Source organism: Dryobates pubescens, chromosome Z, assembly GCF_014839835.1.
Source record: "Dryobates pubescens isolate bDryPub1 chromosome Z, bDryPub1.pri, whole genome shotgun sequence".
NCBI lineage: Eukaryota > Metazoa > Chordata > Aves > Piciformes > Picidae > Dryobates > Dryobates pubescens.
In genome coordinates this window covers 25,684,889-25,756,977 of record NC_071657.1, presented here as the reverse complement: position 1 = coordinate 25,756,977, position 72,089 = coordinate 25,684,889, and positions in this window count along the sequence as shown.

Below are 72,089 nucleotides of genomic sequence, written 5' to 3'. Positions count from 1 at the left end.
TCATGAGTAAAAGTGGTGTACTCATACCTTCCCTAAGGTCCTGGCTTACTTTAACCCCAATCAAAACAATTACAGACAAGATGTTTGCTCTATAAATTGATTCTTTTATATTAGCTATTAGTAAGTTTTGATTTTTTTTTTTCCAGAAAAGGCAAGATTATGTTATTTCACTTAATGGTGATGCACATCCATGGGTCTTTAATAGTATTACAGAGATGTCATGAAAAACAAACCTCAGGCTCGTAATCACAGGATGGCAGAATCACAGAAATGTTCAGCTTGGAAAAGACACTCAAGGGCAAGTCCAACTGATACCCCTACTCTGCAAGGCTCACCCCTAAATCAAGCACCATATCCAAAGTTGGTGACTCAACCACATCCCTGGGCAGCCCATTCCAATGTCTGACCACTCTTTCCTTGAAAATTTTTTTTCCTAATGTCCAGTTTAAACCTAACTAATCACAGCTTGAAGACTTGCCCCCTTGTTCTGTCATTTATTACGTTTGAGAAAAGTCCAGCACCAGCCTCTCCACAATGTCCTTTCAGGCAGTTGTAGAGAGTGATGATCTTGTTTGGATATGGTGGTTGGGGATGTGGTACTTGGGGATGTGGTTTAGGAGTCAACCTTGTAGAATAGGTTTATCAGATGGACTTGGTGATCCTGAGGGTGTTTTCCAACCTGAACAATTCTGTGATTCTGTGAAAAAAATTATTTTAAGTTCAAACTGGTTGAGTCTAGAACCAGCATTGCAATCATTAAATAATTTGAAATTATTTGTGAGTATTATGTAACTACCATACTGTTAACCCTTCTGCAATATCTTATATACATGCATTACAGTTCTGACTTCCAGGAGCTAATTCTGTCATTTTTTCTAGCAATACTTTTAGTCACATTCTAATACCCAAATATAAAAGGATTTATAAATAACTATTTCAAATGATAAAAAATTGTTCCTTCTTGACTTTCCAAGTGTGACTGTTTTGTTCTGAATTCATTATAATGCTGTAATAACTAGTGTAATTTCAAAGTGATGTGATATGATTTTCCTATAAATTTATGATCTATTTCCATTATGTTTTCTAGGTTTCTTTAATGTAATCTTTTACAATTATTTCAATTCCTTTCTTCCTTTTAATTTTCATATCTTCAAGTATTTGAAAGAAACTCAGAAATGAAGAAGTGGTATTAATATTCAAGCCTGAAATGATCTTCTCCTGTAAAACTGTTCAGGTACTGCCGTGGTGGTTCAGTATTTATTGCCTTCATCACCTCTAATGTTTAATTAATTGTTAAATTGTACTCCCTCTTTGAATTAGAAGCAACCCAAAATATTTAAAACATTTGAATATTATTAAAATAACTAGCAAAAAAAGTGGCAAATGAGTTACTCATTAGAGCAATTGTATTTGTCTCAGTCTGTACTTAAAATAAAGAATAATAAGTGACTTTCTTCCAGAATACCTTGCAAAAGTGTGGGCAGCCTCAATTTCCAGTATACATCACAATTCAAAAGCTCCGCTTATTTAGTTAAAGAGAGGGGGTGGATTTATGCTTGCTTCTACCCTTCCTTTCTTGCGTACATTTCAAAGGCAGCCAGTAGTTCTATATTTGTGTTTGTTCATGAAAATCAAGTCTAGGAATTAAAGCAATTGTAATTTGGCTCAAGTTGGGAACTTTACAGGGAGAACAACAACTCTCTAAATTTACCAAATAATCAAATGGTTACTGAGGTATTCAAGGAATAAGTACAGTAAGGACACCTTTGTAAGGACACCTTTGGAAGGAGGGGAAGGCTTCTCGAGGTATGTTTAAGGAAGTGGTTAGACTATGTAGGAATAAAATTAGAGAGGCAAAGGCCCAGTTGGAACTGAAACTGGCCACCTCTGTGAAAGATAATAAAAAGCAATTTTACAAATATATCAACGCTAAAAAGAAGGGCAAGAAGAACCTCCACTCCTTACTGGACCTGGAGGGGAACATGGTGACCGAAGATGAAGAAAAGGCTGAGGTCCTGAACGCCTTCTTTGCCTCGATGTTTAACAGCAAGGTAGGAGTCCAGGATGAGTGGCCTCCTGAGCTGGGTAATAGGGTCGGGGTGCAGTGTAATGCCCCAGAAATCCATGAGGAATTAGTCCGGGACCTGCTGAGCCACTTGGACACCCATAAGTCCATGGGACCGGATGGGATCCATCCTAGGGTGCTAAGAGAGCTGGCAGATGAGCTGGCCAAGCCGCTCTCCATCATTTTCCTCCAGTCCTGGCTCACTGGAGAGGTCCCAGATGACTGGAAACTGGCCAATGTGGTCCCCATCCACAAGAAGGGACGGATGGAGGAACCTGGAAACTACAGACCAGTCAGCCTTACCTCAGTGTCAGGGAAAGTGATGGAGCAGATTATCCTGGCGGCAATAACTGTGCACCTGAAGGATGGCCAAGGGCTCAGGTCCAGCCAACATGGATTTAGGAAGGGCAGGTCCTGCCTCTCCAACCTGATCTCCTTCTATGATCAGGTGACCCGTCTGGTGGATGTGGGGAGGCCTGTGGATGTAGTCTATCTGGACTTCAGCAAGGCCTTTGACACCGTCCCCCACAGTAAACTGCTGGCTAAGCTGTCAGCTCGTGGTTTGGACCGCAACACTCTGTGCTGGGTTAGGAACTGGCTGGAGGGCTGTGCCCAGAGAGTGGTGGTGAATGGTGCCACATCCGGCTGGCGGCCAGTCACCAGTGGCGTCCCCCAGGGATCAGTGCTGGGCCCCATCCTCTTTAACATCTTCATTGATGATCTGGATGAGGGGGTTGAGTCAGTCATCAGCAAGTTTGCAGATGACACCAAGTTGGGAACAGATGTTAGTCAGTTAGAGGGTGGAAAGGCTCTGCAGAGGGACCTTGACTGACTGGACAGATGGGCAGAGTCCAATGGGATGGCATTTAATAAGTCCAAGTGCCGGGTGCTGTACTTTGGCCACGGCAACCCCATGCAGAGCTACAGGCTGGGGTCAGAGTGGCTGGAGAGCTGCCAGACAGAGAGGGACCTGGGGGTGCTGATTGACACCCGCCTAAACATGAGCCAGCAGTGTGCCCAGGTGGCCAAGAAGGCCAATGGCATCCTGGCCTGTATTAGGAATAGTGTGGCCAGCAGGAGCAGGGAGGTCATTGTGCCCCTGTACTCTGCATTGGTTAGGCCACATCTTGAGTACTGTGTCCAGTTCTGGGCCCCTCAGTTTAGGAAGGACATCAAGACACTTGAACGTGTCCAGAGAAGGGCAACAAGGCTGGTGAGAGGCCTTGAGCACAAGCCCTATGAGGAGAGGCTGAGGGAGCTGGGATTGTTTAGCCTGGAGAAGAGAAGGATCAGAGGTTACCTCATTGCCCTCTGCAACTACCTGAAAGGAGGTTGTAGACAGGAGGGGGTTGGTCTCTTCTCCCAGGCAACCAGCACCAGAACAAGGGGAGACAGTCTCAAGTTGTGCCAGGGGAGGTTTAGACTCGAGGTGAGGAAAAAGTTCTTCACTAAGCGAGTCATTCGTCATTGGAATGGGCTGCCCAGGGAGGTGGTGGAGTCGCCGTCCCTGGAGGTGTTCAAGAGGAGATTGGACGTGGCACTTGGTGCCATGATCTAGTTGTGAGGTCTGTTGGAACAGGTTGGACTTGATGATCCTTGGGGTCTCTTCCAACCTTAGTTACTGTGATACTGTGATACTGTGATACTGTGACTATCTAATTTGGATCATGGACACTCCTGAGAACTGGTCTTCTATCAGATTTTGGTTACTTGAGGAAAGAGGAATTTGGCAGCAAAGCATGAAATATTTATTTTCATCTTGTGTTTCTCATTCACTGATTGTGATTTTATACATCTAAATGCATTATATTATATTGGGGGTTTATTTCCAGTATTTTTCAATTTCAGGCTTTATTTTATTTGAAATTTTATGTGTATAAAGCAGAAACATCAGGGAACTCCAGACCTGTCAGTCTGACCCTAGTATCAGGGAAGGTGATGGAGCATATCATCTTGAGTGCCAGTATGTAATACATGCAGGCTGACCAGGTTAGGCCCAGTCATCATGGATTCATAAAGGACAGGTCCTGCTTGCTGGACCTCATCTCCTTTTACAACATGGTGAGCAACTCAATGGATGGGAGAAAGACTGTAGATGTTGTTTATGAGGACTTTAGTAAAGCCTTTGACACTGCCTGCCACAATATCCTAGAGAAAGTGTCTGCTCATGGCTTGGATGGGCATATTCTTCTCTTTGTGAAAAAACAAGCTGGATGGCTCAGCCCAAAGACTGGTAAAAACATAGGGTTAAATCTATTTGGTGCCATTCAGAAGTGCTTTTCCCCAGGGCTCAGTATTTGAGTTAGTTATGTTTAATATCTTTATCAATGATCTGGACAAGGGGATCGAGTGCACCTTCAGTAAATTTCCAGATGACACTAAGATGAGAGGGAGTGCTGATCTACCCAAGAATAACAAGTCTTTATGGCAGGACTTGCATAGGCCGGATCAGTGGGACAAGGCCAGCTGTATAAGATTCAATAAGGCCAAGTGCTGTGTCCTGCACTTGGGTCATAACAACCCTATGCAAAACTACAGTCTTGGGATGGAGTGGCTGAAAAGCTACCCAATAGAGAATGACCTGGGAGTGTTGACTGACAGCTGTCTGAACATGAGCCGGAAGTGTGCTCATGTTCAAGGCCAGCAGCATCCTGGTCTGTATCAGGAATAGGAGACCAACAGCACCAAGGAAGTTATTTTCTCCCTGCACTTGGCACTGGGGAGGCCACACCCCAAGTATTGTGCTCAATTTTGGGCCCTTACTATAACAAAGACATTGAGGTACTGGAATGGGTTCAGAGAAGGGCAACAAATCTGGTGAAGGCTCTGGATAAGAGGTCTTAAGGCCTCAGCCTTAGAAGGACAGGCTGAGAGGATCTTATCATAGAGTTACTTAAATCTTATGTGTTACAGCACCTAACAGTTGCAGTATCACTTAATTTCTGGGTCCCCTGCTCATTGACCTTAAAACAGTTTTCACTTCCAGTGAAAATGTTGCAATAAAACTACATCAAATATCAATGATCATGATATGCAATAACCTCCTGATTTGTAAGGAGTATTTTCCATTAAATTGAATCAGTTCTTTATTTCCTTTTTGGTGAAACAATTAGGTTTCGTTTAATAAATCATAACTCACTGTAGTGAGTGAAATGAAAGTGGATTTCTGCACAACATTTCTCACCAGTAATATACCTGATAAGAAACAGCACTAAGAAGAAAAATAAAAGACACTTAAAAAAAACCCCAAAACACTCAAACTGGCACAGTACTTTTAATAAAAACTTGCAAGTATATATAGTGAAGGATTTTCAACAGATATATTTTTTTTTAATGGGACAACAAATACAGTAAGCTGCCCCACTTTTTGTCTTCACATGAAAAGATTTGTATTTGGCTTTAATCTTCTTCAAATGTATCATGCAATTGTTCACTGCAGAGAGCAGAGGAAATTATGAGTTGTTGCATTATCTGGTAATAATAAAAATTAAAAACATTCTGGGTCTTCCAGTATATATTGAGACATATCAATTTCAAATCTTGGGACAACAATGATGAGAGGCAAAATAGAGTAATACTATTGTTCTTTGTGGAAATCTCTTTGACAATAAGAGATTCTCAATGCCACTAGCATTCTTAGGTAGAAGTGCAATAGAACTGCATCAAGATTAAGTCCACCTTCTTGTAAAAATATATGTGATTGTTTAACTTTATATACTCTGAATGATCTCCGTAAATTCGTTTTGCAGAAATTCAGTAACATCTCAAGAATATTGAAGACAAACCAGAGCATAGCAAATGGAAATAAAATGTAAATATTGTATGGCCAATCATGCTGAAGACATTAAGTCATTCATAAAAATACAGCAAGAACTGGTGATATTAAAGAATGAAAGAAGAAAAAGAAGAAAAGCTAGAGAATTGATCATAAGGCTGAGAATGAGTAGGTATTCAATAAATGTTTATTTTCTGCCTTCAAGAAAAAAAACACCTTGATGCGTTTTTTTAAAAAAATATATGTTTGGTGTGAGTTTTTTAATAATATTTGACTTACTACAGTTGAGAAAATGTAAATGCTATAAGATTTAAAAGAATTTAAACATTACTACCATAACTCTGGGGGACTAAGGACAGGGTCAAGTTATGTAGGTGTTTATTTATCTAGAAACCTTGTTGCAGTGGGAAACATTCACAATTTGCATGTAGGGAAGATTGGTTTATGGACTGATTTGAACCTGCTGCTCTTATTCATACCATGCTGCAGTCATGCCAGCTTAAAAAAAAGTGAAACTACTAACTGGAGCACAGTATTATGGGGCTTGAAGTTCAGATTGCAACATGTGAGGTTTCCTGTTCCATTTGCTGCTTCGGGGTTCCCAGTTATTGGGTGTTGAGTCTTTTCTGCAGACATGGTGATGGAATGAGTGTGAGTCGGGTAGCTTCAAAAGATGACTAATCAATAGCATTCTATGATGCTGTAACTGAATGGGCAGATGCAGGGAGACCAGTGGATGCAGTCTACCTTGACCTTAGCAAGGCTTTTGACACTGTCTCCCATAATATCCTTTTGAGCAAGCTCAAGATGTGTGAGATGGATTAGAAACTCATTGCAAAATAGAGTCCAAAGAGTGGTGGTCAATGATGGCAAGCCCACCTGGAGAGCAGTAACTAGTGCAGTCCCCCAGGGATCAGTGCTGGGACTATTGATGAGGGAATGGATTGTCTGCTCATCAGGTTTGCTGATGATACCAAACTGGGAGGCTTTGCTGTTACACCTGTAGGCTGTGCAGTCATTCAGTGAGACCTGGACAGACTGGAGAGCTGGGCAAGGAGGAATCTAATGTAATGTTCAACAAGGATAAATATGGAGTCCTGTGCCTAGGAAGGAATAATAAACTGCATCACTACAGGCTGGGAGGTGATCTGCTGGAGAGCAGCCCTGTGGAGAAGGACCTGGGAGTCCTGGTGGACAGCAAATTATCCATGGGACAGCAATGCGCCCTTGTGGCTAAGAAGGCCAATGGTATCTTGGGGTGCATTAAGAAGAGTGTGTCCAGCAGATCAAGGGAGGTTCTCCTCCCCCTCTGCTCTGCCCTGGTGAGACCTCACCTGGAGTATTGCATTCAGTTTTGGGCTCCCCAGTTCAAGAAGGACAGGGATCTACTTGAGAGAGTTCAATGGAGTGCTACAAGGATGATTAAGGGACTGGAGCACATGCCCTGTGAAGAGAAGCTGAGGGACCTGGGGCTTTGTAGTCTGGAGAGGAGAAGACTGAGAGGGGATCTAATCAATGTATATTAAATATATGACGCCTGGGTTTCAAGACAGAAGCTACAGCATCTTCTCACTTGTGCCCTGTGATAGGATAAGGGGCAATGGATATAAACTACATCACAGGAAGTTCCACCTCAACATGAGGAAGAACTTCTTTATTGTAAGGGTCACAGAGCACTGGAACAGGCTCCCCAAAGGTGTTGTGAAGTCTCCTTCTCTGGAGACTTTCAGGACCTGTCTGGACATGTTCCTGTGTGACCTGTGCTGGATTCTATGGTCCTGCTCTGCCCAGGTGGTTGGAGTCAGTGATCTCCAGAGGTCCCTTCCAACCCCTAACATCCTGTGATCCTGTGATTCTGTGATTGAAGGTAGATGGTTTACTAACAAAGAACAGCGATAGCTACTTACTTTATTTCAAATCTATATAACAGAAGTTGGTATTGAAAAAATACAAATATTTTTTTGCTTCTTCTTTCTATGTATGCACCACCAGTGTAATAATACAGGATTTTATTTGTCATTTATATCAATTCAGAGCAAGCATGTGAGAATATTGATATGGAATACAAAGAGTAATGAATAAGACCATTCACAGAATCAATGAGAATGGTCACAGTGTTTCACAAAAAGGCACATATTTTTTGTCAATGATCACTGGATCAAAATGAAAAAAAGAAAATGCACAAAATCTCTGCAATAAAAATGAAATTTGTTCAAAAAAAGCCACAGTATGGTAAGACTGGGGAAGGTGCTATAAATTGTCCTACTAGTCTTCCAATTATCTAATATGATACTTTTGAAAAACTTCCATGTAAAAAACTTAGCACTCAGTCAATATTGGTAAAATGCAGCAGAACTTGGTAGTGGCATGTATACAGAATACAGAAATAACCTGGTCAGAAAGACATCTGAGATCATCAAGTCCAACATATCACCCAACACCACTTAATCAATTAAACTATGTCATTAAATGCCTCATCCATTCTTTTTAAACAGTTGCGGTGATGATGACTTCACCACGTCCCTGGGCAGCCCATTCCAATGGCCAATCACTCTTTCTGGGAAAAACTTCTTCCTAACATCCAGCCTAGACCTTCCCTGGTGTTATAGATGAGTTCACGGGAAAGTTTCTTGTAACAGTTTTATTGGCAATAAAAGCAAGCAAACAGCACATGCTGGGCATGTGAGGAAACAAAAGCTTCACCTCACAGCAACTTTACCATGGCTTCCTTTACCTTATATAGCTACATCATCTACATAAATAGGCTTATGCTAAACAGAAGGCAGGGTTATGATAATGAGTTCTCAGAATAGGTGGGCAAATTCTTGGAGTAGGTGGGACTTCCTTGCTCATGCACACTCTGCATGGTAGGGGTCTTCCCAGAGGTCAACAGATGAAGTAAGTAAGTCATCCTCAAAGTGTCCGCTGAATAACCCCACTCTTACACATGCTCGTTGTTCAGGTTTCTTATCTGAAGAAAACACATTCCACAGTTCTGGACAGAGCTGGGTGCTTATCTTAGTACAGCTTCTTTTTAGCGACGGTGTGTCTAATTAACCATGCAAACAGTCAGACAGTCTTTGTTTGAGTCTGTAAAATATGCAGTTTTCCACTTATCCTCAAAACAAGCTCTCTTGACCTTTAATCTTAGTGAACCCTGAGTTTATACTTTTAACACAAATCATTATTATATTCCTCACACCTGGTGTAGGTTGAGACTGTGTCTTCTTGTTCTGGTGCTGGTTGCCTGGGAGAAGAGACCAACCCCCACCTGTCTACAACCTCCCTTCAGGTAGTTGTAGAGAGCAAGAAGGCCTCCCCTGAGCCTCCTCTTCTCCAGGCTAAGCAACCCCAGCTCCCTCAGCCACTCTTCACAGAGCTTGTGCTCCAGGCCCCTCACCAGCTTTGTTGTCCTTTTCTGGACGTGTTGAAGTAACTCAACATCTTTCCTAAACTGAGGGACCCAGAACTGGACACAGTACTCAAGGTGTGGCCTAGCCAGTGATGAATACAGGCAAAAAATTACTTCCCTGCTACTGTTAGTCAGACTATTCCTGATGTAGGCCAGGATGCCATTGGCCTTCTTGGCCACCTGGGTGCATGACTGGCTCATGTTCAGCCAGCTGTCAACCAATACCCCCAGGTCCCTCTCTACCTGGCTGCTCTCCAGCTACTCTGACCCCAGCCTGTAGCACTTCATGGGGTTGCTGTGGCCAATGTGCAGAACCCGGCACTTGGATGTGTTAAATCTCATAGCGTTGGACTCTGCCCATCTGTCCAGCCTGTCAAGGTCCCTCTGCAAAGCCCTTCTACCCTCCAGCAGATCAACTCCTACCCCCAGCTTGGTGTCATCAGTAAATTTACTGATGATGGACTCAATGCCCTCATCCGGATCATCAATAAAGATGTTAAAGAGCATAGGGACCAGCACTGATCCCTGGGGCAAACCACTAGTGACTGGCTGCCAGATGGATGTGGCACCATTCACCACCACTCTCTGGGCTCGGCCCACCAGCCACTTCCTAACCCATCGCAGTGTGCTCCTGTCCAACACAGTATCACAGTATCACAGTATCACAGTAACTAAGGTTGGAAGAGACCCCAAGGATCATCAAGTCCAACCTGTTCCAACAGACCTCACAACTAGATCATGTCAGCAAGTGCCACGTCCAATCTCCCCTTGAACACCTCCAGGGACGGTGACTCCACCACCTCCCTGGGCAGGCCATTCCAATGACGAATGACTCGCTCAGTGAAGAACTTTTTCCTCACCTCGAGTCTAAACCTCCCCTGGCACAACTTGAGACTGTCTCCCCTTGTTCTGGTGCTGGTTGCCTGGGAGAAGAGACCAACCCCCTCCTTTCTACAACGACCTTTCAGGTAGTTGTAGAGGGCAATGAGGTCGCCTCTGATCCTTCTCTTCTCCAGGCTAAACAATCCCAGCTCCCTCAGCCTCTCCTCATAGGGCTTGTGCTCAAGGCCTCTCACCAGCCTTGTTGCCCTTCTCTGGACACGTTCAAGTGTCTCGATGTCCTTCCTAAACTGAGGGGCCCAGAACTGGACACAGTACTCAAGATGTGGCCTAACCAATGCAGAGTACAGGGGCACAATGACCTCCCTGCTCCTGCTGGCCACACTATTCCTAATACAGGCCAGGATGCCATTGGCCTTCTTGGCCACCTGGGCACACTGCTGGCTCATGTTTAGGCGGGTGTCAATCAGCACCCCCAGGTCCCTCTCCGTTTGGCAGCTCTCCAGCCACTCTGACCCCAGCCTGTAGCTCTGCATGGGGTTGCTGTGGCCAAAGTGCAGCACCCGGCACTTGGACTTATTAAATGCCATCCCATTGGACTCTGCCCATCTGTCCAGTCGGTCAAGGTCCCTCTGCAGAGCCTTTCCACCCTCTAACTGACTAACATCTGTTCCCAACTTGGTGTCATCTGCAAACTTGCTGATGACTGACTCAACCGCCTCATCCAGATCGTCAATGAAGATGTTAAAGAGGATGGGGCCCAGCACTGATCCCTGGGGGACGCCACTGGTGACTGGCCGCCAGCCGGATGTGGCACCATTCACCACCACTCTCTGGGCTCGGCCCTCCAGCCAGTTCCTAACCCAGCACAGAGTGTTGCGGTCCAAACCACGAGCTGACAGCTTAGCCAGCAGTTTACTGTGGGGGACGGTGTCAAAGGCCTTGCTGAAGTCCAGATAGACTACATCCACAGGCCTCCCCACATCCACCAGACGGGTCACCTGATCATAGAAGGAGATCAGGTTGGAGAGGCAGGACCTGCCCTTCCTAAATCCATGTTGGCTGGACCCGAGCCCTTGACCATCCTTCAGGTGCGCAGTTATTGCTGCCAGGATAATCTGCTCCATCACTTTCCCTGGCACTGAGGTCAGGCTGACTGGTCTGTAGTTTCCAGGTTCCTCCATCCGTCCCTTCTTGTGGATGGGGACCACATTGGCCAGTTTCCAGTCATCTGGGACCTCTCCAGTGAGCCAGGACTGGAGGAAAGTGATGGAGAGCGGCTTGGCCAGCTCATCTGCCAGCTCTCTTAGCACCCTAGGATGGATCCCATCCGGTTCCACGGACTTATGGGTGTCCAAGTGGCTCAGCAGATCCCGGACTAATTCCTCATGGATTTCTGGGGCATTACACTGCACCCCGACCCTATTACCCAGCTCAGGAGGCCACTCATCCTGGACTCCTGCCTTGCTGTTAAACATCGAGGCAAAGAAGGCGTTCAGGACCTCAGCCTTTTCCTCATCTTCGGTCACCATGTTCCCCTCCAGGTCCAGTAAGGAGTGGAGGTTCTTCTTGCCCTTCTTTTTAGCGTTGATATATTTGTAAAATTGCTTTTTATTATCTTTCACAGAGGTGGCCAGTTTCAGTTCCAACTGGGCCTTTGCCTCTCTAATTTTATTCCTACATAGTCTAACCACTTCCTTAAACATACCTCGAGAAGCCTTCCCCTCCTTCCAAAGGTGGTACAGCCTCTTTTTTTCCCTTAAATCCTCCAGGAGCTGCTTGCTCATCCAGGCCGGTCGCCTTCCCCGCCGGCTCATCTTTCGGCACATGGGGACCGCCAGTTCCTGTGCCTTCAAGAGCTCCTGTTTGAAGTAGGTCCAACCCTCCTGGACCCCTCGGTTCATGAGAGTTGGTACCCAGGGAACTTTACAAATAAGTTTCTTAAAGAGGCTGAAGTTTGCCCTCCGGAAGTCCAAGGTGAAGGTTCTGTTGGTACTCCTCCCTATCTCCCTGCATATTGAAAACTTCACTATCTCGTGGTCACTGCACCCTAGGCAGCCTCCCACGGTCACATCTCCCACTAGCCCTTCCCTATTGGAGAGCAGCAGGTCAAGCAGAGCCTGTCCCCTGGTAGGCTCACTTAACAGCTGCGTCAGGAAGCAATCCTCTATCCGCTCCAGGAATCTTCTGGACTGCCTTCTCTCTGCTGAATTAAGTTCCCAGCAGATATCCGGCAGGTTGAAGTCCCCCACGAGGACAAGATCTGATGATCTTGAAACAGCCTCCAGTTGTTTATAGAATAATTCATCAGCCTCCTCATCCTGGTTGGGTGGTCTATAACAGACTCCAACCAGGATGTCAGATTTGTTGGGCTGCCCTCTGATTTTAACCCACAGGCTCTCAATTCCCTCATCTTCCACCTCGAGTTCTGAGGCAGAAAGTGTCTCCCTAATATACAAAGCCACCCCTCCTCCTCTCCTCCCTCGCCTATCCCTCCTAAAGAGCCTGTAGCCCCCCAGTGTAGCACTCCAATTGTGCCTGTTGTCCCACCATGTTTCTGAGATGGCAACTATATCATAGTTGCCCTGGTGGATTAGGACCTCCAGCTCATCTTGCTTATTGCCTAGGCTGCGTGCATTGGTGTACATGCACTGCAGCTGGGCTCCTGAGGTCTCAATTGACCCTACCTTGTGCCCTACTCTTACCTCTGCAGAGGGACCGATGTCTTCACCCACCCCCTTCAGACCTAGTTTAAAGCCCTTCTAATGAGCCCTGCCAACTCTAGTGCTAGGACTCTCTTGCCCCTTCTAGATAAATGCACCCCATCAGGACCCAGCAGGTCGGGTGCCGTAAAAGTAGCCCCATGATCAAAGAAACCAAAGTTCCTCCACTGGCACCATTCCCTGAGCCACTTGTTGATGGTGTGGGTTCTCCCGTTCCTCTCAGTGTACTCCCCTGCCACTGAGGGAACTGAGCAGAACACCACTTGTGCGCCTGCCCCATCAATCAATTGTCCAAGGGCCCTGAACTCCTTCTTAATTGCCCTGGTGCCCTTCCTGTCGATCTCATCACTCCCAGCCTGTAGGGTAATAGTCAGAGGGACTGATGAGCTTGGGGATTCCCCTTGCAATGTCCCTTACCTGCGCCCCAGGTAGAGAGCAGACCACCCTGTGGGATGGGTCGGGACGACATATGGGTCCCTCAGTACCCTCCAGGAGAGAGTCCCCAACAACTATAACCCTTCTCCTTTTCTTTGTGGAGCTGGTCGTTATAGCTGGTAGTGGCCGGTTGGCCTTAGGCTTGGCCTTAGGCTGCTCCCTGGAGCTGGTCGTTACAGCTGGCAACACGTGTGCTGACAGCTTGGCAAGGAGTTTGCTGTGGGGGACAGTGTCAAAGGCCTTACTGAAGTCTAGGTAGAATACATCCACAGCCCTCCCCACATCCACCAGGTCAGTCACCTGCTCATAGAAGGTTAGGTTGGTCAGGCAAGACCTGCCCTTCCTAAATCCATGCTGGCTGGGTATGATCCCTTGGCCATCCTGGAAGTGCTGTGTGATTGCACTCAAGATGACCTCTTCCATAATCTTGCCTGGCACTGAGGTCAGGCTGACAGGTCTGTCATTCCCTAGCTCATCCAACCGGCCCTTCTTGTGGATGCGCACCGTGTTGGCCAGCTTCCAGTCTTCTGGGACCTCTCTAGTGAGCCAGGACTGCTGAAAAATGATGGAGAGCAGCTTGTCCAGCTCATCTGCCAGCTCTCTCAGCATCCTATGTTGGATCCCATCTGGTCCCATGGACTTGTGGAGATCCAAGCAGCTGAGGACATCTCTGGAGCGCTGCAATTGATGGCTACAGGCTCTTCAGGAGAGATAGGCAAGGAAGAAGGGGTGGAAGGGTGGCCCTGTACATTAGGGAGGCACTAGATGCCATTGAGCTAGAGATTAGGGACAATCAGGTTGAATGCTTGTGGGCAAGAATTAGAGGGAAGACCGGTAGGGTAGACATCCTGGTTGGAGTATGTTATAGACCACCCAACCAGGAGGATGATGTTGACGAAGCATTCTATAGACAGCTTAAGGCTGTCTCAAGATCTCCTGACCTTGTCCTTATGGGCGACTTCAACCTGCCTGACATCTGCTGGGATCTCAACACAGCAGAGAGGAGACAGTCTAGGAGTTTCTTAGACTGCATGGAGGACAGCTTCTTGTCCCAGGTGCTGCGTGAGCCTACCAGGGGCAAGGCTATGCTTGACCTCCTCTTCACCAACAGGGAAGGGCTGGTGGGTGATGTGGTGGTCGGAGGCTGTTTAGGAGCCAGCGACTATGAGATAATTGAATTTTCGGTATTTGGTCAAATGAAGAGGGGCAGCAAGAAGACCTCCACTCTGGAATTCCGGAGGGCGGACTTCAGGTTGCTCAAGGAAATAATTCAGAGGGTTCCTTGGGAGAAAACCCTTAAAAATAAAGGGGTCCAGAAGGGCTGGACCTGCTTCAAGAAAGAACTGATGAAGGCTCAGGAACAGGCTGTGCCAATGTGCCGGAAGAGGAGCCACCGGGGCAGACGGCCAGCCTGGTTGGGTAATGAACTTTTAACAGAACTAAGGGAAAAAAAAGAGGGTGCATCATCTTTGGAAGAAAGGTGAGGCAACCCATGGGATGTTTAAAGATGTTGCTAGGGCATGCAGGAAGAAAATTAGGGAGGCAAAAGCACATTTGAAACTTAAACTGGCCTCTGATGAGAAGGACAACAAAAAGTCCTTCTATAAATATATTAATAGCAAGAGGAAGGGCAGGGACAACCTCCACTCCTTGGTTGACATGGAGGGAAATGTTGTATCACAGGATGAGGAAAAGGCAGAGTTACTTAACACCTTCTTTACCTCAATTTTTAACTAGCGGGAAAGAACGTCTACCAGACAGCTGGCCTGCAGAGCTGGCAGAAGGAGCCAGGGAGCTACATAGTTTCCCTGTGTTCCATGAGCAAGTGATAGGAGCTCTCCTCAGCAGCCTAGACCCCCACAAGTCCATGGGGCCAGATGGGATCCATCCTAGGGTGCTGAGAGAGCTGGCAGATGAGCTGGCCAAGCCACCCTCCATCATTTTCCATCAGTCCTGGCTCACTGGAGAGATCCCAGATGACTGGAAGCTGGCCAACGTGGTACCCATCCACAAGAAGGGCCGGTTGGATGAGCCAGGGAATTACAGGCCTGTCAGCCTGACCTCAGTGCCAGGAAAGATTATGGAACAGGTCATCCTGAGTGCAATCACACAACACTTAGAGGATGGCCAAGGGATCAGGCCCAGCTAGCATGGGTTTAGGAAGGGCAGGTCCTGCCTGACCAACCTGATCTCCTTCTATGATCAGGTGACCCACCTGGTGGATGTGGAGAGGCCTGTGGATGTAGTCTACCTGGATCTCAGCAAGGCCTTTGACACCGTTCCCCATAGCAAACTCCTGGCCAAGATGTCAGCCCATGGCTTGGATGGGAGCACACTGCGATGGGTTAGGAAGTGCCTGGAGGGCTGAGCCCAGAGAGTGGTGGTGAATGGTGCCACATCCAGCTGGCAGCCAGTCACTAGTGGTGTGACCCAGGTATCAGTACTGGGCCCCATGCTCTTTAACATCTTTATTGATGATCTGGACGAGGGGATTGAGTCCATCATCAGTAAATTTGCTGACGACACCAAGCTGGGGGCAGGTGTTGATCTGCTGGAGAGTAGAGAGGCTCTGCAGAGGGACCTTGACAGGCTGGACAGATGGGCAGAGTCCAACGGCATGAGATTTAACACATCCAAGTGCTGGGTTCTACACATTGGCCACAACAACCTCATGCATAGTTACAAGCTGGGGTCAGAGTGGCTGGAGAGCAGTCAGGCTGAGAGGGACCTGGGGGTGCTGGTTGACAGTAGACTGAACATGAGCCTGCAGTGTGCCCAGGCAGCCAAGTGGGCCAATGGCATCCTGGCCTGCATCAGGAACAGTGTGGCCAGCAGGAGCAGGGAGGTCATTCTTCCCCTGTACAATGCCCTGGTTAGGCCGCACCTTGAGTACTGTGTCCAGTTCTGGGCCTCTCAGTTTAGGAAGGATGTTGACTTGCTGGAACCAGTCCAAAGAAGAGCAATAATGTTGGTGAGGGGTTTGGAACATAAGCCCTACGAGGAGAGGCTGAGGGAGCTGGGGTTGCTTAGCCTGGAGAAGAGGAGACTGAGGGGTGACCTTATTACTCTCTACAACTACCTGAAGGGAGGTTGTAGACAGACGGATGTTGGTCTCTTCTCCCAGGTGGCCAGTACTAGAACAAGAGGACGCAGTCTCAGGCTGCACCAGGGGAGGCTCAGGCTAGATGTTAGGAAAAAGTTCTATACAGAAAGAGTGATTGCCCATTGGAATGGGCTGCCTGGGGAGGTGGTGGAGTCGCCATCACTGGAGGTTTTCAGGAGAAGACTTGATGGGGTGCTTGGTGCCGTGGGTTAGTTGCTTGGGTGGTGTTGGATTGGTTGATGGGTTGGACGCGGTGATCTTGAAGGTCTCTTCCAACCTGGTTTATTCTACGTATATTCTATGTATATTCTATTCTAACTATCCCCTCCTCCTAGAACACAGGGAAACTATGCTGCTCCCTGGCTCCTTCTGCTGGCTCTGGAGGCCAGCTGTCTGGAAGACATTCTGTCCTGCTAGTAAAAATTGAGGCAAAGAAGGTGTTAAGTACCCCTTCCTTTTCCTCATCATTTGTTACTACATTCCCCTCCATGTCCACCAAGGAATGGAGGTTGTCCTTGCCCCTCCTCTTGATATTAATATATTTATAGAAGGATTTTTTGTTGTCCTTCACAGCAGAGGGCAGTCTAAGCTTCAAATGTGTTTTTGCCTCCCTAATTTTCTTCCTACAATACCTAGCTACATCCTTAAACATTCTATGGGTTACCTCACCTTTCTTCCAAGGATGGTACACCCTCTTTTTTCCCCTTAGTTCTTTAAGAATTTCATTGCCCGTCCAGGCTGGCCTGGATTTGCAGTGAGTAATCTATGAAATTTGCAGTGGGTAATCTATGAAGTTTGATTTTTATAAGCATCTGTTAAAAGCTCTGTTGCCCTGGAGAATTCTAGAGTTTCCCCCTCTCCTTTGTGGACAAAGCCAGTATTCTTCTCTTTTTTATTCACATTTTAAATTACAGTTTGTTGTTTCTGGATTTTTATTAATATTGTTTAAATTGTTACATGTTCCTGCTGGTGAGGTATCTGTTCCACAACCAAATATTTTGAACCGGTAAATAGGTTTTATTAATACTCTCAGTGGTTTTTTTTAATTAATAAATTATTAATATTTTTATTATTATTTCTGCTTATTAAATATTAATAACCTCCTTAAATTCATAACAGATATCTCCCTATGTTCTCAAACTTTATGGTTCCCTGGAAATTGAATGGCCTTTTATACTCTTTTTCACCTTCAGCAGGAGAGATGAAAAGCGCCTTCCATTCATGTAGGCCTCCGAATAATGTCGTGCATCTTCCTAGGAGTCAAGACATGTAGTTTGAATGGCTTCAGGCTGAAGGAGGTCTAGAAGCCACATTTTTCACTTCAGACACTACCACTGTGGCTGCTACTGCTTCCATTTTTTGAAGGCAAGAGTCCATTGGTTTGTAAAGGGCACTCTACGGTCATCTAGTCCAATGCCCCTGAAAGGACTGCAAATATTTGACTAGATGTTGGTGATTCTGGCAATCAGCCAGCTGCAGCACTTAACATGGCAGCTCCCATGTCCTCAGCAGTCATTAGAGGGGCAAAGCCATTTCCTTCTTCTTTGGCAGTAGACTCAAACTCTGATCTTGATCTCAACTGGAAACACTGAGGTGAGATATTTTTAGCTCGATGGGCTCACGATTCGTCAGGACATCAAGGCAGAGATGCAACCTACCAATGGGCTCTTGACAGATCCATAGACATTTCCATGGATGCTATCACACAAGTCATCCATGACTGTGACATTTTGTGCTGCTTCTGAGCTTAAAGAGATCCTTAAGAGAGTGCCAGCAGGATTATGGGGACAACATGTTCGGGAAGATGAGGCAGATGAGTAGTCAGATGATGACATTCAACATACTACCGCCCCATGTTGGGCACCAATTATTTATGTGGTAGTGAGAAAAGTTCAATTCTCCCCAACCCCCGCAAACCATAGCTAACTCAGTTGGAGAAGCAGATGGAATGGCTTTATTTTTACAAGCAGAATGAAATGCAGTGAATATATACACAATATACAGTATTTACAGTATATAAAAAAATATACAGGAAAGAACGTAACACAGAAAATTCTCCCCCCTCGATAGAGGAGGGGTCCCCCCAAAACACTTTTCCCCTCTTCCTCCTTTTTTTCCCAAAAAGGGTTAGAGAGAAAAGTGATTATTGAGGGGGAATTCTGTTAGTTCAAAGCATATGTTAAGGGAAGAAAAGAATTAGTTTCTCATCTCATTAGTTCAAGGTCAGCCCTAGCAAGAAAGACAGCAGCTGTCCAGACTCAGACTACAACAAACTGAGACTAAAACTAAAAATCCTATAAATTACAGTGCTACTAATCTACCAATTAAAAATTTGTTTAGAATTATCTTTGTTTTCCTTCTTGCACCAAAACATTCAGCTAGAGTATTTCAGTAGCCATCCTTTCTTAAAGGCACAGCCTAAAACTGTCACACTAGATCCATCCAATTTTGTTTCCATTCATTTCTCTTTCCATCCTGTTTCCAGAATTAATGTTGTGAGCAGTTTTTGCTTATGAATACAAGTTTGTGCAGGCTCTCAGAATAGGGAAGTATGAGAAACATCAGGTATATCCCCTATTGCACTGTTCCCTACAAGCTGATTTAAACACCTCTGCTTTTCCATGTGCAGGTTAATATTCTGCACCCCAGAGATCTCTTTTTTCCCATATGTTGTATGAGATATGTAGATGGCTTATTTGTGAATATGGCTCTTGAAACTGATTAATGGGGAAAAATGGAGGACACAATATTTCTGTGACAGTCTTCTGTCAAGGCTGCAAGGCAATATGTACAGACTGAATAAGAAGGAAATCCTTTTCCATTTTTTGGCAGGGCCAGAAAAATTTACAATTTTTTTACATAAACAAAACACAGGTATTAATATCCTGATTAAAAGATAATTAACTCTTCATTCAGATTGTTTAGAAGTAGTCTTAAAACTAATAAATAGATTACTAAATATCCAATAATGAAGAAAGAGTATCTGTGTAAATAAAATAGCATAATATAAATAGTCAGATGTTGCAGTCTGAAAACTAAAAAAAAAATTTTGGACAGCACACTTTATAAAACAGTCTGTAAAACTTTATAAAACAGTCAGTAAATTTGCTTCACCACTGTTATTGTGAGGATAATGTAGCAAACAGAGGGAAGATTTAATATAATTTAATTAGCTAGATTTAACAGACTCAGATACAAGTGTTAGCTTATTTTTACATTTGATTTTTACTGGATTTGCTGTAGTCCAATTTGCATGATAAAATCTGAAATCTGCACACAAATGCAGCTGGTGAGATAGCAACAGAATACTACATAGTGCAAATCAGAAGAATTTATTTCTGTCCCACAAAAACAAACAAACAACAAAAACAAAAGACAAACAAACAACAAAAAAGAGGCTTGATATGCATTCCTGGAAATTATTGTAAGCCATCAATTTACACTGCTAAGGGCAGATAAAGTGGACCTAAGTCTTCTGGGTCTTAAAAGTGAAACTATGGCAAAAAGCAATAAAAAGAACAGGTAAAGAGAGTAATGGTGTTTCATGTGATAAATGAGAAAATTAACTGCACAACAGCCTGTTGAATATCTCCAGAAAAAACAATATTGCATTTGTCAAGGCCACAGATCTATTGATTCAGTGATCGAAAAGACATGAAATGGTCTTTCAATTAGCTCTGTGGAATGGAGAAATAGTCTGTGAGAAAAACAGAGGAGCCCTGCAATTGTAAGGTCTCCCCAAGTTGTGGGTCTAAGTACAAAGCTGAAAGATGGTAAGGTTGGAGATTACCGAAAATGAAGGAAAATTAAATCAGAGATGAGAGATGGTTGAGACATGAAGTCTTAAGGCAATAGCTGGTCATGAAAGGTTACCAGTAAAACTGCTGGAGGAGAAATGTGAATGTGAGCCTTTGGCACAGAGTCTTTAGGTGAATTTATGCCTGTGGGCACCCCGTGTGTTGTGCCTCTGTGAGCAGCCCTTCTAATTAAGCCTTAACCTTGAAGCAAGATCCAAGCATCCTCCCCTTGACTTGAAATATAAACAGCTCTGGGAAGAGGTGTAGCTGTAAATAACAAGGTGTAGGGAGGTTTTCCTCAGCCTGAGAAAGAGACGGGAAAAGCATGTGGGGGAATAAAAGGTATTTAAGCCATGATGTGTATTTAATAAAGTGCTAGCAGCTGTTGATGCAAATCTCCACAGTGCCTCTGTGTTTTCTCTCTGCACTGGTCCTGCGCCCAACATCTCGTGCCCCCGATGTGATTGAATCTGGCCACTGGACCCTAGCCCCTACAAAGAAGGAGAACCATGGACCAGACACTGGCCAACAATAGAGACCTCAGAGAAAATCCAGATTCAGTGTCTTTGAAACCAGAGTCCTTTTCCCCTCATTGACTGGTCATCCCTACAAAGTACAATGGCAACGCAGGCAGTGGCTGGAGCTCACCTTAGAAATCAGACCCCCTCTCTCCCTGCAGGGCCGTCCCAGACCCTTTCTCTTTTGGGCTGGGGAGAAAGAGTGTTATCTTGGCAGATCCGTAAAACTGAGAATCACGTACCAAAGGTGGTTAGACCCTTCAGAATATTTTAAGTCAGGCGGGTGGAGCCTTCAGCATATTTTGGAACCACAGTTAGTGCCCCTAGGATATTTTCAGATAGGTGCTACAGAGCCTGCAATAAATATTATAGGAGCTGAAGGTGTTGGCATCTGAAAAATATTTTAAGACAGGTGGTGGGAGCCTGAAATAGCTATAGTGAAAAAAGCAATCAAAGCTAAGAGAATCTAGATTCTAAAGACTTGAGGCGCTGGGAAGGTGATCTGTTGCAAACAGGCAATTGGGGCACAGATCTCTGCAGAGGAGAAGTCAATTTTGACTGTATTTATGCACATATTAAAGATGCACAGTGTTAAGTTTCAGGAGCTGGCTTTATGTCTATTACTTATTTGGTGTATTCTCTTTGATGCGACAACAAGGGGAGATATGCGTGCTGCTTCATCTCTTAGAACTTGGCACTTAGTAATTGACTGATTAAGGCAGCTTAAAGTGAATAGAACGGTTGTAGCCTCAGCAGCAGTGACAACATCCCGTCAAGAAACTCAAAAGGAGCAATTAAACTTAAAGCCACTGTCATCTCCTCCCTCTGAGACTTGCCTGCTGAGAGGATCTCACAGACTTTAGTAACTCCATATCACCCTCTGCACCTCCAACAAACTACGGTCAAACCCGCGAACCTGTAACACCCACTGCCCCCCCAACAGACCCGCCGGTTGGAACTTGTGACCCTATTGCATCTACTGCTCTCTGGTGAGATCCTGCAGTTCAACCCCAAGAGAGCAGTGCAGAGACACTACTGATTAATCTATTTTTTCTGCAAACTGTGGGCAGAAGGTATGCCCCCTCTGGAGTCATTGCTCAGAATTTGCCAGTCACAGAACCTGCCAGGGTATCGGCCCATAGCCCCAGGAAGGACATGCAGACACTTCCACAGCTGTTCTAGCATGTCCTGTGGTCCGACAGCCTGACCACCTGGCTGAATGGAATCTGATCCCATGGGGTATAATACATTATCTTAAAATTACAGTGATCCAACATGGGTTCAGCTCCCATATGTGCAGTCATTGTTTCATGGAATCTACACAAATGTGTTAACATTGTTTGACATTCAGCAGCTAAATCAGTTAATGTTTACTCTGATCCAGCTATTGTCGTTTGAGGTGCAATAGCACAGATTGGCTAATGAAACAGCCATGCGCAATGTTGACCGTCCTCAAGATGACCGCAGATTTGGTGTGGGTCATCCACAGATAATAGGAGAACCCCTGGTAGCTGACCCACAGTTGCAGGCATGGTTACACCTTCTTGTTTTGCAACAAGCAAAAGACCTAGCCTTTCAGGATCTAATGAAATTTGTCAGGGAGCTTGTTTCTCACAATTTGGTGACCTGTATGTGATTAGCCTGTCTGCAACGGCTTTTGGGACTCTTCAGAAGATGAGGAGCCCCCTGATTTTTGGCAGCCCAGAAGGAGGACCCTGGAAGCCTCTTGGAACACAGGTAAATGATTCAGAAAATATTACAAGATAAAGGCAAGGGAAGGAGCTCCCAGTTGCCTTTAATTCTAGTGCACAATCATCCAGACAAGACAAGGACTGTAAGTATTCAGTTGGGTGGGAATTGAGGTCAATGAGTGTGTGCATGGACCCACGAGGGACTTGGCTGGTGAGCGGTTGGGAAAAATGGACCTTGGGAAAATGGGGCAGGGGTCAAGTATAGACCAGCCCTGGGAAACATGGGAGCAACAAGGGTACCGAGGGATATACCCCCGGACAGTCCTTTAGGGTTACAGTTAACATATTGGAGGCATAATCCTAATACACAGGATAAGGATAAGGCAAAAGGGATAAATGGAGGAAGGGCCTAGAGAGAAAATTAGATTGTAGGAAAGTTGGGCATTTGAAACAAGATTGGCCAAGGAGAAGAGAAATCTTCAGGTTTTGGGGGATATAATATTTAGCTTATATAAGGAAGGAAAGAGAGTGAAGCGACTTGATAAACGTGGGCCCTCAAGAAGAAATGTTAAAATGTTTAGTAGATCCAGGAGCTGAACGTAAGGTTGGCTGCAGGGTGCCCTGGCCACCAGTGAGCTGGCAGCAGGGCTGGCTGGGGACAAGGCAGAGCTGAATTACAGCCTGGCACAGCTGGAAGAGAAACAGGAGCTGCTACAGCAGTTGGGCCAGCTGCAGGTGGGCCTGGAGGGGGGCCTTCGCTGTGGCACTGCGGAGATGCAGGGGCTGGAGAGGGCTTGCAGGGCGCCCAAGGAGGGCAGGCAGGGTCTGCACACAGAGCTGCAGGAGCTGCACAGCCAGCATCAGCATTTGCACCAGCACCTGTGGTAGGCGGTGCAGGAACAGGGTGCAAAGGGCGAGGCACTGGCATAGATGCGGGTGGAGCAGGGGAGCAGGAGCCGCTGCGGGGGGGGGTGGGGGGGGTGGGGAGCTGCAGTGGCTGAGCCATGCCCACCAGGGACTGGCCAAGGATCAGGCCCAGGAGGTGGCCAGGCTCAGGTCAGAGAAGGAGGGTTACTTGTGTTACCAAGGCTCCTAGAGGTTGTGTGGAGAGTAAGTGTTAGGGGCAAAGTGGGAAGGGTTTAAAGTCCCGGTAGTCAAGGATGTTAAATCGGAGACTGAAGCTAGAATCGGGCTAGGGTATATCTTAGTAGTACCAAGATGAGGTTGGCAGATGAGGTTGCTAATGGCAGATAAGGTTGCTAAACTGCGGTGGAGTTTTCCCATGGCGGAACAAGCAGCCGACTCAATATGAGTGATAAAGCAAGTTCAACTTTATTGGGTTTGCATCAGACTTTTATAACCGTACAATAATGTATGCCTACTCATCATTGTCCTATTGGCTCTAACCCAAAAGGTCATGCTCACATACCCTCCTACTTCCTCTTCTACCTGGCTCTCAGCTTTGCCCAAGTTGTTTACCAAGTTCTCAAGGGCAGGCTGTCCTTGAGAGCTTGCTGATCGACCTTCAGTTCGGCCAATTCTTATGCTAATAGCCTAATCAGCGTCAAAGCATGGGTTGTGCAGCACTTCTAGGGGTCCCCATCCTCTCTCTCTGAGCCATTCTCCAACACTAAACCCCTCTTTATAATATTCCAAAAGTCATGGCAGTCTGGGGAAGTCCCCACAGACTGGAAAAGGAGAAATATTAGCCCCACTTTCAAAAAGGGTAAGAAGGAGGAACCAGGGAACTACAGGCCAGTCAGTCTCACCTTTGTGCCCAGAAAGATCATGGAGTAGATCCTCCTGGAGGCACTACTGACTCAGAAGAATAGTGAACAGGTGATTTAGAACAGTCAGTATGGCTTTGCCAAAGGCAAATCCTGCCTGACAAACCTGGTGGCCTTCTATGAACATGTGACAGCATTAATAGATGAGGAGTGAACAACTGATGTTGTTTACCTGGACCTGAGCAAAGCCTTTGACACTGTCCTGCACGACATCCTGGTCTCCAAAGTGGAGACACATGGGTTTGATGGGTGGACCACTAGATGTATACAGAACTGGCCTGATGGCCGCACCCCAAGAGTGGCTGTCAATGGGTCCATGTCCCAGTGGAGGCCAGTGACAAGCGGAGTCCCTCAGGGATCAGTCCTGGGACCAGTCTTGTTCAGCATCTTTGTGGGTGCCATGGACAGTGGCATTGAGTGCACCCTCAGCAAGTTTGCTGAGGACACCAAGCTGTGTGGTGCAGCAGACACGCTGGAGGGAAGGGATGCCATCCAGAGGGACCTTGACAGGCTGGAGAGGTGGGCACAAGCCAACAAGTTCAACAAGACCAAGTGCAGGGTCCTGCACCTGGGTCGAGGCAATCCCAGGCACAAATGCAGGCTGGGCAGTGACTGTCTGGAAAGCAGCCCTGAGGAGAGAGACTTGGGAGTGGTGGTGGACAAGAAGCTCAACATGAGCTCTCAGTGTGCATTTGCAGCCCAGAAAGCCAATCAGATCCTGGTCAAGGGAGGTGATTCTCCCCCTCTACTCAGCTCTGGTGAGACCCTACCTGGAGTACTGCATCCAGTTCTGGAGTCCCTATTACAAGAGGGATATGGACATGCTGGAACATGTCCAGAGAAGGGCCACGAAGATGATCAGAGGGCTGGAGCACCTCTCCTATGAGGACAGACTGAAAGAGCTGGGGCTGTTCAGTCTGGAGAAGAGAAGGCTCCCAGGTGACCTAATTGTGGCCTTCCAGTATCTGAAGGGGGCCTACAAGAAGGCTGGGGAGGGACTTCTCAGGATGTCAGGTAGTGATAGGACTAGGGGGAATGGAATGAAGCTGGAGGTGGGGAGATTCAGGCTGGATTTGAGGAGGAAGTTCTTCACCATGACAGTGGTGAAGCCCTGGAATGGATTGTCCAGGGAGGTGGTTGGGGCACTGTCCCTGGAGGTATTTAAAACCAGGCTGGATGAGGCTCTGGCCAGCCTGATCTAGTGTGGGGTGTCCCTGCCCATCTCTGGGTTTTGGAACTAGATGATCCTTTTGGTTCCTTCCAACTCTGACTGATACTACTATAAAGTGCAAGACATAATGTACTAGGGAGAGATAGTTCAATTGGACATAAGGGTAGTTCTGGAAGAGAGGCAGATGACAGTCAGAATATTACAGTCAGACATTAAGGATGAGGCAGAGATTAACCCAGAAGTCTGGGCCAGTGAAGAAAATAGAGGGGGTTTAGGTGTAGATAACCTGTTGATCTCAGGAACAGGGGCAATTGAAGTTGGAAGGAAGGAGGATTTGGTCTCTTCAAGCCCCGAAAACAAAGATTATTGGGATATTACAGATTGTGGATCGAGGGATATAGTCAGTTAGTTAAGTTTTTATCAGAAGAATTAGTGGGTGTGATGTATGGAGTAATAATTCGTGTCAATCAGATGATTGGTATAAGCTAAGAAATGGGAAGGAACCAAAGGAAAAAAAGAAAAAGGAGCTAGAAGCAGGGATTTGCAGCATATATGTATATAGTTTGTGGTTACGCTTAAGTGGTTGTATTGTGAAAGGTTTAAACAATTGCTATATGTGGAAGAAGAGTTATTCATAACAGTGGGGGATAGTGACTTCCCTGAGTACATGGAAGGAGGGGTAATTTATGGAGTGCTGACTCAAGAATGGAGACGGTCATGTAAGCCAGTAGCATCCAAAGCTGGCCAGTGTGTATTCAAGCTTTGGCAGCCACAGCACTAATGGTGGGTGTCTTCATGTTAAATTCTGGCTTGCGAAGCGCTCCTGCTGTGCTGGCTCCAGATGACACTGCCTCCCCTGTGTCCACTCTGCATGTGTCCACTCAGGAGTGGGGACTTGCTCCTGAGGCTGTAGCTCTGGGTTTCTGTGAAGAGCCAGAAGCTCAGTGAGCAGGTTAACACAGAGGCCCGAGAAGCTGATCAGCAGAGCACTCTGCTGCAGCCCATGCTGTGCTGTCTTGGAGCAGCAGAGCAAGGTGCAGTCAGGTGTAGAATTTGTTTCTTTGAGGCTGGCTGAGCTGTTGGGTGTGCTGTGTGTGCAGAAGCTGTGCTGCCACTTGCAGATCTGCGGGTGCCTGTCCAGGGCTTTAGTGGGGTTAAGGCAAAGTGTCCTCTCCACATGTGCAGAGTAGGCCTCGGGAGGGCGAGGCGGGCCATGCCAGGCCCCCTGCCCATGCTGGGGCTGCTACTGTTGGGGGCCCTGCCAGGGCTCTGGACGCTGTTGCTGTGGCTGGAAATGGCAGAGCTGCTGGAGCCGGAGTCTTGCCTGCCAGGGGCTTGGTGGGTCTGGAGCCGCTCCCTGGAGGAATGGGGTGAGCCTGGTGGCAGCAGCCCGGAGCAGTTTGGCACAGCCGGGTCTTCGCTGCCAGCCACCAGCTTCTCTCCAGTGGAGCGGGGTATCTTCTGGAGTGGCGACCTGGAGGAGCAGGTACCACCGGGCTTTGCAGTGGAGGAGGCAGAGGCCTGGCTGTCAGCTGCCCATGCCATCTGCGTGGCCACGCTGGAGCAAGGCAGCCCTGGGAGGAACTCCAGCCGGCTGGCACTGGTGTCAGACAGGAGCCAGGCTTACGTGTGCTACGGCATCAGCCTGGAGCACATCCGGGGTGACCACCTGGCCAGGGAGGGCTGACTGCCGTGATGGCCTCTGTGCTGCTAGGCACTGAGGCGAGTGGCTGCATGGGCTGCTGCCGGAGCAGCTGGTGGAGCTCGTGCAGTGGAGCAAACACCATGAAAGGCTTGCAGTATAAATCTGTTCAGATTCCAGCTGCACAACCAAAGGTCAATGGAGCTTGCTGTTTATACACCCTTTTGTAGCTTTCTCTCCAGGCTGTTTTTTTTCTTCATCTATGTTCTTCATGTTAAAGCATCAAAAACTGTGTTCAGCTAGTTAGACCACAGAGACTGCAGTATGGATGCCAAGAAAAGACACATGCAACCAGAGTTAAAGGACCCGTGGATCCATTCACTGAATGGACTGTGGTACCCCAAATGGAAGACATAAAGATGGTTATGAGATGAGTTCTAATATCAGAATAGGAGTGGTAATGGTCCTTGCTTGAAAACATAACAAACTAGAAACAGGTTGGGGTTCAAAATTGATAAAAACTTCCTAGACAAGGGAAGGGGACATGGTCCGAGCAGAGTATTGGTGGGGATTGAAGGAGGCAAGACTGGGTAGACCTCTGTAATTGTCACGAAGAAGATCTCAAACCATGGCTGCGGGCAGCAACCCCATAGGCCATGTGAGTGGAGTTGCAAGTCAAACCGGACTCCCAATTCCCAGGATTAACCACTCAGAGGGAGAAAGTTGTCACCCAGATATTGGTATATATACCATACCCACTCACTGTGTATGGTACCTATTAAAGGAAAAGAGGAAATATTTTCAGGCAAGGAACATCAGTTGTTATCCCATTCCTTTTACCAGGAAGTTGAAGTTAGAGTATTTTTGCTTGTTACAGAATTGTTGCCAGTTTATGTAACTGTTCCCCCCCACATTTGAAATGGGTGAAATGGTGGAACTTGCGGGGAAGGGGGAGGAATATGACTAAAATGCATCCTCTTGGGAGGATTTCTTAGGTTATTATGGCTCAAGACAGTAGTAGAAAGAAGGGAAGAGATTGTGAGAAATTGTAATATTTGGCTTTCTCAAGGGGAATTGCTGGGGACTGTTAAGTTCGATCTTTGGGCTGATTGATTGGTTGTAGTCTGTGTTGTGTGGGGTTCAATCCTTGTGTATTGGGAGAGAAAAGGGAGGTGCTGACATGTCTGAAGACTGGCCAGGTCAAAAGTGCAGGTTTTGTCCCAGCCCTGATAGAGAAGGGTGGGATTGTACTGGAGAAAGGTGTGTTTGATGTCTATATAAGTTCAACTCATGTTGTTATGGTGTACCTCTAGCAAACCTGCTATGCACCCAGCACTGTTTTGCCTTTATTTTATGATAAACTGGTTGTATTTAATGTTTAGCAGTGAGCTCGTTTCTCACATCCGGGACATGAGGGTGCCAAAGAAATCTTGGATAACTATTAAGCAAAGGTTGAATGAGACATATTTGTCCTATATAGAGCAGCTGCAAGAAGCAATCCAGAGCAGGTTGAGAATGTGCTGGCTCAGGAAGCTTTGATCTGGCTCGAGATAATGCTAATGAGGACTGTAAAAAGGTATTACTGCTATTAAGAAAGGCTGCCCCTCCTCCCTCCTCCTCCTGGTTCCCCCCCCCCCCCCCCCCCTTGCTGGACAGGAAGCGGGAGTGGAACAGACCAACTTAGACTCAGGGCACCCCTCCCCCCAGGAGGGAGAAACCACGTCCACCTGGATCAGGTTTCTGTTGTCCCCCCGGGGGAAGCAGGGCTCTTGCAACCCTCCTCTGCCAGGGTGGTGTAACCCGGAATAGTTGACCCATCTGTTCCACTTCCACTTTCCTTTCTGTAATGGGTTGGGGCAGATCCCCTCCCCACCACAGGCAGAAATAATGACTCAGACAAACGGATTGCAAAAGTGATGAAAGTTTAAATAGAAAGCAGTGAATGTTACAGAAAACCCAAAGCGCAGTGACAAAGAAAGATCCCATCCCCACCTGAGGGTGCATCCAAAACCCCCAGGGCTCCTTCTTCCCCCTCCCTCTGCTGGGCTAGTCTCAGCTGGCCAGGCCTGAGACTGCCCATCCCCCTGTGGCCTTGGGCCTAATCAGGCCCATGGCCGGGAGATCTCTCCCCCAGTTACCAAGTCTCGGAGAGGGAAGGAAAGAGGAAGTGCCAGACCCCACCGCAAAATTTATAGTGGTGCAAGGGATTATGGTAGAAATACCTAATTTCCTGAGTCCACCCACTGGGATGGAATTCTGGACACAGGAAACACCCCTGTAGCAGAGGGCACCCAGCCCAAACTACGACAGGAGCCACCCCTTATTTCATACTATAATCCCTGCACCCAAACACATCATCAGATCAGAAAACTTCTGATGACATGTCCTGCGGAGTCCATATCTTCATCTGGGCGTCCACTCAAACAGTCTCTCATTCAGGCTCAAGCATCAGTCCATTCCAGTTGTTCTTCCTCATGTGATGGAACCTCCCAGCGACGCAGTCCTTCTCCTGCAGTGTGAATTCCTTGTGGACTCCTTGGGACATCCTGGTCACCTGGAAATACCTCACAACTTCTCAGCCAAGCCTTTACTCTCCTATTCAGCGGCAAATTCTCCACCCCTGGGGCAGGCCAGTCGGAACAATCCGGCTCCACGACTGCCTTTTTCAATCCATCCAGGGTGCCGCAGCCAATCGCTTTCACGCGGACCAAAGCTACATGGATGCATGTCAGAGGCACTCCGCACCCCCCACTGGGCGCTCGCGTACCGAGGCAGGACAGCATCCGGCTGCACAACCTCCACCCCCAGAAGAGGGAGGAGCTGCGCCACAGCCCACTGAAGAAGCAGGGAGGCGGAGCCAGGTGCTCGGCGCCATTTTCGGAACACGTCCGAAAACACCAGGGAAAGATTTACAGCTGCCGCCGCCGCCTGAACGCAGCACGGCTTGGGCGGTGCCGCCACCGCCGCTTGAACGCAGCCCGGCCCGGCCCCCGCTGTCTCTGTCGCCGCGATGCAGAGTCCAAGTCACCTCCAGCAGTCGCTTGCCCGCTCGCCGCGGGTGTCCGCCCCCCGCAGCAGCCGCGGGCCGACCACGCTCTGCTTGCCACTGCCCCTCCTCCGCTCCCTGCCGCTCCGCAGAGAACGAGGAGGAGAAGGCAGGTCTCGCCTTCTTAGGCTACTCGAGCATTCTTAAGCCACCCTGGGCAGAAAGTCACAGAAAGAACCACCCCTCGCTGTTCCCAAGCAACAGGAGGGACTTCCATGCCATCAGCCACGCACCAGCTATCCTTCTGCAGTCCACAGGAGTTCACACAGTCGCCCCGGTAACACAAAACCTGAGCCCCAACTTTCCAAACCCAAACCGACGCCCAGAACTAAATTTAAACTCTCCATCTTTTGCAATCCGAGCTGCAGTTGGCCCCACGTTGGCGCGCCAAAAAAAAGAGAGTGTGGTGGTTTGAAAGGAAAGGCTCTGCTTTCCCTCCCCCACTGAGAAAGAGACCACGGCTAAACCCAGTCGGAGAAATGAGATTATATTTTACAAGGAAACAGATTATATGTAACACAACAAATACAGGTGTTTTACAATATATACAGGAATATACAGCAAATGAACTCAACCAGAAACCAGACCCCCCACAGAGGGGGCTTCCCCCTGTGCCCCCTTCACCCCCCTACCTCCCTTCTCCCCCAAAAGAGGTAGAAGAAGAGACGAAAAGGGAGTTAGCACAACAGACAGAGGCCTATGCACAGGGAGTTAGTTCTTATCTTAGTTGGCCAGAATCCCAGAAGCAGATCCAGCTGAAAGGGACAGCGAAGGAAGGAAGACTGAGAGAAAGTTCCCAACTCCCCTGGGTCCAATCTCTCCTCCCACAATCCTACCAATGAAATTAGTTTAGAATACCAAAATATTTTACAGACATTTAGCCAGTGTGCCCCTTCCTTAAAGGCACAGCATCAAACGGCCACACTTTCACAGTCCTTTTATCCAGTCGTGGACAATGTGGTATTAGAGTTTTTGATGTAAGTCCTTCTTTATGCCAGCTGTCTCTCAGGGCAGTCTCTCTCCGGTGCGGAGAAGAATCAGAAACAGTCTGTTGCTACAGGGCATCAGGAACAGGTGCAGGTGAGAAGATACATAAATCCTCTGGATTGGTACTTGTGTGCAGTGGGTTCATGTTGAATCCTAGATGCTGGGTTGGTATTAAACTAGCAGAAAAAGAACTTAGAACAACTTATAACTATTACACAATGACTATATTACGTTGATCTGCATTACCCCTCTGAGTTTATCTCCCCTCAGCCAGAGTTTTCTGTGGGATACACTGAATGTTCCCAGTTTCTACCATGACCCAGTAGGTGTGACTAGGCCCCTCAGCAGAGACCACCTCTTGGGTTGGTTTGCCCCACAAGCAGCAAGGAAAACCCACACCAACTTCCCCAGCAGGTTTTTCTCAGCAATCACAGGAACTCCATCTCCATCCATTGTTTGAGCAAGTTGGACTGGGCAGGACCAGCTCGGTTTACAGATCCTCTGCTGTTCACTAACCAAGTGGTTTGAGCTAGGTGTTTTCCCCAGTTCTTAAAGGTTGCACCCCCCTATGGCTCTTAGGGTTGTCTTTAGCAAGCCATTGTAGCGCTCAACCTTCCCTTGAGCTGGTGCATGGTATGGGATGTGGTAAATCCACTCAATCCCATATTCTTTTGTCCAGTCCCTTATGAGATGGTTCTTGAAATGGATCCCATTGTCTGATTCAATCCTCTCTGGAGTGCCGTATCTCCCCAGGATGTTTCTCTCCAGGCCCAGAATGGTGTTGCAGGCAGCGGCATGAAGTGCTGGGTATGTTTCCAGCCACCCTGTACTCAGTGATCAGTACTTGTGTAATACTTGTGTCACTGGAGTATGCAGACAGTCTCATAATTCTTGAATTATTACTGTGCTTAATGTTTTAATTTTCTCCATGCCTTCATTTTTAGAGTATTCTTCTGCACCCACAAAAAGTGTACAACATCCCAAAAGTCCATATTTGTGCTACAGTTGGCAAATGCTAACAACTGCTTTGTTTATCCTTGTCTCTTAATCCAAATGGTCAGATTTTTTTCTGCTGAATTCAAAACACAGCTGGAATACAACCAAACATTAGTTTGATCCTTCTCGATTTTAAAATATGAAATACAAATTGAGTAAAATCCTAACAGCAAATAAGAAATGGCCAAACCATACAAAGCTTCCTATGAATTTTCTGTGTCTAGAATAGTTGCTATTTTATACATACCTCTAAGAAGAAGCTAGGTAGGAGGGACACTATATCTTTTAAATACTTTGGCTTATGTAAGTGTTGTATGAACATGAAGAAGAGTATAGAAGTAATGTTACCAATGAATAAAAATAGTTGGGTGGATGATTTTGTTGCAGGGGACACTGCACTCCACAGTATCTATACTGAACAGAGCAGTGTGCTATTACTACCAGAAAAAGGTTAATGTAGCACAGTTTGTCCTGAAATGCCTGAGTAATCATTTCAAGGAAAATTATTGGAAGGCTAGGCCTAACAGATACCACAGTTGAACTCAGTCAGAGAGCAGTTAGATGTTTTAATGATTACATAGAATACATAGAATAAACCAGGTTGGAAGAGACCTTCAAGATCATTGCGTCCAACCCATCAACCAATCCAACATCACCTAAACAACTAACCCATGGCACCAAGCACCCCATCAAGTCTCCTCCTGAAAACCTCTAATGACGGCGACTCCACCACCTCCCCAGGCAACCCATTCCAATGGGCAATCACTCTCTCTGTATAGAACTTTTTCCTAACATCCAACCTAAACCTCCCCTGGCGCAGCCTGAGTCTGTGTCCTCTTGTTCTGGTACTGGCTGCCTGGGAGAAGAGACCAACAGCCGTCTGTCTACAACCTCCCTTCAGGTAGTTGTAGAGAGTAATAATGTCACCCCTCAGTCTCCTCTTCTCCAGGCCAATCAACCCCAGCTCCCTCAGCCTCCTCGTAGGGCTTGTGTTCCAAACCCCTCACCAAGTTCGTTGCCTTTCTCTGAATTCATTCCAGCAAGTCAACATCCTTCCTAAACTGAGGGGTCCAGAACTGGACACAGTACTTGAGGTGTGGCCTAACCAGTGCAGTGTACAGGGGCAGAATGACTTCCCTGCTCCTGCTGGCCACACTGTTCCTGATGCAGGCCAGGATGCCATTGGCCCTCTTGGCCACCTGGGCACACTACAGGCTCATGTTCAGTCTGCCATCGACCAGCACCCCCAGGTCCCTCTCTGTTTGGGAGCTCTCCAGCCACTCTGACCCCAGCCCGTAGCTCTGCATGGGGTTGTTGTGGCCAATGTGCAGAACCCGGCACTTGGATGTGTTAAATCTCATTATACACATGCTTCAGGATGTTAAGGTTTCCACATCATCACTTGCGCTAAGTAATAAACCTAGAAGTCTTAACATATGTACTTAAATCTTCTAAGCAGAAATAATCTATTCCAGCAATTAAAAACAAATACAGTCATGAGATTACCACAATGAAGGATATTTATTTAGTGCAGTACTTTGAGGCTTCTATTAAGCACTACATTCTCAAGATGACCTCTAGCTTCTACTCATTAGATAATATCAGATAATTCTTTATTAGGAATTCATGTTTCTTTTGCATGTTAGTATAACGTGGCTAATTTAAAAGAAAGAAAAATAAAAAACCTCTGGATAAAGGAATAGAGTATGTTATTAGTAGCCTTGAATCTGGGAAAGCTGCCAGCCTAGCTGGTATTAATTTAGCTAGTATATTTTAAAAAGAGTTTATACCTCCACATAAGTGCTATTTGTCTCACTTTTATTAGGACCTTCCTTTTCAAGCTGTAGAAATTTTGCCTAATGAAAAGCCTGTTTGCATTTAGCTTGTTGGGGAATAAGCATCTCATTCCAGATTCCTTCAGCTTACTGAGGTAATCCAAAAATTTTAACTATTAAAGAAAGTGTATTTGGGAAGAATATTTTCAGGCTGGGGAATTAATGGTTTTATTGTTTGGTGATTTGGGTTTTTTTTGGGGTTTTGTTGTTGGTTTTGTGTTGTTGGTTGTTTGTGTTTTTTTTTTTCTGGGTTTGGTTTTAGTTTTGGTTTAATTTTCTTGTTGTTTGTTGGGTGTTTTTATGTTGTTGTGGTGGTGGGGGGAGGGGTTGTGTGTGTGGAGGGGGGGGGTTATCTGTTTTTTTTTAATGCACCTGTATCCTGAGGCTGTTCTCCAGGTTGCTGTTTTCCCCTTCTTCTTATCATAGACCATTATTTTTTGATGCAGCGCATTTAGCCCTGAACTGATAGTCAAAGCCTGAGCCTCAAAATACAAAAGTATTCCTTGAAAACATTGGGCACAGGATCTCAGGATCTCAGCATGTGATCAATTCCAGTGAGATGGAGAGACATAAGTTGAAGGCAATTATCTGAACAGGGAGTAAATGATAGAGCTAAAAACTAAAACAACAAAGTAGCAAATGTATCTGATAATTTTTCATCCTCAAAATGGGCTAGTGCTTTTACACCTGTTTCTTCACTTGATTTAAGATATTTTCAACTATTTTTCAAATGGGTTTTTTATCTCTTTCTTCCAACTACTACACAATCTGTCCCAAACACTCAAAGCCTATTTTTTACTCACCAATTGGAAAAAGCCAGAAGATGCTCAGTGGATTGCCACTTGAAAGAGGTTTGTGACAAAAGAGAACACAGACTTATCCTCCATTTTGCCACAATAGGGGAAACAGAGTGGTGGATGTGATGAAGAGGTTATTAATTAATGAATATGAAATAGTAATTATATAAATAATATATAATTGAATTGAATTTTCAGTATTCGGTCAAGCTAAGAGGGGCAGCAAGAAGACCTCCACTCTGGACTTCCAGAGGGCAGACTTCAGGTTGCTCAAGGAAATAATTCAGAGGGTTCCTTGGGAAAAAGCCCTTAAAAATAAAGGGGTCCAGGAGGGCTGGACCTGCTTCAAGGAAGAACTGATGAAGGCGCAGGAGCAGGCTGTGCCAATGTGCCGGAAGATGAGCCGCTGGGGCAGATGGCCAGCCTGGTTGGGTAATGAACTTTTAATAGAACTAAGGGAAAAAAAGAGGCTGTATCACCTTTGGAAGAAAGGTGAGGAAACCCACGCAATGTTTAAGGATGTAGCCAAATCATGCAGGAAGAAAATTAGGGAGGCAAAAGCACATTTGGAGCTTAAACTGGCCTCTGCTGGGAAGGACAACAAAAAGTCCTTCTATAAATATATTAATAGCAAGAGGAAGGGTGGGGACAACCCCCACTCCTTGGTTGACATGGAGGGAAATGTTGTATCAAAGGATGAGGAACCACCTTCTTAACACCTTCTTTGCCTCAATTTTTACTAGCAGGACAGAACATCTACCAGACAGCTGGCCTGCAGAGCTGGCAGAAGGAGCCAGGAAGCTGCATAGTTTCCCTGTGTTCCATGAGCAGGAGGTTGGAGCTCTCCTCAGCCGTTTGGATCCCCACAAGTCTATGGGACCAGATGCCTGTCAGCCTGACCTCAGTGCCAGGCAAGATTATGGAACAGGTCATCCTGAGTGCAATCACAAAGCACTTCCGGGATGGCCAAGGGATCAGACCCAGTGTGACCGTTTGACACTGTGCCTTTAAGGACAAACAGTGCTGAGACACTGACTAAATGTTTTCGGTACTAGAACCAAAACATTCTGATATTCTAAACGAATTTCACTGGTGGATAGACAAAATTGTGAAGCAGTTGGAATTATCTTTTTTTCCCTCAGTTCAGTTCGGTTTGGGGAGTTGGGGGAGTTTGGAGTTTCAGCCTGTTCTCCCTGCCTGCTTCTCTGCGAACTGCTGGAGTTGGCCTTCAGATAAGCAAAAACTAATCCTGCATGGGCTTTTGAAGCTTACTAACAACCCTTTTCCTTAGTAATTTGCCTTTCTCTCTCTCTCTAACCCCTTTTTGGGGAAAAAGGGAGGTAGGGGGGGAGAGAGGGGGTTCCAAGGAGGGGATCTCTCCCTCAGGGAGGGATTTTTGTTGTGTTATTTCTCTTTGTTGTATATTTCTGTGTATATATTGTAAATACCTGTATATATTGTGTCATATATAACGTGCTTTTCATATATGCTTGTAAATATATAGCTTGCTCCTTCGACTGGGCTAGTTTGTGGTTTCTTACTCTGTGGAGGAGGGAGAGCTAAGCCCTCTCTCAACCTACCACGCCCAGCCAGCATGGGTTTAGGAAGGGCAGGTCCTCCCTGACTAACCTGATCTCCTATGATCAGGTGACCTGCCTAGTGGATGTGGGGAGGCCTGTGGATGTAGTCTACCTGGACCTCAGCAAGGCCTTTGACACCGTTCCACATAGCAAACTCCTGGCCAAGCTGTCAGCCCATGGCTTGGATGGGAGCACATTGGTCACAACAACCCCATGCAGAGCTACAGGCTGGGGTCAGAGTGGCTCCACCCAGGTGGAGAGGGACCTGGGGGTGCTGGTCGATGGTAGGATGAACATGAGCCTGCAGTGTGCCCAGGCAGCCAAGAGGGCCAATGGCATCCTGGCCTGCATCAGGAACAGTATGGCCAGCAGGAGCAGGGAGGTCATTCTGCCCCTGTACACTGCACTGGTTAGGCCGCACCTCGAGTACTGTGTCCAGTTCTGGGCTCCTCAGTTTAGGAAGGATATTGACTTGCTTGAACGAGTCCAGAGAAGAGCAACAAAGTTGGTGAGGGGTTTGGAACACAAGCCCTATGAGAAGAGGCTGAGGGAGCTGGGGTTGCTTAGCCTGGATAAGAGGAGACTCAGGGGTGACCTTATTACTCTCCACAACTACCTGAAGGGAGGTTGTAGACAGACGGCTGTTGGTCTCTTCTCCCAGGCAGCCAGTACCAGAACAAGAGGACACAGACTCAGGCTGCACCAGGGGAGGTTTAGGTTGGATGTTAGAAAAAAGTTCTATACAGAGAGAGTGATTGCCCATTGGAATGGGCTGCCTGGGGAGGTGGTGGAGTTGCCGTCATTGGAGGTTTTCAGAAGAAGACTTGATGGGGTGCTTGGTGCCATGGGTTAGTTGTTTAGGTGATGTTGGATTGGTTGATGGGTTGGACACAATGATCTTGAAGGTCTCTTCCAACCTGGTTTATTCTATGTATTCTATATATTGTTATGAACCAGCCACAGAAGAAAATTTCTAAGTTTCTTGTGAGAGTTGGTTTCTTAAAAAAGATAGAAGCAATCAAGCAGCAGGGAAGCAGCACACCAGGGTGAAGAGACTCTCCCCCCACAGAAACCTCTAGTCTCTGCCTAAAAGCACCTAACAATTGCCCTCTTTTTATATAGCTACATCATCTACATATGCATGCTTATGCTTAATAGAAGGCAGGGATATGATAATGAGTTCTAGCAACTTCTTGAGCTTCTTGATCATGCATCTTCCTTGTGGTAGGGGTCGCAGATGAGGCAGGGGAGGTCTTCTCACACATGCCCAGCTGCTTTACAGGACTTATCTAAGGTAAACATTCTGCAGTCCTGAGAAAGTTGGCATAAGGCTCCTGTTTGAAGTCAAAACAGTGTGAACATTTATCCTCTGTTCTCAAAACAAACCAACTGCCACTACCACCCACAAATTGTATTTTGTAACACAAATCACAAACCACTACTGCATTTATAACACCCCCCCATTTTCTTTTCTGTAACATTGATTTGTGTTATTGCTTCCATATTTTTCAGATTTTTCTTAATTAAATCGTAATTGGATTCTTCTGTCCTAACCACTTCCAAATCATAACCATCTGTGGTGGTGAGAGAAAGCTCAGTTCTCCCACACACACAAAGAAACCACGGCTAACTCAGTTGGAGAAGCAGAAATGGATAAAAGCTATATTTACAAGGAGGATGAAATGCAGTATTTACAATATATACAGAAATACACAGCAAAGAATGTAATACAGAACAAAAATCCCTCCTCCAGCCAGAAGGGTACCCCCTTGTACCCTGTCTCTCCCCCTACCTCCCTTTTTTCCCAAAAAAGGGTTAGAGAGAGAGAAAAGGTAATTATTAAGGAGGAAATTCTGTTAGCTCAAAGCATATGCAAGAATTAGTTTCTTATCTGTTAGTTCAAGGTTAACTCCGTCCTGCACAGTTGTTGCTCAGAGAGAGACTGAAACAGACAGGCTGAAAAAGACAGATAGACTGAACTGACTGGACTCAAACTGAACTAAAACTTAAAGTTGTATTCTACCAATCTACTAATGAAATTAATTTAGAATATCTTGTTTTCATTATTTCACCAAAGCATTCAGCCACCGTGTTCCAGCAACTGTCCCTTTCTGAAAGGCACAGCCTAAAATGGTCACAATCCACCCCTTCTAAACAATGTCATTGGCTGTATGTACTGTCTATCCAATCTAAAACAATATCTACAGTTTGCAAGTAAAGTTCATAGTCCATTCCAACTATCCTCAGATGTTGATGATTCAGAAGTCCAAGAATATCAGGAAACAAGAAAAATGGAAAACAGTTTGTGTGACAATGTCAGTGACGAGCAGTGTGAGCAATCTGGCAGTGTAGGCCTAGAGTCTGACATGGTGGTAGGCCATGCTCAGAATAAGTGCAGAAGTGGCTAGCAGTGTAGCAAAATAGTGCTGTGCCTGCAGCATGTAACAAAAGCAGGACACTGGTAGCTATAAACACAGAAAGTTATCTTGGAACAACAGGACATGCACCTGCATCAACAGCCTCGCGTGTCATTAGTAGTTGGACCAATAACCTATAATAGTGTGATGTGTGGTTACTCGTGGGGAACCAATGGAGCTATGTCAACAAGGCATTCCGAGTTTATATAAGTTGTAGAAGTTCCCTTAATACATACTTTCCTTTCCCTTCTTCTTCTTTGCTTTACTTTACTGTGCTATACTCACTATGCTCGCACTATAGTCCTACAATACTGGAACAATAAAGGAACAATACTCGGTTATATTGGTCGTCCATATTGACTCCACTCTCTGTCGCCGGTATCTGGCACCCGAATTCATGATTTGGGATCCTCGGACTACGATGCTGCTTGACTCAGCGTAAAAGGTACATTTCTGAGCCATACGGAAAGCCAGTCGAACCAGCACTGCCCTGGTGCTGAAAAAATAAGCAGTGTGCACGCTCAGAAAAGGAAGTGAATCTCACCGGGGCCCAGTGTGTGGCTGGGGAGAGGCACGGGGAAGCACTCTGTGAAACAGAAGAGGCTGTGCTAAACACCCTCCAAATTATCCTCTCCGTGGGAAGTATTACTGACGATTCTGGGATTTTAAAAGGGCTATTAGCCTGGGCCCAGAATCATGATTTTATCTCCACAGCAATTGAAGCTTTCATTTCTGAAGCATGGGACAAAATTGGAGCCCAGCTGTGGGATGAGGTGCTAAATACTTTAAAAAGAAGCTTTTTGCTATAGCACCATGTGGCAAACTGTCACATATGCTGCAATCGATAAAAGCAGGGCAGTCTACTCTCGATTCAGCTGCTGCGGTGTTGGTTTTAACCCAGGCGAACACGGGAGATTCGGAAGGCTCCCCCCTGACCTCCCTGCACATCGTCTGCCACTCCGTCAGCATCCTCGTCACAATTTCAATTGCCCGCTATTTCTCCTTCTACATGAATCGTGGCTCTCTTATTACCGTTCTTTTCCTCAAAAAAAATCTGCTGCTGCTCCTGCTACATGAGTAGCAGTAGAAGTGAATCCTGCTCAGACTGAAAAGATGAGCGAAATCAAAATGGAGGCCAGAAAGCATGAACACTCACTGCAAGAAGACGCCACATCCACCATCTTGGCGACCACACCGTGTTTACCAGCCACCACCACTGCAGTTCTCACCCAGCAGGGAGAAAGCGATAAAAAGGCAGCAAAACCTGTGGCTCAGCATGTTCGATCCCGTTCATCAACATCTTCCTCTAATATTGCCAGCGATGGCTTGGATTCAGAAGACAAAAACACCAATGCTAAGAAATCAAACAGCACCGACTTTGTTTTACAGCCCCTCTTAGAAAAAATTGAGTGCTTGGAGGCTCATGGTTACAGCATTTTTACGACTGCACCCCTCTTACGAGTCCTGACGGCCCCCGCAGGCACCGGTGGCCCCGACCGATGCGGCACCGACCAATGCACCACCGGCACCAGCAGCACCGACCATAGTGGTGGTCCCAGTGGCCCCAGCAGTGGTCCCCACGGTAGCAGCCACAGCAGCGGCCCCGGCAGCAGACCCCATGGCAGCGGCCTGGTGGCGGCCCAGCAGCAGCCCCCACCAGTGGCAGCCCACCCCCCCCCTCAAGCAGTGGCCTGCACCAGCGCCCCCTCCCAGTGGCTTCAGCTGCGCTAAACCCCCCCCGCCTCTCATCTCCCAGGCATTATCAGTAGACTATAGCACTGAGACGGAGGTTACAATTGAATTCCAATGGGACGATAGTGGGATGGGATCGGGAGGTGGGAGGGATGGGGAACTGTCCCGCTGCGCCGCTGGAAAGGTGTTGTGAGAAATGCAGTAACAGATGGAGAATCTGTAGATTTTCCTGTACATGCATCTCCTGTGGTATTAGAAGGTCAACAAAGAATATGGCAATCTCTGGGCTGAAAAATGTTAAAAGAAGATAGAAAAGCCATAGCTGCCTATGGGTTAAAGTCAGGATACACAACTGCTATAGTCAATCAGTTGTTTTCAACACATTTTTTGGTAGGTTGAGAGAGGGCCTAGCTCTCCCTCCCCCACAGAGTAAGAAGCCACAGCTAAACTCAGTCGGAGAAGCAAAGCTGCATTTACAAGGATATATATATATATAGAATGCAGGTTATATATAACAATTTATACAGTATTTACAATATATATACAGAAATATACAGCAAAGAAAAATAACACAACAAAATTCCCTCCCTGTAACACCCTCTCACCCCTCCCCTACCTCCTTATTTTCCCAAAAAGGGGTTAGAGAGAGAAAGAAAGGGAATTATTAAGGAAAAGAGATGTTAATAGGCTTCAAAAGCACATGCATGAATTAGTTTTGCTTATCTCAAGGTCAGCTCCGCTTAGTTCACTGAGAAACAGGCAGGCAGAGAAGCAGACAGGCAGAAACTCTGAAAACTTCCAACTGCCCTAAAACTTAAAGTTGCATTCTGCCCATCTACCAATGAAATTAGTTTAGAATATCATGTTTTCATTTTGATACAAAAACATTCAGCCAGAGTGTTCCCAACACTGTCTCTCTCTTAAAGGCACAGCCTCAAATGGTCACAGTCCACCCCTTCCAAATAATTTCATTGGCTGTTCGTACTGTCTATCCAATCCAAAACAATATTTACAGTTCGTAAGTAAAGTTCATAGTCGGTTCCGGATATATTCAGATGTAGATGATTCAGAAGTCCAAGAAAATCAAGAAAATAAGAATAATGGAAAACAGTTTGTCTCTCTGCAGACAAAGCGAAGAAAAGGAAACAGGGATACAGGGACTCTCAGTTGACTCAGGGCTCTCAGGGTTCTCAGGGTGCGTGCACCATATATTCCTCAGGGATTCTTCCTTTGGGCACGACGTAGCTGTACAACAGTCTGAAATTAAACTCTTTCAGCTAAAGTTAAATTTCTTTGTGGAATACACTGAATTTTACCATTCTCTTGGATTACCCAATAAGTGTGACCAGGACCTTCAGCTGAAACCACCCCTCGGACAGGTTTAGCCTCTCCTGAGGGAGAAAATACCCAAACAATTTTACCTAACGGATTCTTTTCTCTAACAATAGGAACTCTATCACCTTCTGCTTTCTGTAGCAGATCTGAATGTGCCGGTCCAGCTTGGTTCACTGAACCTCTACTATTCACCAGCCAGGTTGCTTGTGCTAAATGTTTTTCCCAGTTTTTCAAAGATCCACCACCAATGGCTTTAAGAGTGGTCTTCAAAAAACCGTTGTAGTGTTCCATCTTCCCTGCAGCTGGTGCATAGTAGGGAATATGGAATATCCACTCAATGCTGTGCTCTTTTGCCTAGCTCTGTGCAAGATTGTACTTAAAATGAGTTCCGTTGTCTGACACAATCCTCTCTGGACTTCTGTGTCTGCATAGGATCTGTCTCTCCAGACCGAGAATGGTGTTGTGTGCAGTTGCATGTGGAACTGCGTAAGTTTCCAGCCATCCAGTGTTTGCCTCTACCATAGTAAGCATGTATTGCTTACCAGAACGAGAACGTGGTAGAGTGATGTAGTCAATCTGCCAAGCTTCACCCTACTTGTACTTGGACAATCTGTCACCATACCACAAAGGCTTAATTCGCTTTGCCTGCTTAATAGCGACACAAATGTCACAGTCATGGATGACTTGGGTGATAGCATCCATGGAAATGTCTATGGATCTGTCACGAGCCCAGGGGTATGTTGCATCTCTGCCTTGATGTCCTGATGAATCATGAGCCCACCAAGCTAAGAATATTTCAACTTGGTGCTTCCAGTCGAGATCAAGTTCAGAGTCCATGCCCACTTGAGAAACTCTTTCAGCTAAATCTGCCTGATGGTTGTGCTGCTGTTCCTCAGTAGCTTTGCTCTTAGGAATGTGAGCATCAATGTGTCTCACCTTCACTGGAATTCTCTCTACTCGATCATCAATGTCTTGCCACAGCTCAGCTGCCCAAATGGGTTTTCCTTTCCTCTGCCAGCCATTCTTTTTCCAGTTCTTTAGCCAACCCCATAGAGCATTGGCTACCATCCAGGAGTCGATGTAGAGATAAAGCTTTGGCCATCTCTCGTGTTCGGCTATGTCGAGAGCTAGCTGGACAGCTTTTACCTCTGCAAACTGACTGGATTCTCCTTCTCCATCCTTCACCTCTGCAACTCAGCGTGTTGGACTACACACTGCAGACTTCCACTTTCACTTGTTCCCGACGAGACAACAGGAACCGTCTGTGAACAAAGCATATTTCTTTTCATCATCAGAAAGGAGGAGCTTCCTCAGCACCCGTTACTCTCTCCTCTGGAGGTTTTGTACCATTGGTACCTTCAGGCCAACTTCAGATCACCTCCACCAGACCAGGTCTTTCAAGATTTCCCATTCCAGCTCTCTGTGTTATCAGAGCCATCCACTTAGACCAGGTGGCATCTGTGGCATGATGTGGTGAGGAACCTTTGCCTTTGAACATCCAATTGAAACTGGTAATCTGGGAGCTAAGAGAAGTTGTGATTCAGTTCCAATCACTTCAGAAGCTGTTTTCACTCCTTCATAGGCAGCCAGAATCTCTTTCTCTGTTGGAGTATAATTACCCTCTGAACCTCTCTAACCTCGACTCCAGAAACCAAGAGGTTGTCCACGTGTCTCACCTGGAGCTTTTTGCCACAAGCACCAGGTTGGACCATTGTCACCTGCAGCCGTGTACAAAATGTTCTTAATGTCTGGACCATCTCGGACAGGTCCCAGACCCACTGCTTGAACTACCTCAGGTCTAATGGACAGCTAAAATTTTTGTCCACCAGTTTCTACAGCTGCTACTCCAGAAGGCCATTTGTAACCCTTAGGGTCTTTGAGATGCCCTTCTCTCAGAAAATCAATTCCCAAAATACAAGGTGCATCAGATCCTGTCACAAAGGTATGCTTCTTCCACTCTTTACCAGTTAAACTTATGCCAACTTCTATCATAGTCAACTCTTGAAATCCACCAGTGTGTCCCAGAATAGTTATAAGCTCTGACCTTTGGTAATTTGATGGCATTATGGTGCACTGAGCTACTGTGTCAACCAAGGCCCTGTACTTCTTCAATTTTGAAGTGCCAGGCCACTGGATGTACACATCCCATAGATTCTGTTATCTCCATTATCCCTCTCCTCCCCCTGCTGGGAGGCAGGGCACCCCTAATTATGGGGAATACATCTGCATGTGCAATGAGCACAGTGTCCAGTGTTAGAGGTGGAATCACTGTTGGAGCTATTAGAGTTGTTCTGGGAAACTGAGGAAGGAACAGCTACCCTTCTGGTATTGCTACCTTGGGTTCTGCCACTTTGCAGTTCCCTCAGCCTCCTGAAAAGATTAGAAGTTGGTTGACCATCCCATCTGTTCATGTTCTCACCAAACTGATCACGCAGAGTTATCCAAATACTCCCATGTGACTGCCTCTGTTGTCTGTTTTGGTTTGAGCTATTTTGGAATGGCCTCCTTCAAGGACATCTATTTCTAACAGCTGAAACTGGAGGAAGAAGAACTGGAAAGACCTCCTTGTGCCAATTTGGATATGGAGTTTTTTAAATTTCTCCTTCAGCTCTTGCATGCAATTCTTTATCTCACCAGAGAGAGTTTCAATGGCTGACACCACAGAAACACATGTGAGACTGTCCTCCAGTTGTCTCATTTGGTCAGTGAAATGGCCAACAGCAGGGGGTGCTCCACCATAATTTCATGCCACAATTCTGCTTGCCAGAATAGTAGAATAATTAGGAGGAGCAAGTTTGATGAGCTTTTTAGCAAGACCCGTTCCCACAGGAATTTCATCAGGATTCAGAGTACCATGGTCCACATACATCACCTCTCTCACAGCAAATTCTCTCAAACATTTAATTCCCTCATCTATGGTATTCCAGGGTTTAGGATTCCATGGAAGGTCATCCCTGGGTGGGAACCTCATAGGAACTGCCAGTAAAAAGCATGTCCACAGAGTAACCTTACCAGGACACCTGCCGAGATGTCTATCTATTCCACTATGTTTTGAGAGGGTTCCAAGCTGAGATGCTGTCTTGTCTCCCACTATGGAAGCTGGTTCACCTGTATCAAAACACCTGCCAAGCCAGGCTAGAATTAGCTCATTCTCTCCTCTGATGTAATCCTTTCTCACATGCCAAATTTCCTGTCTGGGTGCATTTGCTCTTTGGATGTCATCTTGATCTTCCTCATCTGTTTCATCTTTCTGTATTGGCTGTCCCCATAATCCTGCTGCTGCTCTCCTATGTACTTCTTTCAGTTCAGAAGCACCTCCATTAACTGCTGCCCTACCAGAACCTGTATCCTGTCCTGCATCTCCACTATCCAGTGGTGGTCTCAATAATTCATCTGTGTCTTTAAGAGAAACCTACTCTCCATCCTCAGAAGAATCTTTTTTGCTGATGGTCCCTCAGCAGCAGAAGGATCTCAGTGCTCCCCTGCACTGGCTCCTGCATCTGCTTTGTGCTTCCCCCTTCTGTCCAAAGCTGCAATTTGTTTAATTGGGACTGCATTTTAATTTACAGCAGGCTTAGCAGAAGTGGGAGTCTGCAAGGAAGCAGTGCCAGCAGACAAGTTTTGAGATCCAGCAGTTGCTGCAGAAGCCGCCTCTGGTCCTGCTGCTGCATAAGGAAGTTATTTTGTCTGTGTAATGGCTGCCAATGAAACTGTGGCTGCCATCTTAGGTGCTGCTGCTTCCACGGGCTGAATGCCAGACCTGCCGGTGGTCCCACTGAGAGCTGCCTTACCGATAACTTCTCCCTATCTGTCTCTAGCTGCTTCTCCTATCTTCTCATCACTGGAAATTTCTGGATTTGAATTAGAACTCTTTTTTTCTATGCCTATGCTTACTGTGTTTAAAGATAAAACATGTCTTAGCTGCCCGTCTTTCCCGAAGCAGAGCCATTAACAAGAACATATTAATTATTACTGACAGCAGGATTACACACAGCAGATGAATCACTTTGGAATCCCAGTTCTTACTGTGCACAATGCTTTCACCCACAGGCATGCTGAACTCATATATTTCTGTGGGCAAAATGCTAGCTGTCACATTTCTACATCTCTTAAGCCAGAAAAACCCTGAGCACCCTGAAACACCGATCATAGAAAAGTTGCAGTTTATACTTAAACCAAAGGTACAATTTAGATAGCAGCTATTTCTCCAGCTTATCAAACATTAAACCAATAATATATTTGTAAACAACCACAGTCAGGGCAGAATATAACAAATGCCACAGAATCCAAAACAGCTTCATTTTGCTTCCTTACTCTGAGCAGGAATAAATCAAGCAATCACCCCACGTTGAATAGATGCCAATTATTTTCTGTAATGTGGTAGGTTAGAATTTCCCACTATATTAACTAAGCATGACCAGCTCTATTGAAAATGCAAAAGGAAGCTGTATTTACAAAACAAAATTACACTCTACAATGGAATGCAATGAATATGTAGAAAATATACAGTGTTTATAATATTATACAGGCGTTTACAATCAGAAAACCTGCTCCGGTCAAAACGACCAGAGAAAGGTGCCCCACTCCCTCCAAAGCCACCTTCTTTCCCCCTATAATTTGGAGAAAAGAGAAGCCATTGGGATAAAATGTTAGTTCAAAGAAGTAATGTGAGAGTCACAGTATCACAGTAACTAAGGTTGGAAGAGACCCCAAGGATCATCAAGACCAACCTGTTCCAACAGACCTCACAACTAGACCATGGCACCAAGTGCCACATCCAATCTCCCCTTGAACACCTCCAGGGACAGCGACTCCACCACCTCCCTGGGCAGCCCATTCCAATGACGAATGACTCGCTCAGTGAAGAACTTTTTCCTCACCTCGAGTCTAAACCTCCCCTGGCACAACTTGAGACTGTGTCCCCTTGTTCTGGTGCTGGTTGCCTGGGAGAAGAGACCAACCCCTCCTGTCTACAACCACCTTTCAGGTAGTTGTAGAGGGCAATGAGGTCACCCCTGATCCTTCTCTTCTCAAGGCTAAACAATGCCAGCTCCCTCAGCCTCTCCTCATAGGGCTTGTACTCAAGGCCTCTTGCCATCCTTGTTGCCCTTCTCTGGACACATTCAAGTGTCTCGATGTCCTTCCTAAACTGAGGGGCCCAGAACTGGACACAGTACTTAAGATGTGGCCTAACCAATGCAGAGTACAGGGGCACAATGACCTCCCTGCTCCTGCTGGCCACACTGTTCCTAATACAGGTCAGGATGCCATTGGCCCTCTTGGCCACCTGGGCACACTGCTGGCTCATGTTTAGGTGGGTGTCAATCAGTACCCCCAGGTCCCTCTCTGTTTGGCAGCTCTCCAGCCACTCTGACCCCAGCCTGTAGCTCTGCATGGGGTTGCCGTGGCCAAAGTGCAGCACCCGGCACTTGGACTTATTAAATGCCATCCCATTGGACTCTGCCCATCTGTCCAGTCGGTCAAGGTCCCTCTGCAGAGCCTTTCCACCCTCTAACTGACTAACATCTGTTCCCAACCTGGTGTCATCTGCAAACTTGCTGATGACTGACTCAACCCCCTCATCCATATCATCAATGAAGATGTTAAGGAGGATGGGGCCCAGCACTGATCCCTGGGGGACGCCACTGGTGACTGGCCGCCAGCTGGATGTGGCACCATTCACCACCACTCTCTGGGCTTGGCCCTCCAGCCAGTTCCTAACCCAGCACAGAGTGTTGCGGTCCAAACCACGAGCTGACAGCTTAGCCAGCAGTTTACTGTGGGGGATGGTGTCAAAGACCTTGCTGAAGTCCAGATAGACTACATCCACAGGCCTCCCCACATCCACCAGATAGGTCAGCTGATCATAGAAGGAGATCAGGTTGGAGAGGCAGGACCTGCCCTTCCTAAATCCATGTTGGCTGGACCTGAGCCCTTGGCCATCCTTCAGGTGTACAGTTATTGCCGCCAGGATAATCTATTCCATCACTTTCCCTGGCACTGAGGTCAGGCTGACTGGTCTGTAGTTTCCAGGTTCCTCCATCCGTCCCTTCTTGTGGATGGGGACCACATTGGCCAGTTTCCAGTCATCTGGGACCTCTCCAGTGAGCCAGGACTGGAGGAAAATGATGGAGAGCGGCTTGGCCAGCTCATCTGCCAGCTCTCTTAGCACCCTAGGATGGATCCCATCCGGTCCCATGGACTTGTGGTTGTCCAAGTGGCTCAGCAGGTCCCGAACTGATTCCTCATGGATTTCTGGGGCATTACACTGCTCCCCGACCCTGTTGCCCAGCTCAGGAGGCCACTCATCCTGGACTCCTACCTCGCTGTTAAACATCGAGGCAAAGAAGGCGTTCAGGACCTCAGCCTTTTCCTCATCTTCGGTCACCGTGATCCCCTCCAGGTCCAGTAAGGAGTGGAGGTTCTTCTTGCCCTTCTTTTTAGCGTTGATATATTTGTAAAATTGCTTTTTATTATTATTATCCTTATCTGCAAGGTCAACCAAGCAGAACAGCCAAGATCTAGAGAAGAAGGAATGAAGGTAAAATGTTTGAGATGTTTATAGAACATTTGCTTCTATACCAGATATCCACAGTATCACAGTATCACAGTATAACTAAGGTTGGAAGAGACCCCAAGGATCACCGAGTCCAACCTGTCTCGGTAGACCTCATGACTAGACCATGGCACCAAGTGCCACGTCCAATCTCCTCTTGAACACCTCCAGGGACGGTGATTCCACCACCTCCCTGGGCAGCCTATTCCAATGACGAATGACTCGCTCAGTGAAGAACTTTCTCCTCACCTCGAGTCTAAACCTCCCCTGACACAACTTGAGACTGTGTCCCCTCGTTCTGATGCTGGTTGCCTGGGAGAAGAGACCAACCCCCTCCTGTCTACAATCACCTTTCAGGTAGTTGTAGTGGGCAATGAGTTCACCCCTGATCCTTCTCTTCTCCAGGCTAAACAATGCCAGCTCCCTCAGCCTCTCCTCACAGGGCTTGTGCTCAAGGCCTCTCACCAGCCTTGTTGCCCTTCTCTGGACACATTCAAGTGTTTCAATGTCCTTCTTAAACTGAGGGGCCCAGAACTGGACACAGGACTCAAGGTGTGGCCTAACCAATGCAGAGTACAGGGGCACAATGACCTCCCTGCTCCTGCTGGCCACACTATTCCTAATACAGGTCAGGATGCCATTGGCCCTCTTGGCCACCTGGGCACGCTGCTGGCTCATTTTTAGGTGGGTGTCAATCAGCACCCCCAGGTCCCTCTCTGTTTGGCAGCTCTCCAGCCACTCTGACCCCAGCCTGTAGCTCTGCATGGGGTTGCCGTGGCCAAAGTGCAGCACCCGGCACTTGGACTTATTAAATGCCATCCCATTGGACTCTGCCCATCTGTCCAGTCAGTCAAGGTCCCTCTGCAGAGCCTTTCCACCCTCTAACTGACTAACATCTGTTCCCAACCTGGTGTCATCTGCAAACTTGCTGATGACTGACTCAACCCCCTCATCCATATCATCAATGAAGATGTTAAAGAGGATGGGGCCCAGCACTGATCCCTGGGGGATGCCACTGGTGACCAGCCGCCTGTCCAATAAAATTAATTTACAATAATCTTTTGTTTTCCTTTTTACACCCAATCATGAATTGTTTATTTTTCTACTTTTCTGCTCAAAATCTGCAGCTAACTTTTAAAGGCATAGCCTAAAATTGCCACAATGGGAGACAGTGTAGTGGATATTTGCTACAGGCAATATGATCAAGAAGGGGAGGAGAATCGACCTTTGACCTGCTGACAACAATCTTTATAATGCTCCACAATGAAGGGTTAAATCTTGGAGAGCAGAGCTCCAAGCACTGCTAGACCGATAAGAGGAGACCGTGTTGGCCTTGATGGCTCATAAACCATGGGAACACAATGTAGCAGCGTAGTTGAAAGAGCACAGATACCTGATTACAAACAGTTATTATGACCTGAAAGTGTAAGACTTCACACATATGGTAGATTGTTATAAAAGAGTCCCTGATCTCTTAATTTTTCTTTGATGCTTGCTAAAACCTTGATAAGATATAGGTACCTGTGTGATGCATTTTCTGTGCCCAATCACAAACTGCTTCTTTGTTATGTTAGCTTTTATAAAGAAAAGATTTTGCATAAGAAAGTGGACACCTGGCCTGAATCAGGCTGAGCCCTGTCTCTTAATCACGGCACCACAGAACACTGTTGGCCTTTTTAACCTTGACAGAACATTGCAAGCTCATGGTGAACTTGTCTACCAGCACTCACAGGTCCTTATCCATAGAGCTGTTTTCCAGCAGGTCATTCCCTAATGTTGACAGGTGTATGTGGGTTTTCCCCATCCTCCTCAGATGCAGGACTTGCCCTTGTTGACATCATGAGGTTCACCTCTGCTCAATACTCCATACTCTCCAGGTTGCACTGAATGGCAGCACAGCCTTGTGGTGTGTTACCACTCCTCCTCCCCCTCTACTCTGCCCTGGTGAAGACCACACCTGAAGTATTGTGTCCAGTTCTGGGCTCCCCAGTTCAAGAGAAACAGGTAACTACTGGAGAGGGTCCAACAGAAGGCTACAAAGATTCTTAAGGAAAAGGCGACTTTCTCTTATGACCTCGGGGTGCTGGCTGACAACCAGCTAAATATGAGCCAGCACTGTGCTCAGGTGATCAAGGCCAACAGCATCCTGGTCTGTATCAGGTATAGTACGGCCAGTAGAAGTAAGGAAGAGACCATGCCCCTCTACTCAGTACTGAGGAGTCCACACTTCAAATGCTGAGTTCAGGTTTGTGCCACTCAATACAAGAAAGATATTGAGTTGCCAAAGCATGTCAAGAGAATGGCAATGAACTTGGTGAAGGGTCTGGAGAGCAAGTCTTACGAGGAACAGCTGAGGGAAATAGGATTGTTTAGCCTGGAGAGGAGAAGGCTTATTGCTGTCTACAACTACCTGAAGGGAGGTTGTAGCCAGGTTGGGTGGTCTCTTCTCCCAGGCAACCAGCACCAGAACAAGAAGACACAGTCTCAAGCTGTGCCAGGGGAGGTTTAGGCTGGATGTTAGGAAAAAGTTCTTCACAGAAAGAGTGATTGTCCATTGCAATGGACTGCCTAGGGAAGTGGTGGAGTTGCCATCACTGGAGGTGCTCAAGAAGAGAGTGCATTTGGTGCACTTGGTGCCATGGTTTAGCTGATTAAATGATGTTGGGTAATGGGTTGGAATTGATGATCTTTTCCAACCTGGTTAATTCTATTCTATTCTATTCTATTCTATTCTATTCTATTCTATTCTATTCTATTCTATTCTATTCTATTCTATTCTATTCTATAGTCAAGAGGACGGAGCTGGGGTCTTCTCGTGTTGCCCAGTGACAGGGCAAGGACCAACAGGTACAAACTACAATACAATAAGTTTTGCTTAAATACAAGGACAAACTTCTTTACATTGAGGGTGACAGAGCACTGGAATGGGATGCCTAGAGAGGTTGTGGAGTCTCCTTTACCAGAGTTTCAAAGCCTGCCTAGATGCATTTCTGTGCAATCTGATCTAGTTGTATCTGCATTAACAGGAGTGCTGGACTATATGATCTCTGCTGGACTATATGATCTCTGGAGGTCCCTTCCACCTCTTACCATTCTGTGACTCTGATTCTGTGATCTTCAAAGTCTTTTAAAAGGTGTAGTCCCACAATGAAACATACATGAAATCTTCTATTCTTGTCAGTAGCAGCAGTGCTCTTTGGCACAGTGCTTGCTCTCTTTAGGTTAATGAGTTGAGCTTGCAAGTTATTTCAGTTTAGAAAGATCATGCAATACTGTTATTATTTAAGTAAAATGTGTACCACCTTTTGCTGAAAACTTTGCTTTCCTTGTTGCCATTTTTTTTCTGAGTATTTTTACATCTGTCAGATAATGGTCACACATCTGGTAAACTTTTTTTTTTCCTCTCTAGAGAATGTAAAGGTAATATCAAAGTAAGAAATAGCCATAGTTTTGGGCATACAGTGAATTTGAGTTTTTTTATAGATAAACAACATTAAAAGGTGGGTTCTTTTAAATGTGTTTTTCCTATGCGACTTACTGATGCACTAACTTACAGATATTACAGTGAATTCTCCTTTCCCTGAAGCCCTCAATTAATTTCATTATAAATTGTTTTTAAATGCAAATTATGGACCATCAGAAGGAATAATTTCATGACATATTGAACCTTCTGTTTTATGCGTAGGATCTGATAATTAGACTGCAGCTGCCCATACATTAATCTGTTGTACTGCTTTTTTATTGTTTTCATTGTGTTCTCTTTTTGTGAGCCTGCCTGTCTACAGAATACCAAATAGATTTAAAAGCAGGATTAATTTGTAAGTTTAATACTCAAATCTGTAGAATCATCAATAATTCTTTCTCTGCTATGAACTGGTAGGGTGGGGAACTTGTGACCCAGAGGTTGGGTGTAGCCAATGACTGTATTTCCCAAGGCCACTACCATCTCTTTTTGTGCACATTCATAGGGTATTACTAGAGCATATGTTAGTGGCTGTAAAATACTTTGAAAGACTTATTTGGCCATGAGCAGGGAGAGGATTCCACCACCACTCTGTTAGTATCAAAATTAATATCAAAGATTAAATAAGCAATAAAAAAAAATACATTAGTGAAGGAGGATCAAATTACAGTTCTCCTCCCTCCTGGGTTCACTACATATAGTAATGACTTTATTTAGAACAAAATTATTTAAAAGTGCCACTTTAAAATATGCTCTGTGTCTATCTTGGTGTTAAGTTGCAACACATGCATTGTGGAATGATGGGATGGTTCACTGGATATATTTGAGATGCAGATTTCTTTTAAGATATGCTTTAAGTGTTACTCAATAACTCAAAAATTTAACCAGTAATGCAGCTTCCAGTCTATTTGAACACATTTTTTAATGCCTTTCAATTTATTTTCTGGACAAGCAACAATCTTTCAGAGGGATAGCATGTTCTGAGCATCACCCAGACACTATCTGTGAGGCAAGAAGCAGGACATATGGTACAACTGCTGCAAGCAGCTTCACAGAGATTCTTCCTGTGCCTACATGAGTCCTTCTCACACAAACCTCTCTGTTTGGTTCTTAAAACAATTCACTTGAAGAATTAGTTGGTGAGAAATATGTAACACAAGTGGGCTGATTACAGATAAAATTTGTGTTTTATCATAAGAATTCTTTGAAGCATCAATGAAATTATCTGTAAAAGACCACAGGCTAGCACTCTTCCAGACAGTATTTTGATCTAGTATAGAGCAAGCTAAATTCAAAGAAACTCAGGTTTCTGTTCTTTGTCTGGGTGTCTAAGCACAGCTTTCCCCTGTTCCATCACTCCTGTTAAAGGGCCACATCAACCTTTCCTGTTTGTTACTGGCTATGGATTTGCATTTACTCCATTGCAAAAATCTTGAGATATCTGTAATACAAAAAATAAAAAAGACATTAACCTTATAGTTTCAATAAAAACATGTACATTTCTGTTCCAGGTTTGATGAGGTTTTAATTTTTTTTTAATATTATTTTTAGTTAGGTTTAGTTGTTTTTTCCCTTCCCTTCCCTTCCCTTCCCTTCCCTTCCCTTCCCTTCCCTTCCCTTCCCTTCCCTTCCCTTCCCTTCCCTTCCCTTCCCTTCCCTTCCCTTCCCTTCCCTTCCCTTCCCTTCCCTTCCCTTCCCTTCCCTTCCCTTCCCTTCCCTTCCCTTCCCTTCCCTTCCCTTCCCTTCCCTTCCCTTCCCTTCCCTTCCCTTCCCTTCCCTTCCCTTCCCTTCCCTTCCCTTCCCTTCCCTTCCCACCAAAAGGCAATAAGGGTGAATTTTGTTTTCCTCTTAATTCCTCTGTAGTGCCAACGTATTTACTCTTGCATGAGAAAATGTATAATGAAATAAATTAATACTTTATTTTTGCCTACCACAATATAGAGAGAAGACTTTCTTTCACATAAATATTCCATGGAAACATTAAAAATTAACTCAAATTTTCAATGTTTAATTGAGTCTTTACTATTTTTCATTAATACATCTGGATGCTATTCAACTATTTAATGATCCTGAGAGAGAGGAAAAAAGACACAGGAAAGATCACAAAAAATAATTGCTTCTCTGGTATGTAGCAGAGAGGAGGCAGTCTAGGAGGTTCTTAAGGTGTATGGAGGACAGCTTCTTATCCCAGGTGCTGTGTGAACCTATCAGGGGTAAGGCTTTACTCGACCTCCTTTTTACAAATAGAGAAGGGCTGGTGGGAGATGTGGTAATTGGAGGCTGTTTAGGGTCCAGTGACCATGAGATAATTGAGTTTTCAATATGATCTCAAGCTAAGAGTGGCATCAACAAAACCTCCACTCTGGCCTTCTGGAGTGAGGACTTCAGGTTACTCAAGGAACTAACTCAGAAGGTACCTTGGGAAACAGCCCTTAAAAACAAAGGGGTCCAGGAGGGCTGGACCTTCTTCAAGAAAGAATTATTGAAGGCACAAGAACAGACTGTGCCAATGTGCCAGAAGATGAGCTGCCCAGGCAGACAACCAGCCTGGTTGGGCAATGAACTTCTATAGGAATTAAGAGAAAAAAAGAGGGTGTAAAATCTTTGGAAGTGTGGTGGTTTGAACCTTAACTGGGGCTTAAAAACTCAGATGGGGGCAATGCTGAGAATTCCTCCCCCATTTCCCCCCCTCCTCTTCCCCAGTAAAGAGAGGAAAAGAGGGGAGCAAATCCACCAAGAAATTACTTGGGTTTGGCTTGGAAGTAGAGAGGCAAAGAATTATTTTTTTTAAAACAGCATACATATATATATACACACATACAGCTGGACAGGGACTGTTTTCAAGGCCATATGGCAGTATGACAAGGGGCAATGGTTTGAAGCTAGAGAAGGGCAGATTTAGACTGGATGTCAGGAAGAAAGCAGCTTTTTACTGTTAGGGTGGAAGAATGCTGGAAGAGGTTCTCCAGGGAGGTGATGGAGGCTCCATCTCTGGAGACACTCAAGGTCAGGCTTGATGGGGCTCTGAGACAGCTGATCTAGTTGGGGATGTCCCTGTTTCCTGCAGGGGGTTGGACTAGATGACCTCTAGAGGTCCCTTCCAGCCAGCGCATTCTATGGTTCTATGGTTCTATGGTTCTATATATATTTATGCAACAATGACAGGCAGGGTTCACAAGGGTAAGGAACAAGGATGGATGGGAAAAGGAAAAGAAAAATATGAGATACAGAAAGAGTTCTTTGCAATGTGTGAAAGCAGCAGGGAGGACCATGTGGCAGGGGAGCATCAAGCCAGCAGCAACTCTCTTTTGTCCCCACAAAGCAGAAGGAAGAGAGCAATGGCTACAATGTCCTCCCGTTAATATCCCTGCTGGACAAGGGGTGGGGAGAGCGGAACAGTCCAAATCAGTTTCCCAGGGGGAAAAACACCCTCCCGGGAGGGTAAAAAAACTCTCACAAGTCCCTCCCTCCAATTTCAGGATGGGTGTAGCCCACCACAGGGAAGAAGGTGAGGTAACCCATAGAATGTTTAAGGATGTTGATAGGTCCTGTAGGATTAAAATAAGAGAGGTAAAAGCCCATTTAGAGATTAGACTAGCCACTGCTGTGAAGAACAAAAAATCCTTCTATAAATACATTAATAGCAAGAGGAGGGGCAAGGACAACCTCCAGTCCTTGGTGGACATGGAGGGGAGTATAGTAACAATAGATGAGGAAAAGGTAGAGGTACTTAACACCTTCTTCGCCTCAAATTTTAACAGCAGAATAGGTTGTCTTCTGGACAGCTGGCCTCCTGAGCTGGCAGATGGAGTCAGGGAGCAGTATAGTTCCCCCGTGATCCAGCAGGAAGTAGTTAGAAACCTCCTTAGCCACTTGGATCCCCACAAGTCCATTGGACTGGATGGGATCCATCCTAGGGTGCTAAGAGAGCTGGCAGATGAGCTGTCCAAGCTACCTTCCATCATTTTTCAACAGTCCTTGGCACACTGGAGAGGTCCCAGATGATTGGAAGCTGGCCAACGTGATGCCCATCCACAAGAAGGGCCTATTGGATTATCCAGGGAATTACAGACCTGTCAGCCTGACCTCAGTGCCAAGCAAGATTATGGAACAGGCCATCTTGAGTGCAGTCACACAGCACTTGCAGGATGGCCAAGGGATCAGGCCCAGCCAGCATGGATTTAGGAAGGACACGTCCTGCCTCTCCAACCTGATCTCCTTCTACGATCAGGTGACCCACCTAGTGGATGTGGGGAAGGCTGTGGCTGTAGTCCACCTGGACTTCATCAAGGCCTTTGACACCGTTCCTCACAGCAAACTCCTGGCCAAGTTGTCAGCTCTTGGCTGGGTTAGGAACTGGCTGGTAGGCTGATTCCAGAGAGTGGTGGTGCATGGTGCCACATCCAGCTGGCAGCCAGTCACTAGGTGTCCCCCAGGGCCCCATGCTCTTTAATATCTTCATTAATGATCTGGATGAGGTCATTGAGTCCATCATCAGTAAATTTGCAGATGACACCAAGCTGGGGCAGGTGTTCATCTGTTAGAGGGTAGAAAAGCTCTGCAGAGGGACCTTGACAGGCTGGACAGATGGGCAGAGTCCAACGGTATGAGATTTAACACATCCAAGTGCCAAGTTCTGCACATTGGCCACAGCAACCCCATGCGGTGCTACAGGCTGGGGTCAGAGTGGCTGGAGAGCTCCCAAACAGAGAGGGACCTGGGGGTGCTGGTTGATAGTAGGCTAAACAAGAGCCAGCAGTGTGCCCAGGCAGCCAAGAGGGCCAATGGCATCCTGGCCTGCATCAGGAACAGTGTGGCCAGCAGGAGCAGGGAGGTCATTCTTCCCCTGTACTCAGCACTGGTTAGGCCACACCTTGAGTCCTGTGTCCAGTTCTGGGTCCCTCAGTTTAGGAAAGATGTTGGCTTGCTGGAGCGTGTCCAGAGAAGGGCAACAAAGTTGGTGAGGGGTTTGGAACACAAGCCCTATGAGGAGAGGCTGAGGGAGCTGGGGTTGCTTAGCGTGGAGAAGAGGAGACTCAGGGGTGACCTTATTGCTCTCTACAACTACCTGAAGGGAGATTGTCGCCAGGTGGGGGCTGGTGTCTTTTCCCAGGCAACCAGCACCAGAACAAGAGGACACAGTCTCAAGCTGTGCCAGGGGAGTTTCAGAGTGGATGTTAAGAAGTTCTCCATAGAAAAAATTATTGCCCTTTGGAATGGGCTGCCCAGGGAGGTGGTGGAGTCACCATCACTGGAGGTGTTTAGGAAGAGACTGTATGGGGTGCTCAGTGCCATGGTTTAGTTGGTTAGATAGTATTGGATTATAGGTTGGACTCAATGATCTCAAAGTTCTTTTCCAACTTGGTTAATTCTATTCTATTCTAATTCATTGAGTTCAACTAAAAACAATAATAAAACCTGTAAGAAGCAGAGTATCATTTTTCATTTATCTATCTTGATCATATATATCTTTTCGGGAGTCTGTAGATCAGAGATGAGTTCTCTCTGCTGTGAGTCCCATTGTGTATGTGACAATGAAAAGGTTGCACCAGGCCTTGAACATTTAGAAAAACTAAGACACAGTCTGGTATCTCTCTTCTGGAACATCCAGATCCTAAAATTTAACACACTTATTTGAGTGGATCTACTAATGGTTCCTCTTCTGCTACTCCTCTAGGGACAGTGGTCAGATGGTCTTTTTCTGTTTTATTTCTGGATGTTGTTAAGAGCTCTAACTTTAAGTCCACTAACAGTGTGATAAGGTCAAATTAAGCAGTGTTGTAAAATTAGGAGACATAGGATTTGAGAAACTGCCATGTAGTGCTAGGATACAAATGCATTCTAAATCAGGAGTAACAGTCTGGCTAGAGGAGAGCATCATTCATGATTCTGACTCATCAAAGAAGTTACCTTTATAGTACTTATAACTGAGATCTGACAAATACAGTCAAGATCTTGTTACTTTACTCTGTAGTAACAGTTTGCACACACGTAGCTCCTCACAGATGTAGAGTAATTTGGTTCAACTTTACTGGTTAAATAAGCTTAGACCACATGTTATTTGCATGAGTTGAGAGCAGATAGGAAGGATGCTGCTCTGGCTTGGATGAGTGAATATTGCTGTACTTCTGTGGGATTTGTTGTGAAGCTAGGTCTTTTCCTCTACTGGCTTTTTGAGTTGTACAAAATTAAACTGCCTCAACGTAACAGTGTGCAAGATTTGACAAATTACCAGTTTTCTCACCTTGATAATTGCATTCAGTTTTGATTAACTAATTTGGAAATAAAACCATTGTAAAAATAGAAAAGAGAAGATAAAAACATTGAGAGGATGGGTACAGCGGAAGCAGAAATCTAAAAAAATTTTGTTGTTGTTGTTTTTCTAATTTGGAAATGAAACTCCTTAATATGAAATACTAATATTAATGTCTCAACCACGGTAAAAAGAAATCAAGAGAAGGGACATACAGGAATCATATAAATATATACACACACATATTTATGTATGTATATGTATATATATATAAATGCAAAATCTAATGCATGTTGACTTGCTGGAGCATGTCCAGAAAAGGGCAACAAGGTTGGTGAGAGGCTTGGAGCATAAGCCCTATGAGGAGAGATTGAGGGAGCTGGGGTTGCTTAGTCTGGAGAAGAGGAGACTCAGGGGTGACCTTATTGCTCTCTACAACTACCTGAAGGGGGTTTGTAGTGAGGCGGAGGTTGGTGTCTTCTCCCAGGCAACCAGTACCAGAACAAGAGGACACAGTCTCAGGCTGCATCAGGGGAGGTTTAGACTGGAGGTTAGGAGGAAGTTTTACACAGAGAGAGTGATTGCCCACTGGAATGGGCTGCCTGAGGAGGTGGTGGGGTCGCCGTCACTGGGGGTGTTCAGGACGAGACTTGACAGGATGCTTGGTTGTATGGTTTAGTTCATTGGGTAGTGTTGGATGATAGGTTGGACAGGATGATCTCGAAGGTCTCTTCCAACCTGGTTAATTCTATTCTATTCTATTCTATTCTATTCTATTCTATTCTATTCTATTCTATTCTATTCTATTCTATTCTATTCTATGTTCAGTAAATTAAAATGCCAACTATAGATACCTATATTTCAGTATAGTTTTAGGTTATATCCTTGTGTTCTGTGGAGCTCATCGTTACAGGAAATTTCTTATGAAATAAGTATTAGCAGAAATATATATTGGATTTAGATAAGCTTTGAAAAAATTACAATAATTCTTGCACTCATGCTTTTAATCACAATCTGATCACCTTACCTCTGGAGAAAACTCTTTTCCTGTAAAAATTCCTGCCTTTTGTTTTCCATACACCTTTCTCAGATATTTATAAGTTTAAGACCACCAGATCACAAGAACCACTGTTTTTTTAATGTTGTTGGCAGATTTATTTTTCCTAAACTATTTCAATAACAAATTTAGAGTCATCTAATGGTACAGGCCATGACAGCACAATAATTGATTGAAATATTTAATAAGCTTGTGTGAAAGATAGAACTGTAGATGGAGCAGTTGCCTTGTTTGAACTTGCTTTGCTGGGCTAATAATGACTTCACTAAGTTAATATCTCCTAGAAAAATGACTGGCAGAAACAAGGTAACATAATTCTGTTTTAACATTCAAACTTTGACTGAATTTGCTTAGTAAGAAGCAAGTGTACTACTATAGGAGAAGAACTTGTAGTGAGTGTTCACCTTCCCATATTTATTATTCAAAATGACAGCAAAAGATATTTTACAAAATAAAAATATTTTATAGTGCAGTAAAATTTGATTTTATATTTCTTGTCAGTGTTCCTGAATATATGTTTTGCTTTAACAGCAAAATAACATTTAGACAAGGGAAACATGGAAAAGGTCTACCTAAATACTGGAGTTACGGGACCTAAAACACTGTGTTTTGTGCCAGTGGCATACTTGTTACCAGATTACAATGTCTCGGTGCTCTGCTTGTTGCACTGTTTAGAGGGAAGATGCATGTGGCCAACGCTCAGTTCTATCTCATGTGAGAATTATAGAGGATTGCCAGTGACCAAGCTTTCACTTCTAGGTCCTTGATTCACAATCAAGATGGTCAAGAAAACAGAACCAGTTATCTGAGAGTATTTTGCTTAGTCTTTTGGAACTACCATGAGAAGCATGCTCAGCTGCTTAGCACTTCTCCACAGCTTTCTAGGACAGGTCACCTCCCTTAGTATAATTGCATTCATTTATGTCTTCTGCACCTGTAACAGGTTAATACACAGTAAACAGGTTAACCTGCCTGTTTCCCACCACCCAGCACAGAAGTGAGGGAAAATGACACACAAAACTCTGGGTTGAGATAAAGAGTTGAGATAAGTGTTCAATATAACATATTGCACAATTACCTTAACTTAGCCTATTTGTAAAAAAAAAAAAAAAAAAAAAAAAAATAAAATCAGTGAAATACAGGAAAGCAAAAACCCCTCCAAACCAGTGTGCTGCCTGTCTCCTATCAGTATCACTGCCATCCCTGCAGAAAAAAAAGCCAGCATCCAAAACCTGGAACACAAAAGCAGCAACCTAAACAGGAAGCTTTTCATGTTACAATCTGAACTTCAAGTCCCATAATACTTTGCTTCAGCTAGCTCTTTCATCTGGAAGCTGGAATGAGTCAGGATGAATTAATATCAAAAGATTAAAAATCAGATTATAATAACATTCATTTCAGCGGTAAGCCCCCTTGGGAACACACCGCTGCCAGGACCCCCGGAAAAGCCACTAACTGCTCGCTTTGCAGCTTGTGGGACCCATGGGTTTCTCAGCAGTCAACTGAGACCGGCTCCTGCTGATTCTTCATGTGCTCAGGATCGCTTGGGCTCCCTGCGTTTGCTGTGGTGCTTAAAAAGCTGTCGGGAACATGTGGTGGGTCCATTTCAGCCTGCCCTCTTGCTCAGATGCACGCACCACCGCACTTTTTCTAAAACTTTGTCCAGTAGGTCCCATGGGCAGGGCTAGCCATGGTGGTAACTCACCGCAATAACTCCTTTAAAAAATCAGTCTTGACTCAGACTGAGGGGGAATATAAGCAGGTAGGTAAGTTTCATAAGCAAGAGGTAGGTGTCCAGGCATCTGGCTGCAGACAGTGCTGGAGCCTGGCGCTTGAGATGCAGGGTAGTGGGGACAACTCCTGCATAACATGTGAGCAGATAGACTATCTGCTTAACCTCGTGGCCAGACTGAAGGGCAAGGTTGCTAGACTTAGAGATGTAAGAGATTGTAGAAGAGTGACGGACCTGAGTAACCAGGCTCTGCAGGCCCCCCAGGCAGAAGCTGGTTATCCAAAAAGCAGAGGGGAATGGACACAAGTTCCTCTCAAAAGACGCCATCACCTTCCCCACTGCCCTTGGAAAACAAGTACAGGGCATTGGAGGTTGAGGGTGAGGTGATTCTGATGGAGGACACACCATCTGGGGTTTTCCCTGAGGCAAAACAGCCTAAGGCAAATCAGCCTAAGGCAAATCAGCCTAAGGTTAAACAGCCTAAGGCAAAGCAGCCTAAGGTTAAACAGCCTAAGGCAAAGCAGCCTAAGGTTAAACAGCCTTCCCCTGGCATCAGGACTTGCTCCCTTTAAAAAAAGAGGAGGGTAATTGTCATTGGTGATTCCCTCCTGAGGGGAACAGAAGGCCCCATATATCAGCCAGACCCTACTCACAGGGAAGTTTGTTGCCTCCCAGGAGCTAAGGTTAAGGATGTTACCAGAAGGATGCCCAGTTTGGTACAGCCCTCTGACTACTACCCCTTACTAGTTATGCAGTTAGGGAATGATGATGTTGCAACCAGAACTCCCAGGGCTATCATGAATAACATTAGGGCCCTGGGGGATCTTGTTGAAGGGTCAGGTGCACAAGTAATTTCCTCATCTATACCCTTAGTTGCAGGAGGAAATACCATAAGGAACAGGTCAGCAGCCATAGTCAACAAGTGGCTTAGAGGCTGGTGTAGTCAAAAGAATTTTGGGTTTTTCGATCTTGAAAAACTTTCTACTGCACCAGGTCAGCTGGCAACAGATGAAGCACATCTGTCCCAGAGGAAGGAAAAGATCAGAGTGTATGAAAATGGCCTTTCCCTCAAAGGGAAAAAGATTCTAGGAAGGCAATTGGCAGGTCTCATAGATAGGGCTTTAAAGTAGATTCGAAGGGGGAAGGGGCTGAAACCAGTCCCCCCAGGCAGGAGTCTAGGGGTGATAAGCTTGAGCCAGAGGTGAAACCGGCAGCCCGCCTGAAGTGCATATACACTAATGCACGAAGCATGGGTAACAAACAAGAGGAGTTGGAAGCCTTGTTGCAGCAGGAAAGTTATGATGTAGTTGCCATCACAGAGACGTGGTGAGATGACTCACATGACTAGAGCACTGCAATTGATGGCTACAGGCTTTTCAGAAGAGACAGGCTAGGAAGAAGGGGTGGAGAGATGGCTTTGTACATCAGGGAGGCACTAGATGCCATTGAGCTGGAGATCAGGGATCATCAGGTTGAGTGCCTGTGGGTGAGAATTAGAGGGAAGGCCAACAGGGCTGACATCCTGGTTGGAGTCTGTTATAGACCACCCAACCAGAAAGAAGAAGCTGATGAACCATTCTATAGGCAGCTTAAGGCTGTCTCAACATCGCCTGACCTTGTTCTCATGGGCAACTTCAACCTGCCTGACATCTGCTGGGATCTCAACACAGCAGAGAGGAGACAGTCTAGGAGGTTCTTAGAGTGCATGGAGGACAGCTTCTTATCCCAGGTGCTGCGTGAGCCTACCAAGGGTAAGGCTCTGCTTGATCTCCTCTTCACCAAGAGGGAAGGGCTGGTGGGTGATGTGGTGGTTGGAGGCTGTTTAGGGGCCAGCGACCATGAGATAATTGAATTTTCAGTATTCGGGCAAGCTAAGAGGGGCAGCAAGAAGACCTCCACTCTGGACTTCTGGAGGGCGGATTTCAGGCTACTCAAGGAACTAACTCAGAAGGTTCCTTAGGAAACAGCCCTTAGAAACAAAGGGGTACAGGATAGCTGGGACTACTTCAAGGAGGAACTCTTGAAGGCACAGGATTGGGCTGTCCCAATGCGCCAGAAGATGAGCTGCTGGGGCAGACAGCCAGCCTCGATGGGTAATGAACTTCTAAAAGTACTAAGGGAAAAAAAGAGGGTGTATCATCTTTGAAAGGTGAGGCAATCCATGAAAAGTTTAAGGATGTTGCTAGGTCTTGTAGGAAGAAAATTAGGGAGGCAAAAGCACATTTGGAGCTTAGACTGGCATCTGCTGTGAAGGACAACAAAAAGTCCTTCTATAAATATATTAATAGCAAGAGGAAGGGCAAAGACAACCTCTACTCCTTGGTGGACATAGAGGGGAACATTGTAACAAAGGATGAGGAGAAGGCAGAGTTACTTAACAACTTCTTTGCCTCAATTTTTACTAGCAGGACAGAATGTCTTCCAGACAGCTGGCCTGCAGAGCTGGCAGAAGGAGTCAGGGAGCAGCATAGTTTTCCTCTGTTCCAGAATGGGGTAGTTGGTGATCTCCTCAGCTGCTTGGATCCCCACAAGTCCATGGGACCAGATGGGATCCATCCTAGGGTGCTGAGAGAGCTGACAGATGTGCTGGTCAAGCTGCTCTCCATCATTTTTCAGCAGTCCTGGCTCATTGGAGACATCCCAGAGGACCGGAAGCTGGACAACGTTGTGCCCATCCACAAGAAGGGCCAGTTGGATGTGCCAGGGAATTTCAGGCCTGTCAGCCTGACCTCAGTGCCAGGAAAGATTATGGAACAGGTCATCTTGAGTGCAATCACACAGCACTTCCAGGATGGCCAAGGGATCAGGCCCAGCCAGCATGGATTTAGGAAGGGGAGGCCCTGCCTGACCAACCTGATCTCCTTCTACGATCAGGTGACCCTCCTGGTGGATGTGGGGCAGGCTGTGGATGTGGTCTACCTGGACCTCAGCAAGGCCTTTGACACCGTCCCCCATAGCAAACTCCTGGCCAAGCTGTCAGCCCATGGCTTGGATGGGAGCACACTGTGATTGGTTAGGAACTGGCTGGAGGGCCGAGCCCAGAGAGTAGTGGTGGTGAATGGTGCCACATCCAGCTGTCAGCCAGTCACTAGTGCTGTGCCCCAAGGATCAGTGCTGGGCCCCATGCTCTTTAACATCTTTATTGATGATCTGGACGAGGGGATTGAGGCCATTATCAGTAAATTTGCAGACGACACCATGCTGGGAGCAGGAGTTGATCTGCTGGAGGGTAGAGAGGCTCTGCAGAGGGACCTTGACAGGCTGGACAGATGGGCAGAGTCCAACGGCATGAGATTTAACACATCCAAGTGCCGGGTTCTGCACATTGGCCACAACAACCCCATGCAGTGCTATAAGCTGGGGTCAGAGTGGCTGGAGAGCAGCCAGGTGGAGAGGGACCTGGGGCTGCTGGTTGATGGTAAGCTGAACATGAGCCTGCAGTGTGCCCAGGCGGCCAAGAGGGCCAATGGCATCCTGGCCTGCATCAGGAAGTGTGGCCAGCAGGAGCAAGGAGGTCATTCTGCCCCTGTACACTGCACTGGTTAGGCCGCACCTTGAGTACTGTGTCCAGTTCTGGGCTCCTCAGTTTAGGAAGGATGTTGACTTGCTGGAGTGTGTCCAGTGAATGGCAACAAAGTTGGTGAGGGGTTTGGAACACAAGCCCTATGAGGAGAGGCTGAGGGAGCTGGGGTTGCTTAGCATGGAGAAGAGGAGACTCAGGGTTGACCTTATTGCTCTCTACAACTACCTGAATGGGGATTGTAGTCAGGCAGAGGTTGGTCTCTTCTCCCAGGCAACCAGTACCAGAACAAGTGGACACAGTCTCAGGCTGCACCAGGGGAGGTTTAGACTGGAGGTTAGGAGGAATTTTTACACAGAGAGAGTGATTGCCCATTGGAATGGGCTGCCCGAGGAGGTGAAGGGGTCGCCGTCGCTGGGCGTGTTCAGGGTGAGGCTTGACAGGATGCTTGGTTGCATGGTTAACTTGATTAGGTGGCGTTGGGTGATGGGTTGGACACGATGATCTTGAAGGTCTCTTCCAACATGGTTTATTCTATGCTATGCTATGCTATGCTATGCTATGCTATGCTATGCTATGCTATGCTAGTCTATGCTAGTCTAGTCTAGTCTATTCTAACACTCCACCCACATCACCCCCATCATCCCCTGCCTCACTTGCCCTCCATATATGTAGTAGTTCAGTCACTATAAAATTTATGTACAAACTACAAAAAAGAAACAAGCAAAAAAAGGAAAAATAAAAACAAGAGGAAGAAATAAAAAAATCCCCAAAGTGTGTGATTTGCCTTTGGTCTGATTGCCTCTATTCTCCATGCAAAGGAGAGTCAAAATAGCAGATTCCACTTAAGTTCCAGTTCCTAATTAAACTCCTCTCAGAAAATTAGATGCAAAAGAAATGCCCTTTCATACCTGGCGTCCTGAAACCAGATAGGATGCTTGAGATTAAACTGTGTAAACTAACAATTCTCTTTCATTTCAAAATAAGACTACAAGGAAAGCTGGTCTTGGAGTCCTGCCTTTTGTTAATTAACCTTCCACATTTTGCAACTAGCCTCAAGCTAACTGAGCAAAATAATATCTAATATGCATGAAGACTAGGTGATGGGAAGATGAAAGAATTTATTTCATGGAATACACAGTTTTCTACACACGTGGAATAACAAACACTACAAGAATGAAGTTTTTTGCCAGTATGTATATAAATAACTGAGACAATGACTATGACAGTTATTGCTTTATATTACCTTCTCGCATTTCATTTTCTTCTCTGTCCTCAGCCCTTTACATAGAATAGAATAGGATAGGATAGGATAGGATAGGATAGGATAGGATAGGATAGGATAGGATAGACCAGGTTGGAAAAGACCTTCAAGATCATTACATGCAACCTGTTATCCAGCCCACCTAATAAACTAAGCCATGCAACCAAGCACCCTATCAAGTCTCCTCCTGAACACCTCTGATGATGATGACTTCACCACCTCCCTGGGCAGCCCATTCCAATGGGCAATCACTCTCTCTGCGTAGAACTTCATCCTAACCTCCAGCCTAAACCTCCCCTGGTGAAGCTTGAAACTGTGTGCTCTTGTTCTGGTGCTGGTTGCCTGGGAGAAGAGACCAACCTCCACCTCTCTGCAACCTCTCTTCAGGTAGTTGTAGAGAGCAATAAAGTCTCTGTGGCAATGATAGCAATAAACGGTGTGAGCAATCTGGCAGTATAAGCTCAGAGCCTGACACGGTGATAGGTCATGCTCAGCATAAGTGCAGAAGTAGCTAGCAGTTTAGCAAAACAGTGCTGGGCTAGCAGCATGTAACTAAAGCAGGACACCAGTAGCTATAAACACAGAAAGTTATCTGGGAATAATAAGATGCACACCTGCATCAACAACCTCACATGTTATTAGTAATTTGACCAAAAAGCTATAGTAGTACAATGTGTGGTCATTCGTGGGTGTGGTCGTTTGAGGCTGTGCCTTTAAGAACAAACACTGCTGGAACACACTGGCTCATGTTTTCGGTACTAGAACCAAAACATTCTGATATTCTAAACGAATTTCATTGGTTGATAAACAAAACTGGAGCTTTAGATCGTGAAGCGGTTGGAATTTTTTTTTTCCTCAGTTCAGTTCGGTTTGGGAGTTGGGGGAGTTTGGTGTTTCAGCCTGTTCTCCCTGCCTGCTTCTTCTGCGAACTGCTGGAGTTGGCCTTCAGATAAGCAAACACTAATCCTGCATGGGCTTTTGAAGCTTGCTAACAACTCTTTTCCTTATAACTTGCCTTTCTCTCTCTCTAACCCCTTTTTGGGGAAAAAGGGAGGTGGGGGGGGGGGGGAGAGAGGGGGTTCCAAGGAGGGGATCCCTCCCTCGGGGAGGGATTTTTGTTGTGTTATTTGTCTTTGCTGTGTATTTCTGTGTATATATTTTAAATACCTGTATATATTGTGTTATATATAACCTGCTTTCCATATATGCTTGTAAATATATAGCAGCTTGCTCTTCGACTGAGTTAGCTGTGGTTTCTTACTTTGTGGAGGAGGGAGAGCTAAGCCCTCTCTCAACCTACCACAGTGGGGAACCAATGAAGCTATGCCAACAATGCTCTCTGAGTCTATATAAGCTCCCTTAATAAACCAGAAGTTCCCTTAATAAACCAACAATCAATACCAGATCATATTGGTCATTCATATTGACCCATTCTCTGTCACCAACAGGTCTCCCCTGAGCCTCCTCCTCTCCAGGCCAAGCAACCCCAGCTCCCTTAGTCTCTCCTCATAGGGCTTGTGTTCCAAACCCCTCACCAACTTTGTTGCCATTCACTGAACATGTTCCAGGTACTCAACATCCTTCCTAAACTGAGGGGCCCAGAACTGGACACAGGACTCAAGGTGTGGTCTAACCAGTGCAGTGTACAGGGGCAGAATTGACCTCCTTGCTCCTGCTGGCCACACTGTTCCTGATGCAGGGCCAGGATGCCATTGGCCGTCTTGGCCGCCTGGGCACACTGCAGTCTCATGTTCAGCCTACCATCGACCAGTACCCCCAGGTCCCTCTCTGCCTGGCTGCTCTCCAGCCACTCTGACCCCAGCTTATAGCACTACATGGAGGTTGCTGTGGCCAATGTGCAGAACGCATCACTTGAATGTGTTAAATCTCATACTGCTGGATTCTGCCCATCTGTCTAGCCTGCTGAGGTTCCTCTGCAAAGCCCCTCTATCCTCCAGCAGATCAACACCTGCTCCCAGTTTGGTGTTGTCTGCAAATTTACTGATGATGGACTCAATACCGTCATCCAGATCATCAATAAAGATGTTAAAGAGCATGGGGCCCAGTTGATATCATGGGCTGAGTTTCATTAATAGAGACTGCCATATTACAAGACTTTATGCATTTTAAAAAAAAATAAATAAATTATAGGTCTCTACCTTTCTGTAGTTTCCCCATATCTTTGTCACATGCTACTAACAAAGCAACTTTAAGACACACATGTTCTATCAGAATTTATTTCAGTATTTCTCACCAAGTATTGTAAAAGGATATTAAAGTAGCATTGACTTACTTTATCAATACTGCCTTCTCATGACAAATTGCCTTAATTCATAACTTCTTTGCAACATAATTTTCTGATATTTATTGTACTCCTTCTCATATGCATTTTGCTTGTTGGTTTTCCCCATATTTATCAGCTTCTCCCTTCCTTCTGCCAATCAAATGATGTACACTCTCTATATTCTGTTTTTTTCAGAATTGGGTGGGGAATAAAAAAGAGGAAAAAAACTTTCTAAATTGCAAAATGAGAAGGTATTCTAGAGTGTGGATTAATGACCTAATAATATTCCCTTTTGATAGTTTAAGCCACTTGGCATTTATTTCATACTGTCTGACATCCCAATATAGTTATGTATTCACAGGCTATAAATGCCCCACCGAGATTTTTCTGCTAAACTGCAAGCTATCAGTAGAGTGCATGTTCAAGGAAAGAATATCACTTGCTGAGTCTCTGGAAAAAATATGACATGTTAGATTTGGAGATTCAAGTTGCTGAGCCACATTGATAAATGTGATGCCTTCTGTTTGCCAGCAGCTGGAGGTCTAAGTCAATGGAAATATTGTTTGCCTTTCTCCTGATCTAGATGAAATATGTCATTACACATTAATACATTTTATGACCTGACTTTTTGATTTCATCACATTAATCACTTTGCATTCATATGCAAGACGCAATAAAGTGGAACACATTTTCTAATTGGGAATTTCTAAATCAATATTAGTTCTACAAAAGGAACTGTGTTAGCAAATGAATATCAGTGGCTGGCAGAAAGCAAAACTATGCCTTGAAAAGCTTACAAGACACAATGGAAAGCAATCCCTTAATATCTGTTGAGTGAGTTGTGGGTAGCAGGACAAACACTGCATTGTACCCATTTAGACACAATCAGAACAAGGCAAAAGATGAGAAAGATGCATAAGGTTTAATGAAAGATTATGAAATACTGGAACATTAACTCTAGGGTAAATAAACAGCGTATTTTTCTCAGAACTCAATAGCTAACATCAGACCAATCATAACACATAAAGTAAAATTCTTGGGCAGTTCCTTTCAAAATAATCCACATTGTTGTTATTAACTTCAATGGCAATGAGAGAGATGTCTACTTTTTTTAAGTATACTGCACACTGTGAAATCAAATCCACAGTTTGAAAAGATCAGTCTAATTCTGCTAAATAAACTAAATTAATTGAAGATCCAACCTAAGAAGTGACAGAAAACTATGGTTTACAAACAAAAATTCCTCTTACACAGATCATACAAACAGATATCCATAATAAAGCATTTAGTCTATATTATCAAATTAAGTATGAGCTGAAAAACATAATTTCAGAACACATATAAGCCAAGTTTAGGTTTTTTTTAAGGTTTTGAATATTGTTGTTCTTTCATGGAAACAATATCTAGTTTTCTATTGAAGGTGCCAATTTTGAATGCAGTCATTGAGATTTAAAGTAATTTTGTGAAGGATAATCTAATTTCCATCATTTTATTTCAGGGCTCACAGAATCCTCTAAGTAATTATAGAACAAATTGTATCAGTCTTTAAAAATGAGGCCTGCCTTTCACAAACAGGCCTGTTTTCACTGCAGTGGTGCTTCTGTGCATCTTTGCCACTCTCAGCACCAAAATATGTGCAGGATTTCTCAAAGACAAATTGTGTAAAGAACAGCAACTTTATTAGTTTGAGGATTATAGATAAGAAGTCCTAAATTCAGGGAACCATCTAAAAGGCCTCTCACTAAACTTGCTCAACAATTCTCTCACAAAATGTTTTCAACACAGAGAGCATACTCTTTAAAACCTATGTGAGCTCTTTTAGACTGTATTGCAGTAGACACATATCTAGATGTTTTGTCTAAGCAAAATCAGGGGGTAAAATAACAGAACTGGGAGGTAGAATATATCATATGCAAGCCTAAGTTTTTATGCCTTCTTGAGTAGGAATCTGATGAACAACTCCCTGTGTTTCCAAGCTATAGTGTTATAAAGGATAGTGAAGTGAGCTGGCTTTTGCATTGTTCATTTCACAAAAATAAAGGAATCTCACAAAGAGATTTCTCATAAGAGCACGAGCTACCCCATCAAAGTTGTTCTATCTCATTGTGTGTCCCAAAACCAGGACCATGTCTGCAGAACTTTGCACAATAATGTTCACGCTTGTCAACATACTAGTAGATATTTGAACTCTCTCCCAACACTTTCAAGTCCTGCTCTTGCACGTTGTGCAGACTCTACCATTTTCCATCTTAAGGATTGTTACTAAAGGAAAACATACATGGTGACAGTCATCCTTGCTTTACACTAACTTATGTTAGCATGAGTACCGATTCATTCCCAAGCATTTACCTGGCTTTGATCACATAATGCTAGTGTCTCCACAAGGAGAAGAAACAACTGAGTGCTATTGACAGCTGAGTAGTTAATGTTTTCTCTGATAGATGTCAGCAATGATTGCTGATTACTACAAGCAATGTTTTCCAAACAGTAGGCAAAATCCTCCCTCTAAAGATTTGAATGGCAGAACCCAACTGATCTCACAGGGCTCAGAACTTAATTTAGTATTTCTGTATTTTAAAACTTAGAATTACCCTAAGGCATACAGTCCTTTAGTCCTTTAATGACTGAACTCTATGAGCCTGAAGGTCTTTTCCAATCTAGGCAATTCTGTGATTCAGAGATAAATAATTCTTTAAAAAGCAGAACAAGACAGAAAACCCCTTTGCTTTCCTAACAGTCAAAATTTTTCACTGCAATGAGTACAAGAACAAATAATCTTTCTCACTGTATCTTAAAGGAATTTAACGTGTATATGAAGTATGTCATTGGATCACAACCCATTTGTTGCACTCAGGTGAGTGCCACTCTTCCTCTGTATCCATAATAAATGTTGTCATTGAGTTTGATGCTACTCTGTGGGGACTGAAGAAAAAGAGTTAATAACTTTTGAGCCTGAAGCACAGTGTTCTGATACAGAAACAGACACCCTAATTAAGACAAGGCCTTAGGAAGTATTAGGATAGAGAGCAGACAGATAATGGACACCTGGTTTTGACTTCAGTGGTGGAAGAAGTTTTGAAATGCTCAGCCACTGACCATTTAGATAAGGTTTGTTTTGCTAGAATTTGAAAGTACTGCTAGAATCATGCTTGCTTTGAGCTGTGGTAGAAAGAGTAGGTAAGCAGTATATTCTCACATTAAAGTAGATCCTACCCTTTTCTCTGAGCTATCTATGGTATTGAGTCTCTCCTTCATAGATACCCCAAGGGTCTGTGCCTTAGTATGCCACACTATTCTACTCCCCACCAGTGAAGCTCCACCTAATCGAGGAGGTGAAATTTTTATTTGCTCTTAGTGAAAGTGAGACCCCCCACCTGGAGTATTGTTCCAATTTTGGTGTCCCCAGCATAACAGGAACTTAGAGCTTCTGGAGTAAGTCCAGAGAACAGCCACAAAGATGATCAGGGAGATCGAGAATCTCCCCTTTGGGAACAGACTGCGAGAGTTGGGGTCATTGAGCCTGGAGAAAAGAAGGCTCTTGGGAGACTGCATAGCTACCTTCCAGTACCTGTAGGGTTGCCTACAAGAAAATTGGGAAGGGACCATTTATGAGGATGTGTGTGGGTTAGGAACTGGCTGGAGGGCCAAGCCCAGAGAGTGGTGGTGAATGGTGCCACATCCAGCTGGTGGCCAGTCACTAGTGGCGTCCCCCAGGGATCAGTGCTGGGCCCCATCCTCTTTAATATCTTCATTGATGATCTGGATGAGGGGGTTGAGTCAGTCATCAGCAAGTTTGCAGATGACACCAAGTTAGGAGCAGATGTTGGTCAGTTAGAGGATAGAAAGGCTCTGCACAGGGACCTCGACTGACTGGACAGATGGGCAGAGTCCAACGGGATGGCATTTAACAAGTCCAAGTGCCGGGTGCTGCACTTTGGCCACGGCAACCCCATGCAGAGCTACAGGCTGGGGTCAGAGTGGCTGGAGAGCTGCCAAACAGAGAGGGACCTGGGGGTGCTGATTGACACCTGCCTAAACATGAGTCAGCAGTGTGCCAGTTGGCCAAGAGGGCCAACGGCATCCTGGCCTGCATTAGGAATAGTGTGGCCAGCAGGAGCAGGGTGGTCATTGTGCCCCTGTACTCAGCATTGGCTAGGCCACACCTTGAGTCCTGTGTCCAGTTATGGGCCCCTCAGTTTAGGAAGGACATCGAGACACTTGAGTGTGTCCAGAGAAGGGCAACAAGGCTGGCAAGAGGCCTTGAGCACAAGCCCTATAAGGAGAGGCTGAGGGAGCTGGGATTGTTTAGCCTGGAG